The following is a 72,089-nucleotide window of genomic DNA, read 5'->3' as shown; positions in this document are numbered from 1 at the left end:
TCTGCCTACACGTCTGTCTGTGTGTCTGCCTACATGCCTGTGTGTCTGCCTACATGCCTGTCTGGGTGTCTTGGTAGTTTATATATTACATATTTCATTATTATAAGGTGCCCTCACCTATATTGTATAATATTGAATATGTAATGATATTTTATTACTATTATTATTATTAGTAGTAGTAGTAGTAGTAGTATCATTATTATTATTATCATTTTTATTATTATTATTGAGTATATTGTTTTTATTATTATTATTATTGTTGTTGTTGTTGTTGTTGTTGTTGTTATTATTGAGTATATTGTTATTATTATTATTATTATTAGGCCTATTATTATTATTATTGAGTATATTGTTTTCACTGCTGCAGGTGTCTTCTCCTCAGGCGTTGACATCACTGGCTAGTTGAAATAATATTGAATAATATCAATATTAATATATTTTATTATTAATATATTTTATTGTTAATATATTTTATTATTAATATATTTTATTGTTAATATATTTTATTGTTATTATCATTATCAGGTGTCCTCCCCTCAGGCGTTGACATCGCTGGGTAGTTTCCGTGCGTGGCGCCTCACCTCCCCCAAAAGCTGACGACCAGGAGGAGGGGACACTATTCAGCGCAACACCACGACAGGGGACACCATTCAGTGTAACACCACGACAGGGGACACCATTCAGCGTAACACCACGACAGGGGACACCATTCAGCGTAACACCACGACAAGGGACACCACGACAGGGGACACCATTCAGTGTAACACCACGACAGGGGACACCATTCAGCGTAACACCACGACAGGGGACACCATTCAGTGTAACACCACGACAGGGGACACCACGACAGGGGACACCATTCAGCGTAACACCACGTGGAGGAGAATCTCAGCAGAGAGTCTCAAATGCCGCACTTGTGCACTTCGGGCTGTTTTTCAGTTCCTAGGGCGCTCCACTGTTTTTCAGTGCCTAGGGGGCTCACGCTGAAAAATTCAGTTGAGCCAGTGCACTGAAAGTGCCAGGATGATCCCCTAACAATGGTGGAAAAATGCAGTGCTTGAATGATGGACACTGCATGCACTAAACGGCGGCCATGTTGACAATGACACAGAGGAAATGTGGCATTCAGTTCAGTAGAAGAGTTTGGTCAACAGTTTCCTAATTCTGTAAGTAATGTTGATGGGGCACCAACCTTTTCATGCCAACCAAAGTATTGTATGTGTGATTGTTGTCCTTTGGGGTGAAGGACATGGAAATACAAGCACCAGACGCTGTGCATTGTAAACAGTAGCCAACTCATATTTTGGCGAGCTAATGCCATGCTCAGAGAAACTCTTGGACAGTGTGAGTGTGCGTGCGCGTGAGTGTGTGTGCGCGTCAGTGCGTGAGTGTGTGGGTGAATGCATGTAAGTGAAAGTGCTTGTGGAGCTAGCAGCCATAAACCTCCAGGAAAAAATGTGTCTTAAGGTTTTGTTTAAACATGGCCAGTGAAGGGGCATTCTGGATGTGGTTGGGCAGATTGTTCCAAAGAATAGGAGCCTTGATCCTATGGCAAATATCCCCGGGGGGCTGGTCTATGGCAAATATCCCCGGACCGTTTTTTAGGCCTCAGACCAGCTCTGCCCTGCATTGGGAGAATACGAAGACGACATTAACAAGCTTCACTTGGCTACATCGGCACTTGGCTGTGAACACATAACAAGCTTCACTTGGCTACTGTGGACACATAACAAGCTTCACTTGGCTACGTCGGCACTGCTGTGAACACATAACAAGCCTCACTTGGCTACTGTCTACACATAACAAGCTTCACTTGGCTACTGTCTACACATAACAAGCCTCACTTGGCTACTGTGAACACATAACAAGCTTCACTTGGCTACGTCTGCACTGCTGTGAACACATAACAAGGCTCACTTGGCTGTGAACACATAAGCCTCACTTGGCTGTGAACACATAACAAGCCTCACTTGGCTACTGTGAACACATAACAAGCCTCACTTGGCTACTGTCTACACATAACAAGCTTCACTTGGCTACTGTCTACACATAACAAGCTTCACTTGGCTACGTCTGCACTGCTGTGAACACATAACAAGGCTCACTTGGCTGTGAACACATAACAAGCTTCACTTGGCTACTGTGTACACATAACAAGCTTCACTTGGCTACTGTGAACACGTAACAAGCTTCACTTGGCTACTGTCTACACATAACAAGCCTCACTTGGCTACTGTGAACACATAACAAGCTTCACTTGGCTACTGTGAACACATAACAAGCTTCACTTGGCTACGTCGGCACTGCTGTGAACACATAACAAGCTTCACTTGGCTACTGTGTACACATAACAAGCTTCACTTGGCTTCGTCTGCACTGCTGTGGACACATAACAAGCTTCACTTGGCTACGTCGGCACTGCCTGAGGAAGATCCCTCTGTTGGATCGAAACGTTGCCGTATGTTAAAATGAAATAAAATATTTTTGGAGTTAATACACAGTGTGCAGACCGCTTCATCACACTACCTACTACCTTTTGTCTGGCACCTGGACAACTACCTGTGTACTTTCAATCCATTCATTAGATGGAGAATAGTGAAAAGACAACATATTAGGTGTTAAAACCGAGAACAAATATTGTTTTGGGGGACATATTTACTAATTTCTAACTTGATAAGTGCAACGTGTCTCAAATAAGTTGGGACGGGGATCAGTGAAATGTAATAAACATCCAAATAAGATAGAACAGTAAAGAAGAACATTTCCAAATGAATTGTACTGATGGACAAGGTATACGGCCAGGTATAAGATCATCACAGAGAGGCTGAGTCACTCAGAATTAAAGATGCAGAAGGAATAATTACCATAGTTATTACATACATTTTTGAATTCCCCTTGATTTACCATGATTGAGTGTATATGAGACATATTTTTGTCATTAAAATCATTGTAAAGGTTCATGACATCATGAAATATATATTGGCTGTAGTCTCACTCTAGCACTCCAAGAATTACAGCTATTGAAAATTGACCATATTAACAATGCTTCATGTGTGCAAATGATAGAGGGGTTTAACAGTCTCCTATGCACCCGAGCTCACTTGAAATAGACCCAGAATACATGGGAAACTGTCCTTTGCTTACAGAAGTCAGCAGAAGTCGCAGAAGTCAATTATTTTTGAAAATAATAGAGTCTTGCACATCCTGTGATACACTGAAAATGGACCATCCAACTTGTGTTAGTGCTAACTTCAAACGTCAGCCTCCATGATGACATGGGGGTGCAGTAGTGCATTGGTTAAGCTGTTCTAACTCACCTGTAGAGCAAGTACAGTGCTGAATAAAATAAATGGGTTTTAAACAGCATGAAAAGCCACTCATGCATTATATTTTGAAGGGAGATCTTCAATTACTGCCACATAGTAAGGTCAAATTGCATTCTCTGTTTCAACAGTTTAACTGAGTCACAAGGACCAGCAGGTGATAAAATGCCAGGCTTTTGGTCAATGCCTGTCACACTGTAAGCACTACAGAAAGGAAAACATTGCAAAACATGACAAGGAATACACCCACCATTTAAGCTGTTGAAATCATGTCAAAGATAGGAATTAGCACTGTTTTTTTATATAAAATCATCTCATCGGTTAATGTATTTCACTATTAAGTGTTGTCCTTTGTTTTGTTTTTAGTCTTCCTCGACATTTGCTGCCTTTTACTGTCCCCGTCCCAACTCTTTTGAGACGTGTTGTTTTTACATATTCATGAATATCCCCCAAAACAATAATTTGGTCAGTTTTGATGGCTGGTATGTTTTCCTTGTGCCATTCTTCATCTAATGTAAGAATCAGACGTTTTGAGAATGGAAGTATTTTCTTATTATTCACAATTTACCTTGTGTCCCAACTTCTATGGAGTTGGGGTTTGTAAATGAGCTAATTTTACACTTCCCCTTCAGTTAAATAAAAGGGTTTTACCATTCTCCCATACTTTCAATCATTTTATTTATAATAACCCTATTATTTAACTCCAGGTGGGCAGGTGTAAAACAATCTTATTTCCAAAAATGGGACAGTGTCACTTTAAGGACTTAAAGGTAGCTTACACTGTGCAGGAAATGGTCAAACAAGGTACTGCAACTATAATGATCATTGAAACTGGGCTGCCTATTGTCAAATTTGATCTTTTCATGAAAGTTTACTCATATTAGTTTACTAATATGTTCTAGTATGGCCCAAGTACTATTTCTGGAAATGGCGGACCATGGAGAAGATCCCCCTTTTCATGTATGAAAACTGCAATTTTTCCAGTCATAATGAATATTTAGAATTTTATGGTGGTGGTACGTATTCATGAAAAATGTAATATGAGTGAATGGGCAGCATGAATTCTGGAAATAAACAACTAAAAATCTCACACAGTGTACCTTTAAGAATATTGTTGTGACCACTCACAGAGGCACACGCACACGCACACACACACACACACACACACAGACACACACACAGACACACACACACAGACACACACACAGACACACACACACACACACACACACACACACACACACACACACACACACACACACACACACACACACACACACAGACACAGACACACACACACACAGACACACACACACACACACACACACACACACACACACACACACACACACACACACACACACACACACACACACACCCCATAGCCTTAGCCCAGCAATGGATTTCTAGCATTATCAGCAGACAAACTATTGATGGAACATCTAGCGACATTAATGGACAATAATGCCTAGGTAGCGTTGCTAGATTTTCCATTAATAGTTTATCCGCAAATATTGCTAGAAGTCCACAGGCCAACAAATACACTTATTAGCTGTTATCCTGTGGATTTTACGTTTTTATGCAATTAAATGTCTCTTTTGTCCACGACCCCCCACCCTTCAGTACCTCCGCGCCCCCCCTTCAGTACCCCCCCCCTTCAGTACCCCCCCCCCCTCAGTACCTCCACAACCACCCTTCAGTACCTCCGTGCCCCCCCTTCAGTACCCCCCCCCTTCAGTACCCCCCCCCCCCCTCAGTACCTCCACAACCCCCCTTCAGTACCTCCGTGCCCCCCCTTCAGTACCCCCCCCCTTCAGTACCCCCCCCCCCCTCAGTACCTCCACAACCCCCCTTCAGTACCTCCGTGCCCCCCCCCTTCAGTACCTCCACGACCCCCCTTCAGAACCTCCGTGCCCCCCCCCCTTCAGTACCTCCACGCCCCCCTTCAGGACCTCCACGACCCCCCTTCAGTACCTCCATGACCCCCCTTCAGTAGCTCTGCGACCCCCCTTCAGTACCTCCACAACCCCCCCCCTTCAGTACCTCCACGACCCCCCTTCTGTACCTCCGTGGGGGTCTGTACCTCCCTAGGGGTCCTGAACCCCACTTTGGGAACGCCTGTGTTGTAGGATGTCTAAAAATACACGCACACTTCTCACACGATCTGCTGCCTCACAGCTCTAGATCTACTATTACCTCATTTGCCGTGTGATATCTGATGATGTTTTATGATTTGATTTAGGCCCCGCTGGAATACGCCTGTGTGTTCTAGAATGCCTGTGTGTTCTACAGTAGAATGTCTGTGTATGCGCTGTGGTTGTGCCCCCTTGTGGCCTCTGGGTGTATTGTCCTGCCCTTCAGAATAAACCTGTTCAACACATCACATTTATTTGTCCTGCACATTTCCTGGGATGTGCAACACAATCTTCACCTTCAACTGAATCCCACTGAGCGGCAGGAACATGCTATAAGGAAGTTGTAGCATATCTTTCATTCATCAGAGGGTGACGGCAAAACAATTGCAAGGGAGAGGGAAGGGGAGCACTAAATCCTTACAGAGGTCCCCGGTATTGTGTGGAACTGCAGGTGTGTGTGTTTGTGTGTGTGTGTGTGTGTGTGTGTGTGTGTGTGTGTGTGTGTGTGTGTGTGTGTGTGTGTGTGTGTGTGTGTGTGTGTGTGTGTGTGTGTGTGTGTGTGTAGCTCTTGAGCCCCCTGGTGTATTTGGTGGTAATAATAATAATAATAATGCATTTTATTTAAAAGCGCCTTTCAAAAAACTCAAGGACACTGTACAGAGAGAGGCAAAATAAAACAAGACAGATAAACAGATTGTAAACAAAAAATAAATATATAGAAAATAAATAAAAATAAAATAAAACAAAATAGAGTTAAAGAATCATAAAGAATAGGCTAATTGAAATAGATGAGTTTAACCCTATCCAGACTGGGGGGGGGCTAAAAGTGCCCGCACCAACTTTGATGTTGTATAATTCCTTAACGACTTAAGCTATGACTACGAAACTTTGTGACTTTTCCTAACATTTAGTTGGCTACAGTTAGGTACCGAAAGATTAGGTTCATCATTTTTGCCGTTGCCATGGCAACGGTTTTCTGACAGGTATGTCTGACCAAAAATCACTTTACCATATCTATGACGCCATATATTTTCATATTTTTTTGTTATTTCCATTAGCATCAGACAACTTTGTGAGCATTTAAGTGGTTTGAAGCACAACATCATTAAAATTTAGGTGCATTACCTAAATTTGTTGGAAAATCCATTATGGCGAGATTTTGGGCATAATAAGATAATGATGTCATAATGACGTCATAATACCAGATAATTACACAAAAATGATGTCATTCATAGATGTCCATATGTAGATCATCTCCCCCAAGTTTCGTAGTCATACTGTATTCCGTTCATGAGTTATGAGGGGGGGGTCAAAAGAGCCCCCCCCCCAGGCCCAGGAATGCCAAAAAAGCCCAGTCTGAATAGGGTTAAGACTTGATTTGAACAGGGGTAAAGACTCAATGTTGCAGATGTCAGGGGGAAGCGCATTCCACAGTTGAGGAGCAGAGCAGCTAAAAGCTCTATTCCCCATGGTGTTAAGACGGGCAGAAGGCACAGAGAGGAGAATGGAGGAAGAGGAACGGAGGGGACGGGAGGGAATAGAAATGTGAATAAGATTAGATAGATAAGGAGGGGAGGGGCAAGATTGTGGATAGCCTTGAAGGTGTGGAGAAGTATTTTAAAGTGAATTCTAAATTTGATAGGGAGCCAGTGGAGATGTTGGAGTGCAGAGGTAATATGGTGACAGGAAGGGGTTTTAGTTATGATGCGGGCAGCTGAGTTCTGGACCAGTTGGAGCTTGTGGAGAGATTTTTGAGGGAGACCAAAGAGGAGAGAATTACAGTAATCAATGCGAGAGGTGACAAGACTGTATAAGGATGGAGTACTGCATGTTGCTCTAGCATGGTTTCTACCAGACCTCTGTGTGTGTGTGTGTGTGTGTGTGTGTGTGTGTGTGTGTGTGTGTGTGTGTGTGTGTGTGTGTGTGTGTGTGTGTGTGTGTGTGTGTGTGTGTGTGTGTGTGTATATGCTCCATGTAGCTGGGTCTCTTAGCGTCCAAAAAGGGCCTAATCGTTACGCGCTGGATAGAAGCACCAAAATCGGTGTAGACCTTCCTTAGGGTGTTCTCCATCATTTCAGAAGGGGTGCCCCAAATTTCAATGTCATTAAGGTCATTTTTATGGGGTAAATCCAAGATGGCTGCCCAAAACCAGCCAATAGTAGTAAAATGTTGTACTGCCTGGACATAATGGTGTTATGGGCCAATCCACCTATTTGTGTGTGATGTATACAAACTGAACTTTGAAAATATGTGCAAAACTTACCATAAAAACAATGTTATATATGTCTTATTTAGATTCAAAAACAGGAAAATCATAAAAACCATTGAGAGCTCATTTCTGGGCATTTAGCTATTGAACCAACATTCATTAAGAGTTTTAAAAATTTGCAGTGGGTCATATCTATAACATCCAAAAAGAAAATTGTGGTTAGAAAATTTAGGGGAGAAGAGATAAACCCTTGAACTGGGCCACACATAACTGTCCCAATGTTAGCATGCTAGCATTAGCAGGTTCAGACACTCAGTCTGCTCTTCAGATAAAGATGGCAAACAATAATTTTAATCCCACTTACACATGCGCGCACACACACAAACTACTACTACTTCCTTAGGACCCCCTCAATGATTTAACCCTAGGAGTCCAACTGAAATATATTCATATCAATCAAGTCAATAATAAATGTACATATCAAGTGTCAGTGGCAGCTGTCAAATGACAAATGTATGCTGATTAATGTTCAGATATGTATATTGCAGTCCTAAGTGTACAATGGAGTGATAAGGGCATTTATGCTTAGGAAATTATGAATAATCAATATGCAATACACCATCCATACAGTATATTGACAGATACTTTGTTTTAAAAGAGCAAAATGGTAACATGTCTGTTTTTCCATCTACTTTTGGCTTTAATCTAGATGACATGTTGGCTACCTAACCACTTAATTTATTGTTTGCTCGTTATTTTTTATTTGTGGGTGTGGTCCTTTGTTTAAAACATGTCTGCCTACCTTCCCTCTCTCACATAGGCTACTAAAATAGTCTTTCAAAAACTTAAAACAACAGCATGTGGAAATCCTATTGGCTTTGGAGGGCTAACGTCTATAAGACTATACTGTACTCTACTGTATTGCACTGTACTGTACTCTACTATACTGTACTGTACTGTACTGTAATGTGATATACCGTACTGTACTCTACTGCACCGTGCAGTATGCTACTGTACTGTACTTAACTAGACTCTACCGTACTTTATGCTACTGTACTGTACTTAACTAGACTCCACCGTACTTTATGCTACTGTACTGTACTGCACCGTACTGTATGCTACTGTACTGTACTGCACCGTACTGTATGCTACTGTACTGTACTGTACTATACTCTACTGTACTTTATTATACTGCACCATTCTGTATGCTACTGTACTGTACTGCACTCCACTGCACTGCACTGTACTGTACAGTACAACTATAGAACTGAAACATGTAGAGCGGTGGTGCTCAAACTGTGGTACGCGTACCACTGGTGGTACTTGAGACATCTCTGGTGGTACTTGGAATGCCATTATGAACCTCTCCTGTACTGACTGGCAAAAGTGAATATGGAAGGCCTTTACTGCAATATTCTAATGTTGGTTGTCAAGGTGGTACTCGGAGAGCTCAATATTTTCTCAGGGGGTACTTCACACAAAAGGTTTGAGAACCACTGATGTAGAGCATTCTGAGGACATGTACAATATTATGCAAAAAGGTGTAGTGGGAATGAGTTATGTTACTGTTACCAGTACTGTTTAACCTTGAAGGTTAAAAAAAGTCTTGTGGCATTTTGTTTGGGGGGGCGGGGTATGATCGACTATTCTTCCGCCCAGACTATTTATGTGCCTTGCATATCAAGAAAATGAGTCCAGGTAATGATTTACTTTCATAGTGTATACCATAAGAGAAGTGTTGTTCTATATAGATATTTCTCCTATGGGTAAGGGTGGCAAAAGACCTACAGTACATGTTGTCCATCAGCTGTCAGTTTTGATAGCAGTTTAAGTACTCAATGATTACTGAGCTAACTAATACAACTTTTGACACAAGTACTAGGTGAGGACTTGTCTGCAAATAAACATTTTTTTTTTTTATCTCTGTCTTCTTACTCAACATACACTAAGAAATCATTCCCATTTAATTTGAACTGAAGCCATACTGTGGCCTACATGTAGGCCTATATTGAGTAATCTGTAATGCCATTCTAAAGATGACTGAAATGCTCTCACAATATGCACTTGTAAAAATATAGAATTAGGTGATCTTATGGGGTTCTTCATACATATGGAAAGGTCCTGTCCTTTACCCTCTCTCATACAAATAAAATACGTATATCTGTTATGGAAATTAGAGGATGGAGAACCTGCTACCTACACGTAGGGCCCCCATACTCAAATAGCGGCCCGCGGGCCGCCCTCGAATAATTTTGAAAAATTAAAAAAAAAAAAAAAAATTTTTTTTTGGTCCGATCGCGCTGCCGGCTCTTATTTTGAAATCGCGCCACAGACGCTAGGAAGATGCGTGCCGTGTCTCCGCCCCCTCAATCAGTTTCTCCCTGCAGGCTCCAAACAGAAGTGACTATGAGGGTGGCAGAGGCTGTTGTGAGGTAGACTACTGAAGGGAAGTACGGTAGAACTTGTAAATAAATTATTTACAAAGTTCTCTTTGCCTCGTTTTTGAAAGTAATGGTCCACATTTCATTGCATACAGTGTGTTAGGACTTCGAATTGGTTTAGCACTAGCTGTAGCTAGTTGCTAACACAAATGAAGGCAAATTGTGTTTGAGCTCTGCTGGCAGCTAACTAGGGGTAGCCTACTTAAAAACGAATTGCTTGATAAACTTTTCACACTTTTAAACAGTCCCCAAATAGTTCGTTTGGAAAGCTAAGCCCCTCATAAGATTTCAAACAAAGTTATGAGCAACTTGATGATTTATTATTGGCTGTTGCATTTAATCAACATTGCATCAATGTGCCATTTTCTTGTTGGCAAAACCTGGTGTCCTCCTATCTATGTGTCCTCTTTGTTGGGTCCATTATTGCATCTGATTCTCATTATGCATGTGAGAGCTGCATAAACAAAGTCATAATAAGCAACATTTGTTTGAAAAGTGTTATCTTCAGGCTTATTGGTTTTCTCACTAAGAAATAAATGTTTATGAATGTAGTCTGCAAATATAGGCTAATCTTATGTCATTTAAAAAAGATAATCTTATGTCATTTAAAAAAAAATACTGAAGGGTGGGTGGCAATGACAGCAAGGCAGGCACCTCACCCCACAGTGCTCCAGAAAAATGCAGGCCCTTTATGAGAGAAATGTTCTCCCATCCTGTCACTGGAAACTAAATATCTGCTGTGGGTGTGAGTGCGTGTGTTTTGTGATTACAAAGGCCTTATCATTTTTTTTTTTTTTTTTTTTTAAATTTTTTGGTGGGGGTCGTGTCGTGTCAGCCCGGCCCGGCCCTTTATTGGGAGGAATTTTGAAAAACTGGCCCTCGGGGACTTTTAATTGAGTACCCCTGAAGTAGGGCATCTTGCACTGACACTATCCCATTCAAATCGAGCATTAGCAGCAGTCTATTCTCACCATAGTTTTAGTGTTGGCAATGCTCATTTTAATTCAGACCAAGAATCTTCTCAAATCGTTCACAATGTTACATGCTGTCAAGCACGTAAGCACAGACTCACCCATACTTTCACACTATGTACATTTTGTAGTTTTATCAATCTGGTCTAGCAGGCTACCCTTGCTTCATCTCTTCTGAGGACTATATTAACATTGTCAGCTAAGTATAATGTCATGTAATAACAATATAATGTGTTACCAACATGACATATTGTATATGACATGGTAGACATTTTTTTTTCAAGGTGTATTTGGTGGTGTACTGCATGTTGCTCTAGCCAGGTTTCTACCAGACCTCTATGTGTGTGTGTGTGTGTGTGTGTAGCTCCTTAGCCCCCTGGTGGCGCTCACGGAAATACAGGTTGGGTAAGAGCCAGGTGAATGGTTCCTCAGGGTATTTGGTAAATGGGGGTAAAATCTGTTTAATAAGCATATTAAATGTAGGATTACACTCTGAACTCCAATATAGTCTGTAATAAGATCTTTATTAAACAGCATAATTCATTCAAGGCAAAGCAAGGCAAGGCAAGGAAAAGCAAGACATGGCAAGGCAAGGCAAGGCAAGGAAAAGCAAGACATGGCAAGGCAAGGCCTTACAAAGTTTAGTTGTATAGCACAGGTGCAATTCAATGGGCTTCACAACAACAATAATATCTCAATGGGAGTGAACACAGCGATCTCAAAATTGGAGACTTAGTAATGGCTGTCATGTGACTGTTAAAGATCAGGTCACTGTCAATGAGGACACCAAGGTAGTTACCTGTATCGCTTGCTTTCAGTTCTCTAGTAAATCTTTAGTCTCTCCTCCCTTTTCCCAAATATAATTACTTCAGTTTTATCTGTGTTTAGCTGGAGGAAATTGTGAGACATCCAGATCATATTGAACTACATTCTGAGCTACTCCCAATATCATCACCTGTTATATTACAGTCTTTATAATCCCAATATCATTATATTCCCAATATCACCTGTTATATCACAGTCATTATAATCCCAATATCACCTGTTATATTACAGTCATTATAATCCCAATATCATCTGTTTTCAAGTGAGCATTATCTGGAGTGGCTGTTTCTGACGAGCACACCGTCACACTGAAGTATAAAATATAAAATATTTGTTCTTTATTGTTATTTTCAGACGACTTGGTGCTGTTGTCTCCTACACCAGAGGGACTACAACAACAATTAAATCTACTAGAAAGTTACTGTCAGAACTGGGCCCTGACAGTAAACCTAAAAAAGACCAATATTATGGTATTCCAATATGATCACACAATGAAGTACACCTACCTTGGCCTACCCATTACTCCATCAGGCAGTTTCTGCCTGGCAGTGAATGTCCTAAAAGACAAAGCTAGCAGAGCTCTATATGCAATCAGAAGACAATTTTGGAACATAGACATACCAATCAGGATATGGTGCAAAATATTTGACTGTGTAATTCAGCCTATTGCGCTGTACGGAAGTGAGATATGGGGTCCACTCAGTGAACACAGCTACACTAGATGGGACAAGCATCCTATAGAAACCCTCCATGCAGAATTATGTTGACTGATCCTAAAAATTCAAAAGAAGACACCAACAAATGCATGTAGGGCAGAATTGGGAAGATATCCATTGACAATCAACATACAAAAGAGAGCTCTAAAATTCTGGATGCACCTCCAAACAAGTCCCACAGACACGCTGCATTCTGAGGCAGCAAAATCCCAAGCTCTGAACCCCGAAAAGAGTCACCTATGTCAGCTTGTACTGAGACTAACTGACCCCCATCTTACACATACTGACATCTCTCAGACAAGCACTGCTTCCAAACTAAATGTGAACAAAATTATATAAAACTCCAAAGATAAATATCTGGACCATTGGCAAAATGAAACCAAAACCCAAAGCAAATTAGAATGTTATAAGACTATCAAAACAAATTATGAACTGGAAGAATATCTCTTTATTGTCAGAGATATAAAGCAGCGGCAGATCCTGACCAAATACAGACTCAGTGACCACAGCCTTGCTCTCGAAAAAGGCAGACGACGACAATCATGGCTGCCAAGAGAGCAAAGGATATGTGCTCACTGCACGACAGGTGAGGTCGAGACAGAGGCGCACTTCCTTCTCCAATGCGACAAATATTAAAAAATTAGAGAAGTGCACTTTAATAAATTTAACCAAGTAATCCCGGGTTTCCCGGATCTGAATACAGATAAATCATTATCTATCTTACTGGGACAACAAGGGCAGACAGCAACGAATTGAATTGAGAGAGATGGAGAGAGTGAGCGAGAGAGAGAGAGAGAGAGAGAGAGAGAGAGAGAGAGAGAGAGAGAGAGAGAGAGAGAGAGATGGAGAGAGCGAGAGACAGATGGAGAGAGAGAGAGAGACAGAGACAGAGAGAGAGAGAAAGAGAGAGAGAGACAGAGATGGAGAGAGAGAGAGACAGAGATGGAGAGAGAGAGAGACAGAGACAGAGATGGAGAGAGAGAGAGAGATAGAGACAGAGATAGAGAGACAGAGACAGAGAGAGAGATGGAAAGAGAGACAGAGAGAGAGACAGAGAGAGAGAGAGAGAGAGGCTGCAGAGCTGACTTTGACCCTTCTCTTTTTACTGTGCCCTTCGGCTTGAATTTTCTGTTCGTTTGACTGACCCAGAGCCCTAGCTGTTTTTGCTTTTTGGTTCATGGTAGGAGCGCGGCTCCTTATGTTTTCTGTTTCCCCTAGACCTGTAAATACATTTTCATAACTGCCTTTTTCGAGTTGTGTCCCTTCTATGTTACGTTTGAGACAGAGACAAAGAGAGAGATGGAGAGAGCGAGAGAGAGATGGAGAGAGAGATGGAGAGCATCCCAGGTGTGTCACTTTGAGAATCAAGAATGGCTGGATGTAATGATGGTAGTGATTTACACTACACACACACACACACACACACACACACACACACACACACACACACACACACACACACACACACACACACACACACACACACACACACAGCAATATCCTGCTGAAGACAGAGCTACATTAAATCACATTTCTCCTTTTTTTTCTTTTTCTTCTTCACGGATGGAATCTCCATCGTCCCCTCTTTATTACAGCTGAGCTTCCTGTCCCTCCATCTCCTGCACGGATCCTTAGTCTTACTGCACCACAACCTGAGAGGGAAAAACATCATAGCACACACACACACACACACACACACACACACACACACACACACACACACACACACACACACACACACACACACACACACACACACACACACACACATTGTGATTGCATTACAGCACTTATTACTAAATTTAAAAAGTAACTTGTTACTTCTTACTTTACCTTTCGGGGAGAAAGGGATTTCAACCAGTGAATTACTGTAGCGCACCTCATAATAGGCCTACACCTGCTTCCCCTGTAGGTCGGCTGTGTAAATAGCATAATATTTTAATCTGAGCAAACTGTATCTCTATGGAATCCCTCATTATAGGCCTGTTGTCATTCTCATAAAATGCATTTCATGATTGCCCTGTAGGCCTATTTATAACAGTGTCAATACATTGGAATGTAATCTAACATAGTGCCATAGAAGAGAATAGAATAGAATAAAGTTTATTGTCATGCCAGCATGAAAATTGCCTTTTGTCTCAGAGAACATACACACACACACACACACATCATGTTTAGCTGCCAGTATTCTTAATTGTCTTTTAAATAATCAAAAATACAGCTGATCATCAATACTGACAAGATGACTCATCAATACTGACATGATGACTCATCAATACTGACATGATGACTCATCAATACTGACATGATGACTCATTAATATGAACAACATGATGAATGATCAATAAAGTGATCAGTGCTGTCAGAGTTGATGCTTCCATGCCCCTGTCACGTGTGGCAGGAACACGTAGAGAACATATTTTAGAGTGATAAAGATTCTTCAGTATTGATCAGCTCAGTAGAGTTACCCTGTAAGGCTGATGGTGCGTCCTGGGGGCAGCTGTGCCTCCTGCAGTAAGTGGACTCCCTCCTCCAGGAACAAACCAGATTCTTCAACGCCCTCTGGACCCACGATGACAGGCCAAAACCTAGCAGACACAACCAGACAGTCAGACTCTCACACGATACACTCTGGAAACATCACACACACACACACACACACACACACACACACACACACACACACACACACACACACACACACACACACACACACACACACACACACACACACACACGATAGTGTGCATGCAAGTTAACATGTTGAGTCTATGATGCTTTATCCTTAGACCTGGGCTAAGATTCTCGAAACCTTCGTTGCTAACTAACTTAGCAACTATCGACTCAGGTGCGACAAAACTGTTTCTGGAACACTTCGTTCGGACTTACAAAGTCCCAATGTTTACAAGTAATGTAGTTAGTAGTTCGTCCGATGCTGGAGGGAACGACTCAGGTGTTGCTGCAAAACGAAGTAGGGGCTGTTCGTTAGTACTACTGTCGGAATTGGAACGATTAGCATGGTTAGCTAGTTCACCTTTGTTTTGGGAAGCACGTCACTCTTGTTCGTGGTTTGGGGCGGGTTCAGGCAGAGTTCAAGCAACATCGATCGATTACTGCCACCAAGTGCACAGGCCTCTGACCCATACTACACCAAATGTCTAGTCATGTTACGAACAGGGCTGAAAAAAACCCACCAACACAATATTCAAATAGGGGACAAAAATATTGTCCAAATATAGTAGGAAATTCTATGTTCCACTATCGTGCTTCACGAGCTCCGATCAATCAAAGCTGCGCCAAAAAAGAACCGTTTGATTACCATCGGGATTTTAACCCACACCAAAAGCAGCATCTCACATGAATGCAGATTATTTAATTGCTCACATATCTCCACACATAACAAAACCAATAGCACATTTTGATTAAACTCCAACTCCATAGGCTACATGGAAATACAGTGGTGCTCATATGTTTACATACCCCAGCAGAATATACGCTTTCTTGGCAATTTCTCACAAAATATGAAAGATTTCACAAAACCTTTTTTTTCAGTCATTGCTAGTGACTGGCTTAAGATATTTTTTAGCAATCATCAGTGTTTACTCTTTCAAAAGCATGACCACAACCCAAACTAGCCAAATGACCCTGTTCAAAAGTTTACATACCCTAGTTTCTGATGCTGAATATGGCCCTGTTTAACATCAGGGACCGCTCTAACTTGTTTGTGGTAGCTGTGAGCCACTCAGGGGAAACCTCAAATGTGAGGTTCCAGCAAGACACCCAAAGATATTATAGGAAACAACCATTCTGCCAGGAAGAATGTGCTGTTTTGTCATCTGAGAAAATTAAGAGCCTTATCCACAACTACCACAAACAATTTAGAGCGGTCCTTGATGTTAAACAGGGCCATATTCAGCATCAGAAACTAGGGTATGTAAACTTTTGAACAGGGTCATTTGGGTAGTTTGGGTTGTGATCATGCTTTTGAAAGAGTAAACACAGAAGATTGCTAATAAATGTCTTAAGTCAGTCACTAGCAATGAGTGAAAAAAAGGTTTTGTGCAATCCTTCATATTTTTTGAGAAATCACAGAGAAAGCGTATATTCTGCTGGGGTATGTAAACATATGAGCACCACTGTACATGTAGCATAAGTTGCCATTGCGAAATGCGCTGTTCACTATTATTTTTAAAAGGCACCAGTGTGCGGTGATCCTTGTATTCCTTGCATTGTAGGCTATGCCTTAGTCCACAAGAACTCCAAACTACATTGCAGGCTACAACAAGTTCAAAAATGGACATTATGCAACTGCCCTAGTATGTTGAAATAGTGCGTAATGGAAAGGCACTCGGAAAGGCGAGCGTGATGACAAGAATAGGACACTTCTTCGCGTTACTAGTTCTTATGTCATAGTATTCATAATCTTCTTTTCATTTCAATTCTACTATTGTAATACAAACCCCAACTCCGATGAAGTTGGGACGTTTGGTAAACAGTGAATAAAATTAAAATGCTATCATTTTCAAAACATTCAATCTATTCATTAGATGGAGAATAGTGAAAAGACAACATATTAAGTGTTAAAACCAAGAAAAAAGATTGTTTTGGGGGACATATGTACTCATTTCTATTTTGATAAATCCAACACGTCTCAAAAGAGTTGGGACGGAGACAATAAATGGCAGCAAATGTTGAGGAAGACTAAAAACAAAACAAAAGACAACACTTAACAGTTAAATACATTAACCGATGAGATGATTTTATATAAAAAACAGTGTTAATTCCTATCTTGGACATGATTTCACCAGCTTAAATGGTGGGTGTATTCCTTGTCATGTTTTGCAATGTTTTCCTTTCTGTAGTGCTTATAGTGTGACAGGTCTTGACCAAAAACCCACCATTTTATCACCTGCTGGTCCTTATGATGGAGCCAAACTGTTAAAACATAGTAGAGAATGCAATTTGACCTTACTATGTGGCAGTAATCGAAGATCTCCCTTCAAAATATAATGCATGAGTGGCTTTTCATGCTGTTTAAAACCCATTTATACCATTCAGCACTGTATTTAACTCTACAGATGAGTGAGAACATCTTAACCAATGCACTACTGCACCAACATGCCATCATGGAGGCTGACTTTTGAAGCTAGCACTAACACAAGTTGGATGGTCCATTTTCACTGTAGCACAGGATGTGCAATGCTCTATTATTGTCAAAAACAATGGACTTCTACAACTTCTGCTGACTTCTGTAAGCAAAGGACATTTTCCCATGTCTTCTGGGTCTATTTCAAGTGAGCTCAGGTGCTTAGGAGAATGTTACACCCCTGTATCATTTTCATGCATTAAGCATTCTTAATATGGTCAATTTTCAATAGCTCTAATTCCTGGAGTGCTAGAGTGAGACTACAGCCAATATATATTTCATGATGTCATGAACCTATACAATGACTTTATTAACAAAAATATGTCTTATATACACTCAATCGTGCTAAATCAAAGGGAATTCAAAAATGTATGTAATAACTATGGTAATTATTCCCTTTGCATGTTTAATTCTGAGTGACTCAGCCTCTCTGTGATGATCTTATACCTGGACACCTATATTGTCCGTCAGTACAATTCATTTTGAAATGTTCTTCTTTGTTGTTTTATCTTATTTGGATGTTTACTAAATTTCACTGATCCCCGTCCCAACTCTTTTGAGACGTGTTGGATTTATCAAATTAGAAATGAGTACATATGTCCCCCAAAACAATATTTTTTCTCGGTTTTAACACTTAATATGTTGTCTTTTCACTATTCTCCATCTAATGAATAGATTGAATGTTTTGAAAATGATAGCATTTTGATTTTATTCACTGTTTACCAAACGTCCCAACTTCATCGGAGTTGGGGTTTGTACAAGTCTGTCACAAGCAGCCGGCCAATAGGCTACTGTTAAAGCAAATGTTGTTTCAGCAGTGAGCACACTCCAAATAGCGCCATGGCCCATGGCGCACGAAGTGCACAGCGCATCGTGTCCTTCTTTCTCTATCTGTGTGAATTGGGCCATCGTTTTGTGTTTTTGGAAAATACAAGTGAAAAGCAATTTTACTTGGCCTTAATGTGACTGCGCGCGTGGCTGCGAGGCAAAGACTCTCGGATGCCAGAGCTCCACAAGCGCGCCCAACAGCACACGTGGATCGGCCACTTTACGCACACACACAGAGGTTGGATAAACAGTTGCGCAGAGGAATAGGCACCTACGCTTAATGTAGGCCTATCTTACTGAGGGAATCGAAATCTTGTCACACTGAAAATGCCTTCGCGCTTACCATTCACCGCCCATTGCTCTTCATTGATGGTGATGTGTAGACCGACATTTGGTTACTGCATTTAATGGGGTGGATTTTGGGGATATGATTGTGTTAACAGGTCTTTTCCGACGTTGAAGGACTTTGAATGTGACATGTTTACAGACATTAACGGCCCCTTCCATAGGTCCCTTCCTGCGGGTCTTTATGTACAACGGCAATAATGGCAGTTCCACCCGCTTACGTTGCGCGTAAAGACGCGTGCAGGCTGGAACATTAAATAAACATTCTGATATGTTTTATTAATTCTCGAGCGTAATTTCAGTTATCATTTCAAGCAGCATTTAACTGCACTCTGCCGGCCATGACCTGTTGAAAGTGTTGCGTTGCCCATGAGCGTGAGAATGACTTCGCTTGCCGTTCTGGAAAAAAGATGTGATGGGTGGTTATTATATAGCCTAGGCTATATTCACCGGGGATTGAACTCACGCCTCCGATAAGGAAACGGCAAACGTGTATGGAATTCCGACATTCTAACCACTCACCCACCAACCGTGCTTCCAAATTAGTGGTAGGCTATAGCCTACAATATTAAACATTATATGCAAAACCTAAGTAAAAGTAATACATGGTGGATTTTAATGTTGCATTTGGTAACTGCAGTTGAAGGGGTGAATTCGGGGACATGATTTTGTTGACGAAGATTTGTGGACTTTTGATAGGGATGTAGGCTAATTAACCTACTGCATTTGACAGGCACTGTGGTAGCGTCACTGCTTTGCGATAAATGCACCCGAGCTGGGCCGAGGCACTCCGAGCATTTCCGACAACTTCATCGTGCGTCTGAACTTACTTGGTTGGAATTTCATCGGACTTACTTCGTACCTAAATCTGACTCTGTTGGTTCGAGGCTTTCGAGAAATCATAGCAGTTGGTTAGTTGTTGTGTCGGACTTCGTTCGGACTTACTTGGTCCGAAGGCTAATTTTGGTCGGATTCGAGAAATCCACCCCTGGTTGTGTGTGTGTGTGTGTGTGTGTGTGTGTGTGTGTGTGTGTGTGTGTGTGTGTGTGTGTGTGTGTGTGTGTGTGTGTGTGTGTGTGTGTGTGTGTGTGTGTGTGTGTGTGTGTGTGTGTGTGTGTGTGTGTGTGTGTGAAAAGAGAAAACTGGAGTTGTGTTGCACACACACACACACACACACACAAATACACACACACACGCAAACAAACACACAGACTGTAATGCATACACTTTACTGTATAACACATTTCCATGACATGGTCTCATGGTACTTACTGTGTAACACATTTCCATGACATGGTCTCATGGTACTTACCATACTTCATCTAAATGGGGGCAGGTTTGCATAAGGGAGATGATCTTGTTTGCCCAGAACTCAGTCAGGCAGCCTGCACACAGCCACACCCACTTCAGATCAGGCAGAGAGGACACGTACGCCATCAGACCATCCACATGCTCATCATACTCTGGACTGCTGCAGGTTAAACACACACGCACGCACACACACACACACACACACACACACACACACACACACACACACACACACACACACACACACACACACACACACACACACACACACACACACACACACACACACACACACACACGTACACACACACACACACAGGAGAGGTACGCCATCAGATCATCCACATGCTCATCATACTCATAATGAGAAATGAATGAATGATAAAAAAAATGAAGGAGAGAAAAGAGAAAACTAGAGTGGTGAAAGAAAAATCCAGCAATAGAGTTAAAGACACACACACACACACACACACACACACACACACACACACACACACACACACACACACACACACACACACACACACACACACACACACACACACACACACACACACACACACACACACAGACTGTAATGCATACACTTTACTGTATAACACATTTCCATGAAATGGTCTCATGGTACTTACTGTATAACACATTTCCATGACACAGACAGACAGACAGACAGACAGACAGACAGACAGGCAGACAGACAGACAGACAGACAGACAGACACACACACACACACACACACACACACACACACACACACACACACACACACACACACACACACACACACACACACACACACACACACACACACACACACACACACACACACACACACACACCATTGTTTTCACAGACATGGACTAGATTCCTACTTTTCTGCCAGAGGTCTCAGCTGGTGAAACCTGCAGGTGATTTCCTCCAGCAGGATGTGAGAGATCTCTGGGAGTTTAACTGCTAGTGCCAAGCCTGAGGTTTCCGACTCTGGGGATGAATCTCCATAGTTACCAATGTAGAGCCTGAAAGACAGAGGAGGGAAAGAGTATAGCATGATGCATTAAAACACAGAAAATACACACTAGGTACATGTGTTATTGCATGATTTGTGTGTGTGTGTGTATGTGTGTGTGTGTGTGTGTGTGTGTGTGTGTGTGTGTGTGTGTGTGTGTGTGTGTGTGTGTGTGTGTGTGTGTGTGTGTGTGTGTGTGTGTGTGTGTGTGTGTGTGTGTAATGAGGAGGTGAAAGAGTAATACATGAGATGTTCCTCTTCTCTTATCACCAGGAGAACAGAACACAGACTCTCAGCTCCATCAGCCCCCTCAGGTAACCGGACCCTGCCAAAGAGAGAAGAGAGTCAGGTGAAGCAGAGGAGACCAACAACATCTGGGACCTGGCTGTGTCTGTGGGTATTGAAGAGCATGGAGGCATCTGTGTGTGTGTGTGTGTGTGTGTGTGTGTGTGTGTGTGTGTGTGTGTGTGTGTGTGTGTGTGTGTGTGTGTGTGTGTGGGTGTGTGTGTGTGTGTGTGTGTGTGTGTGTGTGAGAGAGAGAGTGTGTGTGTGAGAGAGTGTCTGTGTCTGTGTCTGTGTTTGTAGTGTGTGCGTTTGTTTGTTTTTATATGTGTGTGTGAGAGACAGAGAGAGAGAGAGAGAGAGAGAGAGAGAGAGAGAGAGAGAGAGAGAGAGAGAGAGAGAGAGAGAGAGAGAGAGAGAGAGAGAGAGAGAGAGAGAGAGAGAGAGAGTGAGTGAGTGAGTGAGAGAGAGAGAGAGAGAGAGACGAAGTTCCGAAGTTCCGATGCAGTAACTAATCTGCCAAGCTCCTGCAAAACAGCTGAAAAACTTGGATTTTCTCTTGGAAAAAACAAGAACTAACTGGAAAAGAAGGCAGAAACATACATTGGAACACCAGGGGACTGGAAATATCATCATACAAAAAGTAAGAAACAAAGAGAACGACAAGAAAATTGACTTTTTCCATGAGTACAACTCCAACTGCCACTAGCATCTGTTGTTGTTACCATAGAAACGCATTGGACTGCATTCTTCAAGAGAGTGCTGTCAACTGAATGGGAATAGTGAACTGAAAATGAATAGACAGTAAATAACAAACAAATAGCAAGCAATATCAAACAGATATTCATCATTCCTATTTTTTATTGAATTTGTTTCATTTTTTACATTTTTCAACAAGAGAGAATGGACCTATAATTTTTTTTTTTTTTGGATGTTTAAACAGTGGAACCTATATTTTTTGCATGTTAATTCATTATGGAGGAAAGTCATCCCTTTTCCAAAATCTTTGAAGTTCAATATCCAGACAATTTAAAATGCCAAAAGGAGAAAAAAGCCTACAAACTCCAAAAACTGAAAGACATGCCAGAGACTTTGACAGCTGATTATAAAATGATAGCGGGGGCTAAGGAGATGTGTGACTTAATCTTTTTCACAAAAGACCCCGGATCTTGGCATACACTCCTATGTAACCAGTACAAAAATGTCAAAAGATGTGGAATAAGTAAGGGGAGACAAATACAAATTCAAGAGGATGGAATTAATGGACACTTAACCATCAATGTGTACAACAATGGCACAGTAATGATTCAGGGATCGGAAGACAGCTTGGCCTGCTTTTGCAAAAGTTTTTATGTTCTCGCTGATACAGTGAAGACAGAAACAAAAATTAAGACCACTGGAAAACAAGCCCCGGAAGCCCAAAATACAGTTAAAACTCCCCCAGCATCCACCCTGAATGAAATTGCAACTCTCAAGAATGGACTTTCTCATTTAGAGAGAGAGTTTGTGGAGTTCAGAGAATCAAACCAGAATGGCACAGTCTTAGAATCTGCAATCAGTATACAGAAACAAGAAATTGAAATGCTGAAATGTGCTGTTAAAGACCTGGAAGAGAACAACCTCAGTCTACAGATACAAATCCGTCGCTTCAGAGAGCAGCACCTAACACAAGCACAAGATCTTCAGAGGGTCTCATTCGACACCAATACAGCTACTCAGTCCGTGACGCGTTGCCTCAGTGACGAGCACCTTAAACAAATGGAGGAGCTCCAGAGGGACCATGAACAGTCAACTTTGGCCATGAAGACTGAGATACGTTGCCTCAGAGACGAGCACCTCAGACAACTGCAGGAGCTCCAGAGGGACCTGACGCAGTCAACTTTGGCCATGAGGACTGAGATGCGTTGCCTCAGAGACGAGCACCTCAAACACATAGAGGAGCTCCAGAGGGACCTGAAAGACCTAAAAGAGTCCAACCTGACCACAAGGACTGAGATGTGTCGTCTAAAGAATGAACATCTGACAGAGGTTGAAACATTCAAGAGGGATATCGCCATGTTGAAAGAAGAGCTGAAAAGACATCCTACTAGACCAACACCAACCCACTACAATCCGGACACTTCATACAGCACAGAGCATGTTACAGTGAAAAAAGACAGCCATAAGTCACTCAGTAACAACGTGTCACCAACACCTCACACTGATGAACTGCCTTCAGAAATGGACCAACACAGGAACACACAGCGAAGTCCAAAGAAGAGAAATCGTTTCCATGAAAACTCAAATCCTGAAATCATACTTCTGAGTGACTCGAATGGAAAGTACATCAACATGAAACGCCTGTTCCCAAAACACAGAACACTGAAACTGTGGTGTCCAACTACATCTTCTGCTCTCAAAATACTGGACGATGAAAGACTCAAAGATGCCACACACATTATCATTCACACAGGCACAAACGATCTAACATCAGGATGGACTGACGTGGGGAAAGCCATGAGGGAGGTAGCACTGAAAGCAACGACTACAGTACCAACAGCCAAAATTCTAATCTCATCCCTGCTACCCAGACTAGATAAACCTCCACAGCAAATCCAGGAAATTAACAAAGGCCTCCAACTTCTTTGCTCGACCACTCCACAGCTAAACCTGGTGGAGTATCCAAACATCCGTCTTGAGCACATGTTTGATCATATCCACCTACAGTAGATAAAAATGGCATTAGAATAATGGCAAAAGCAATGAAGGATATAGCATTGGACCGTATTGAAAGTGAAAATCCAAAAATGTTCCAGATACCTATTGAGGAAGATCAGAGCAAAAAAAACAGAACAATGAACACTCAAAGCCATGATTCTGTGTTTGGGACACAGAGAATGAACATCATTGCAACCAGTGCACCTAAAGACACTCAGTGCACTTACTCAGCTACAGTTGCAAATCCATCACAGACAGAAGACACGAGTAACCAAATTAGAGACATGCTGGCACTGATCTGTTCAAAGCTACTCATCTAATCAACCACAACAGTATGTACACATGTATACTCATTTTATGCTACCTTCATTTTATTTTAACTTTTAATTTCACTCTTTTCTTTTTTCTTCTTCTTATTATTTTTTAAATATTTTAAGTGAAGTTCAAGTATAGCAAAGCATTTATTATAGTGAAACATTAGATATGTTACTTGATTTAGTTAAGTTAAAGAATGTTTAAATAACATTAGATGTGTTACTTGATTTAGTCAAGTTGAGTATATTTAAGTTTAAGTTAAGTTCCACTGTACGAACATCCAATTCAACATATTAACATGTCTTTAAGCATACTTGCCTGGAATATTCAAGGCTTACATTCATCTACTTTTGGTTTAAAAACAACAGATCCTTATTTCATGTCATCAATTAAAAATATAGATATAGTTATTTTAACAGAAACATGGTCAGACAAGAACAATGCTTCTAACTGCCCATGTAATTACAATACACTGGCCATCCCACCTCTAAAGCAGCCCAAGGCAAAAAATGGCCGGCTCTCTGGGGGCATCATAATATGGTATAAGGAGAACTTGACCCAGCAGATTCAATTAATCAAAAAAGGAAAATACCATATATGGCTAAAGATAAGTGACAACACAACCTATAATCAACCCCTGTTTTTATGTGCCATATACATACCACCACCAAATTCACCATATTGTGAAGAAAATGCATTTGAAAAACTTCAAAATGAAATACTACATTTTCAAACAAAGGGCTATACCCTGATTTGTGGTGACTTCAATGCAAGAACCAGAAGGGATAAAGATTTTATATCTACAGCTGGTGACGATCACATATCTGAACTAAGTGCTATTCACACAGAAACACTTAGAAAAAGAGAAAGCTTTGATACAATAACCAACAAAAGTGGAAAGAAATTACTGCAAATGTGCAAAAACCCTGGAGTCTATATTGTCAATGGCAGAACATCTGGTGATTTTTTAGGAAGACACACATACTGTTCTCACCTTGGTAACAGTGTTATTGATTACGCAATAACAGATCTGCCTCACAATAAAATCAAGGCATTCATGGTCATGCCACAGTTGGCACTTTCTGATCACTGTCAAATTAAAATTCTACTGGACATAGAAAAAAAGCCTATAAAACCTGACAACACAAGACTTATACCACTCCAATACAAATATAGGTGGAACACAGATAGCCCACTGCGATATGCTGAGTGTTCAAAAACCATTTTTATAGAAAACCTTTTTTATAATTTCTTATTCACTTCCCACACCACGGATCGTCAATCCATTAATTTAGCGGTTGATGAAGTAACAGGTATATTCCTCCAGATAGCAAGATTGTCAGGTGTTATGGAAGAGAGGCAAGCACATACATGTAGAAAGATAAAACATACAAAGGAGGATTGGTTTGACAGTGAATGTTTCAGAGCAAAACATATTCTAAGAGGACTATCAAATAGGAAACATAGAGATCCTGCAAATGAAGATATTCGCTTGGAATACATCACTGCTCTGAAACATTACAAAAAACTCCTCCGATTAAAGAAAACTGAGTTCATGTCATCCAAACTAGATCAGATTGAAGATGCTATTGATAATAACTCCTTTTGGAACTTATGGCACAAATTGGACAACTCCAAGAAAAATAACCCACTACCACTAACAAATGGGAAAATATGGAAACAATATTTTGAAGAGCTTTACACATCCAAAGACGACCCAATAAACAAAGAACAATTAAAGATTCTTAAACAATTACAAGAAAAAGAAAAACTAGTGTCTTACCAATGTGAACTAGACCACCCCATCTTACTACATGAACTCAGCAAACAAATGAATGCCCTGAAAAACGGAAAAGCAGTTGGAATTGACTATGTCTCACCAGAAATGTTTAAAAATAGCACCCCACTTGCACGAAAAGCCATACTCAAATTATACAATCTAGTTATAAGGTCTGGTTGCTTCCCCACAATGTGGAATAAAGGTTTTATAACCCCAGTATTTAAGAAAGGAGATCAAATGAATCCTGAAAATTATAGGGGAATATGTGTTGCAAGCATCCTGGGAAACATATTGTGCAACATCTTAAAATCTAGAATTCTCACCTTATTAGAAAAAAACAATACCCTGAACAAAAGCCAGATAGGCTTCCTCCCAAAATTCCGGACAACTGATCATATCTACACACTCAATACACTGCTAGAACATCATGTTCAAAAAACAAAGGGAAGGATATATGCATGTTTTGTTGACTTCAAAAAAGCGTTTGACACCATCTCACATACAGGTATGCAACTAAAAATCATAGAGAGTGGCATAACAGGGAATGTTTACACCTTAATAAAAGATATGTACCAACACAATCAATGCTGTGTAAAAATCAAAGATAAAAGAACAGAATTCTTTAAACAAGGTAGAGGCGTCAGGCAAGGCAGCAGCTTAAGCCCTATACTTTATAACATCTTTATTAATGACCTGGCAAACACCATTGACCAGTCAACATGCCCAGGGATTAAGTTGCAAGACACAATTATTAAATGCCTCCTCTTTGCAGACGACTTAGTGATATTATCACCAACAAGAGAGGGACTACAAACAAATCTTGACCAATTGAATTCTTATTGTAAAAAATGGGCACTATCTATTAATACTGAAAAAACAAAAGTGATGACATTCCAAAAGTACTCAGCAGCCACGAAAGAAACAGATTTTAGAATTGGACAAACTATCATAGAGCAAGTAGCAAATTACAATTATTTAGGACTTTCTATTTCAAAAACAGGAAAATTTGATCAAGCACCAAAACAGCTAGCCGAAAAGGCTCAAAGAGCATATTATGCAATAAAGAAAAAGCTATATAAATTTGACCCACCAATTAAAATTTGGCTTAAACTATTTGACACTGTCATCAAACCGATTGCACTCTATGGTAGTGAGATCTGGGGGGCTCAACTCAGTATAGACCATAGACAATGGGACAAAGGCCCAACAGAACTATTTCATATTCAGTTCTGCAAAGACATATTAGGGGTACACAGAACATCATCTAACATGGCATGCCGAGCAGAACTGGGGAGGTTTCCGCTTTCTATTGAAGTCAATAAAAGAGCATCTAAATTCTGGCTACACCTAGCTCATAGCAACTCTACATCATATCATCTAAAGGCCTTTCATCACAAGTTGGCCACAGAAAATGACATCCTCTTTAAAATAGCATATAAGAACAAGATAACACACTTAAGCCATATTACAAAATCTTTACTTATAGATATAGACAAAACAAACAAAAATCAGTATCTGGAATTTTGGGAGAATGAAATAAAAAATAATCAGAAACTAGACATATACAGGGCTTTAGAGAGACCATACTGTCTAACGCCATACTTACTACAAGTTAGAGAAAGAAAAAAAAGAAGACTCATGACGAAATATAGAATAAGTGACCACAATTTGAACATTGAAAAGGGAAGACACCACAAAACGTGGCTACCGAGAGAAAGGAGAACCTGTGTATATTGTATAAACATGATCGAAAATGAAGAACACTTCTTAATTCACTGTTCCAAATACACTGCCACAAGACAGGTATTCTTTAATATGCTGAGAACAAAAATACCCAATTTTGACAACCTGTCAATAAAGGAAATGATATTTATATTATTGGGAGAAGACATCAACTATTGCTGTTTAGCAGCAGATTACTTAATGACATGCCACCAGTTAAGAGATGTTTGAACAATATTTTGTATGTATGTGCACGTATAAGCATGTAGGCCTATGTATTTATGTATGAGTACCGAAATAAAAAATATAGATTATATACATGGCCTACATGGTTAGTTTCCTTAAGAATAATTTCATTTATGTTTAATTTAACACAATTATTTTACTTGTTTCATTTTAATATTTGCATTAGTTTAATGACAGACATTTGTTATTGTTTTTCATTCCTTTTCCTTTAAAAAAAAATACATTTATATATATATATATATATATATATATATATATATATATATATATATATATATATTGTTTTTCTTCTGTATCAGCTTTAGCAACAATGATTGCATCATTCATGCTAATAAAGCTTTGTTTGATTTGATTTGATTTGATTTGATTTGAGAGAGAGAGAGAGAGAGAGAGTGAGTGTGTGTGTGTGTGTGGGTGTGTGTGTGTGTGTGTGTGTGTGTGTGTGTGTGTGTGTGTGTGTGTGTGTGTGTGTGTGTGTGTGTGTGTGTGTGTGTGTGTGTGTGTGTGTGTGTGTGTGTGTGTGTGTGTGTGTGTGTGTGTTCAAAGTGTTTTCCTACTTCACAAGCTTCACAGTCTGTGTGCTTTTCAGGAAGCGTAGCAGCATCTCAGTGGTGTTGAGCACGATGGTCTTCACATGGAGATTAACTTCACCCAATTTAATCTCCATCGTCACCTCTTCATTACAGCTGAGCTTCCTGTCCCTCAATCTCCTGCACGGATCCTCAGTCTTCCTGCACCGCAACCTTAGAGGGAAAAACATCATAGCATGGACACACACACACACACACACACACACACACACACACACACACACACACACACACACACACACACAAAGAAACAAAGAAACACACACACACAAAAGGACACACCCACAAACATGCACAAGCATGCGCACGCGCAGACACACACACACACACACACACACACACACACACACACACACACACACACACACACACACACACACACACACACACGTTTAGCTGCCAGTATTATTAATTGCCTTTGTAATAATCAAAAATACAGCTGATCATCAATACTGACATGAGTACTCATCAATATGAACAGCATGATGACTCATTAATATGAACAACATGATGAAAGATCAATGTAAGAACTTTGGTGGTTTTAGCTTTCTCTCCCTTATCTTAAGCTGGATCAGCATCAAGTCCGAATGTATGGCCCCTCGTAGCAGCTGCTCTACTCGGGCAAGGTCCACACGGCTTGGGGGAATACCGCCTATAGAGACTACTTTGGTAAGGGACTGCTCTAGTCGCCTCAAGAAGTCAGACAGCTTCTCGTCTTTTCCTTGTTGCAACAATCAGAACTCGAAATAGAGGTCTTCACCTGACTCAGCTGTACCGAATGCACTCTCAATTGCATCCAAGCACTCAGCAGGCGTGACGTCAGCCTCAGCTGTTCGCACTGCTTTCACTACTGCAAGGGCAGGTCCTCTAAGACACTCCATAATGCGTCTTCGCTTTTCTTTACTTGAGCAGTCGCTTTCTTCCACCATTAAATGTGCCTGCTCGAGCCAGTGTTCCAATGCCTCTTCTCCAACGGGTGTAGGTAGTGTGCCCGAATTTTCGACAACACGTCCCCAACTGCCCGAATGATGGACTCAGCAGAGCTATTGGACGCTGAAGCATCAAGCAGATTTTTCAATGTGGTCTGGTTAGCTTCATCGGGATCAGGACGCTAACCGCTGTCAGGCTTTTCACTTCAGATGGAACCTTAGTGGGATCAATTTTCTCTTTTGTTTCACATAGCACACTCTATCTGTCAAGTTTGGTATTAAATCTTCTTCCTCTCACTCGCACACATCCCCAGGCTTTCACAGTTGCAAGAATCTTCTCTATGTCTTCAACTTCATAGCCTTTAGGCACCAGGGCAAGTAGAGCATTGTCTTCATCGAGAAACTCACCTTGACACCACTCTCTGAGCTCTGTAGCCAGCTCTGACTGTACTGACGTAATATAGTAAAAAGCTATTAATGCAGTAATAAGAAACTGATAAGAATGTAAAATGCAAATTTTTAAAGGGTCAAGTATTTTACCTAGTGCACCTTTAATGTAACCTACTTAACACTAAATGCACAAAATAAAACCTACCTAATCCCAGCGCAGTGCCTCCAATTTTATGTAGCGCCCCTTTGCTCCTTACAGGGAATTACACAGGGGTTTAGCTACCCTAGGTCCTTTATAACTAATAGGTTATTAGGTTATACCTTTGGTTATAATAAGTAATCAGTCAGTTTTAAAATAAATGTTACTTTACTTTAAATTCACACATAAAACACACACATACATAAATCAGTTAAGTTGTAAATTGTAAATAGTTCACTCTCTTGGCTATAAACTTAAAATTACATTACATTATATTACATTGCATTTGGCAGACGCTTTATAACCAAAGCGACTTTCAAAAGAGGACATAATCAAGCCAACATCACAAGCAAATAAAGTGCACAGGAGATATACAGAACAACAAGTGCAGTTGCAAAGAGGGTTAGTTTTTTTTTTTTTTTATCATAAAGAGTAAATAACGAGTACACACACACACAAACACATACACACACACACACACACACACACACACACACACACACACACACACACACACACACACACACACACACACAAACTAAACTAAACTAAACTAAACTAAACTAAACTAAACTAAACTAAACTAAACTAAACTAAACATCATGTCAGGAGTCTGCCCTGGGGCAAGGCCAGTTCAAGCATTAGTCTAGTAGATTCTCTCGAAAGAGGAATGTCTTTAGTTGTTTCTTGAAGGCTGCAAGAGATGTGCTTAGTCTTGCTGCCTCTGGGAGACTGTTCCACCACTTGGGTACCACAACGGAGAACAATCTTGACTGGGAGTACCTAGAGCGACTGGATGGCAGAGCCAGGCGGCTTGTGCTGGATGAGCGCAGTTCTCGTCCAGTAACATAAGGCGTTAGTAGGTCCTTCAGATAAGCTGGGGCCGTTCCTGTGATGGTTTTGTAGGCAAGGGTCAATGCCTTGTGCTTGATCCGGGCGGCGATCGGTAACCAGTGCAACTCAATAAATAGAGGAGTAACATGGGTCCTTTTGGGTTGATTGAATATCAACCGTGCCGCCGTATTCTGGATCATCTGCAGAGGCTTTAGCGCACAAGCAGGTAGACCTGTCATGAGTGAGTTGCAGTAGTCAACGCGGGACAGGACCGTGGCCTGGACCAGTCGTTGTGTAGAATATTGTGTCAGCACAGGTCTGATATTCCGTACGTTGGACATCTGGAGTCGACAGGTCCGGGTGACCGAGTTGATGTAGTTGGAGCATGACAGGTCATCATCAATCATGACGCCAAGGTTTTTGGCGACTTTGTTTGGGGTCACGATGGTGGAGCCTATCTTGAGGTTGATGTTGTGACTGAGCGACTCTTTAAAATATCCTATACCCCTTGGGTATAGCCTTAAATCAACCTTAGATATATTCCTTAGTTCCTATTTAAACCAATATACCTTTCAGTTATTCAAACCAAGAAATATCACATTCAAATACCTTCACAGTAATACACTTGAAAATACTCAGTAATACTCTTATGAAAATAGAAAATTAGAGGTGCTCCGATTGCTCGGCTGCCGATCATGACCGGCCGATAATGGCCAAAAATAGCCTGATCGGTGATCGGAAAAACATGCCGATCAAAAAACCGATCGAGAGAATTCCTCACGCAACCATTTGCCTTTACACCTGGCGCTGCATGTAGGCGCTGGCTCTGCACAGCTGCAACTGCACCAAAAGAAGGCATCTTTGCTTGTCTATAACTTTTCGCCATTCCCCCCTTCATTTCCACCATTCATAACCATATCTGCATCAACAATGATCTGATTTTCCGATCCATGCGCCGTTTACCTGACAGTGTAATTTGCGATTGAGTACACGCCAGTGAGCCATTTTACATTATAACCTGTGTAGTTGCCTCGGTCAGCACGTGACAACTTCACGTTGTCAGCACAAACATGTCAATTATTGTTTTCAAAGTTGTAATTGGCAGTCAGTCGATTAGTTTGATAGTCGCTGAAAAACCAAACGGCGACAGATGTGGTTAAAACTTGAGAGAGAGATTCAGAACGGTAGTGGAGCACTGCAACTGTGGACGGTGACAGAGAGGGGAGGGGCTCTGCTCACGAGGCTGCTCATTTAAAGCGACAGGTTGTTTTTTCTCGTATGTGGAAGACTATTTGATGTAATGTTTCAGTTTCAATTCAATCTTAAATAGTTTAGTTATTCTATGCAATAACTTATACATTGATTAATACTGTAGACTGTATTACCAACACTAGTCTGAAAGATAATAATAATAATAATAATAATAATAATAATAATAATAATAATAATAATAATAATAATAGCCTAATAATAGACATGTGCAAATTAAGATTGATTGGTTTATGGGCAGAAATGGTATTCAATAAGGATAATTAATAGGCTATTAAAAAAATAGGAAATCATTTTTGTGATCGGCAATGATCGGTAATCGGCAGATAAAGATTTTTGGTGATCGGTATCGGTGATCGGGCCAAAAAATGGTGATCGGAGCACCTCTATAGAAAATACCAAAAGGAAACTTAAACCGGCAAACTATTAGTAAAATACCCCAAAGTCAGCGCTTAGAAGAAGTAGAGATGCTTGAGTGCGTAGAATTACTTTCAGGGCGACCAGAACGGAGTCGGAGCTGGTGCCCGCACCAGTTACGTTCGGCACTAAAGTGCTTATCTGCGAACCGCCCGTGTTCATACCGGGCTCTGAACTTTTTCCACACATGACTGTGTTACCCGGATGAACCTGCTGACGGCCACGCTGCGTCACGGTTCGCGGAGGAAAACCTAGTATTTTGCGGTTCGCATTGTGAACCAACTTTCCGGTTCGCGAACGCAAATATCTGTGGCGTGAACACGACAGCCGGTTCACGATTAGGTGCTCCACGGGCTCCAGCACGGTTCTCAGTTGGCCTGAACGCGCTAAGAGTGGACGGCAAACGACACGTGATGGTGTATGAGAGAAAAGGTTCCTTGCTCCAGCAAGCACACGCAGCGCAGCGTCCACGAGCTGCATGCATGCACAACGCGTGTTGCACCACACCTCGACACCTTGTCTCCAAACGATGTCCTCGACGGCTGTAAACTTCTCCCGTGGATTAGATAATGTCCTCTGGCTCCTCACGCGACAAAACTTGTTCTCCGGACTGGCAAAATGTCCGTTTTCGAAAGCACACGACATGGCTAACTCACAATGAAAGCTTCTTAAACAGTCCCAAAGTCATTGTAGCAACGAAATAAGCTCACTCGTTGTTCACTTCTGTTACTACTATGTCTACTGGTCAGAAATACATGAGTTACACATTTCTATTTTAACTTATCTTCACGGAATCCAGCTTCACACGCACACATCAGTTTCTCCGTTCTCTCCTTCTTCTCCAAGTCTCAACTACTACAATTCCTGCGACCTCTCAACTCTCTAGCTTCTGATTGGTTACAGAAGTTAAGACATAACGAAATATTATGCATCTTTAGAAACTTCTCTGACATTAATATAAACATCTTTCAGACATTTAAACCCTTCAGAAAATAATAGTAAAGCAAAGAAAAATATACATTCAAGAAACTCAATGCATATTACATTACATCCTCGTTTTAAACATGACGTCACCACACACCCAATGTAATAAACTCTCATTATCAAAGCTCTTAATATTTTAATCTTTTTAACTAGAACTTACTTATTCTAATTATGAACAGTATTTATTGAAAGTATTTATCGTACCAATTATTTATTATGTAAGGATAGCAAATTCTCACAGGGCTACATCAATAAAGTGATCAGTGCTGTCAGAGTTGATGCTTCCATGCCCCAGTCACGTGTGGCAGAAACACGTAGAGAACATATTGTAGAGTGATAAAGATTCTTCAGTATTGATCAGGTTAGTAGAGTTACCCTGTAAGTGTGATGGTGCGTCCTGGGGGCAGCTGTGCCTCCTGCAGTAAGTGGATTCCCTCCTCCAGGAGCAAACCAGATTCAAATCCTTTTGGACCCATGATGTCAGCCCGAAACCTAGCAGGCACAACCAGACAGTCAGACTCTCACACGATACACTCTGGAAACATCACACACACACACACACACACACACACACACACACACACACAGACACACACACACACACACACACACACACACACACACACACACACACACACACACACACACACACACACACACACACACACACACACACACACACAAACACTGTACTGCATACACTTTACTGTGTAACACATTTCCATGACATGGTCTCATGGTACTTACTGTACTTCATCTAAATGGGGGCAGGTTTGTATAAGGGACAAGATCTTGTTTGCCCAGAACTCAGTCAGGCAGCCTGCACCAAGCCACACCGATTTCAGATCAGGCAGAGAAGACACGTGCGCCATCAGACCATCCACATGCTCATCATACTCTGGACTGCTGCAGGTTAAACAAACACACACGCGCACACACACACACACACACACACACACACACACACACACACACACACACACACACACACACACACACACACACACACACACACACACACACACACACACACACACACACACACACACACACACACATTTGATTACTTTTAATTGGACCCAAGAGACAAGCATTAAGGTACAAGATCCACACACACACACACACACACACACACACACACACACACACACACACACACACACACACACACACACACACACACAGGGGAGGTACGCCATCAGACCATCCACATGCTCATCATACTCTTGACTTCTGTGGTTTACACACACACACACGCACGCACGCACACACACATACACTTGCCTCCAAAAGAGTTGTCGCCTATCCATCTGTTTGGAATAACAGCTAATAACCTGACTTTCAATTAATCACTTGGCTTCAGAAGTCATTCATATGAAAGCTACAACCCTCTCGAATGAAAATGAATGTACAAAAATACATTTCATGCACCAAATAAAGATTGACCCTTTAAAGGGACACTCCACCCATTTTGCATTAGGCTTTCCATTGCTAGACACCCAGTCATACTTTTGAATGGTCTTGCAAAAATCTCTCAATTCCCCCTGAGATAGGAGAAACCTGCATTCATCTCTTAACACTTCCTATGTCAATGATGTAAAAATGGTCATTTTGCATCATCGACATAGGAAGTGTAAGAGAGGTGGATTTCTGTTGAGACTACAAGCCTTTTTCCCACCTTTTCAACCCCGCCCATAGGGGGTTGGACCTAATGCTCTAACAGACCTATCACAGATCAGTGTCCCAGTGCTTTTGGCATTGAGGCTCCGGTAAGCAGTGTTGCCAGATTGGGCTGTTTCCCACCCAATTGGGCTGCTTGAGATAGCCGTCTGCGGGTAAAAATGGCATTTTACAGGAAAACTCGCCCAATCTTTCCCATCGACATCAATAGAATTGGGCGGGATTTAGTGCTTCCAGGTGGGTTTTGAGCATTTTTTGGGCTGGAAATCATCAGCCTCATCTGGCAACACTGCCAGTAAGTCACTGGCATAGCTGGAAAGGAGAAGCTGGACCACACTGCAGCTTAGTTTTCAAGACTTTATTTTTTGCACACACCCGACCAACGTTTCGGTGTTGCTACACCTTCTTCAGAGTGAAATGATAGCAAGAGAGAGACACACATTTCAAGACTTGACATTCACAGGTGATCCCACTTGGTTTGGCTAAATTGGTCTCATCTCATTGCAGGTAATTGACCCCACCCCCCAACACCAGGACAAGATTGCAGACAATTAGACAGAGAGGCTTCGTAGAAAGGCATTTTGGATTCATACTCTAAATTCAGTGGAGCCTCAGGGCATAAATGAGGAACACAATATGTCTTGCTCTCTGTAACAAATTGTTCCAGCATCGTGGCTGTGGTCTTGTAATAATTGTAGCTGTGGTTTTATTGACAATGTTCTTTGTGTATTGTTTTTTTCACTTTTTTATTTTGTTTTGGGAAGTTGGCAAGCTGTCTAATTGTCTACAATTTTGTCCTGGTGTTGGGGGGTGGGGTCAATTACCTGCAATGAGATCAGACCAATTTAGCCAAACCAAGTAGGATCACCTGTGAATGTCAAGTCTTGAAATGTGTGTCTCTCTCTTGCTATCATTTGACTCTGAAGAAGGTGTAGCAACACAGAAACGTTGGTCGCGTGTGTGCACAAAATAAAGTCTTGAAAACTAAGCTGCAGTGTGCTCCAGCTTCTCCTTTCCAGTGATGTCTGTCCCACTGTGATGCACCTGCAAGCAGGCTTGCCAGATGAGGCTGATGATTTCCAGCCCAAAAAATGCTCAAAACCAGCCTAGAAGCTCAAAATCCAGAAAAACCCGCCCAATTTTAGCCATAGAAATCAATAGAATTGGGCAGGTTTTTCTGCTAAATGCCATTTTTACCCGCACACGACCATCCTAAGCAGCCCAATTGGGCGGGAAACAGTCCAATCTGGCAACACTGCCTGCAAGCTGAGGGAGGGATGATGCATAGAGTCCCAAATAACTGGGTGTGGCCTGTGGAACTTGAGCATCGCAGTGCATTATGGGGATTGTTGTCACAAATCCACAAGCACTAAAAAGTCATTTTCTGCCTTTTCTTGTCCAAGAAGGCACCAAATTAGAAATGTATGTTACTATTCTACTATAAATATGACCCACTTTCAGTAACATATTCATGTCTCCACCGGTGGAATGCCCCTTTAATGAACACAGACAGGGCAGATTTTGACAAGACAAAAGTTTTGTCACCTATCGAACATAATGTGAAAATGAGCAGATAAGTCACTTCAAAACACTTCAAATACGCCGCTCGGGTGTCATACTTAATCACGGATTCACTCACACCTCTCCAGAAAATCAACTTTGGCCTTAGGTATATGTTTAGGGTCATTGTAATCATGGAAAGCAACACAATGAAAATCAATGGAGTTCAATGAGAGATGGTGACATATTTGCTATTCGTAGAGCAATACATTTTTAACTTCATGATGTAATCAATGATAAAAGCCCTCACACACCAGCAGCATGCATGCAGCTCCACATAAGAGCTGTATCCCTCCCATGTTTGACTTTAGGCACCATGTATTTTTTTCAAATTCTTCACCTTTAACACCAAAGAAGTCTCTCCCACTGTCCTGTCTCAAAAAAGCCAGCCAAGAATATGTCAGGCCTAATTCTGACAAAAATGAAGGCTAATGGGACTCATACTCTGAAGTCAAGATCCCAAGATCAACCATTTTAGAACTGATAGCATCAAAACTATATGGTGTTGGAGATGAAGAATATGAAAAAAGAGAAATGGTGCATAAAGTGAAACATGGTACAGATACAGCTCTTATGGGGAGCTGCATGCATGCTGCAGGTGTTTGAGGGCTTTTATCATTGATTAAATCATGAAGTTAAACATGTATTGCTCTATGAATAGCGAATATGTCACCATCTCTCATTGAACTCCATTGATTTTCATTGCGTTACTTTCCATGATTACAATGACCCTAAACATACACCTAAGGCCAAAGTTGATTTTCTGGAGAGGTGAGAGTGATTCAGTGATTAAGTATGACACCCAATCTGCGTATTTGAAGTGTTTTGAAGTGACTTATCTGCTCATTTTCACATTATATTCGATAGGTGACAAAACTTTTGTCTTGTGAAAATCTGCCCTGTCTGTGTTCAATAAAGGGTCAATCTTTCTTTGGTGCATGAAATTTATTTTTGTACATACATTTTCATTCAGGAGGGTTGTAGCTTTCATATGAGTGACTTCTGAAGCCAAGTGATTAATTGAAAGTCAGGTTATTAGCTGTTATTCCAAACAGATGGATAGGCAACAACTTTTTTGGAGGCGAGTGTACACACACACACACACACACACACACACACACACACACACACACACACACACACACACACACACACACACACACACACACACACACACACACACACACACACACACACACACACACACACACTCACACACACACACACCATTGCTTTCACAGATATATGGTCTAGATTCCTACTTTTCTGCCAGAGGTCTCAGCTGATGAAACCTGCAGGTGATTTCCTCCAGCAGGATGTGAGAGATCTCTGGGAGTTTAACTGCTAGTGCCAAGCCTGAGGTTTCTGACTCTGGGGATGAATCTCCATAGTTAGTAATTACCAGCCTGAAAGACAGAGGAGGGAAAGAGTATATGATGCATTAAAACACACAAAATACACATTAGCTAAATGTGTTATTGCAAGATTTATCTGTGTGTGTGTGTGTGTGTGTGTGTGTGTGTGTGTGTGTGTGTGTGTGTGTGTGTGTGTGTGTGTGTGTGTGTGTGTGTGTGTGTGTGTGTGTGTGTGTATATGAGTGTATATGAGTGTGTGTGTGTGTGTTTGTGTGTGTGTGTGTGTGTATATGTGTGTGTGTGTGTTTGTGTGTATATGAGTGTGTGTGTGTGTGTATATGAGTGTGTGTGTGTGTGTATATGAGTGTGTGTGTGTGTGTGTGTGTGTGTGTGTGTGTGTGTGTGTGTGTGTGTGTGTGTGTGTGTGTGTGTGTGTGTGTGTGTGTGTGTGTGTGTGTGTGTGTGCGCACGCGTTTGTGTATGCACCCGTGTGTGTGTGTGTGTGTGTGTGTGTGTGTGTGTGTGTGTGCGTATGTTAGTTATTGGGCATGTGAAATTCGAGATGTGTGTTAAGTGCAGTATATTGTAATGATGTGCTGAATGTGTGTGTGTGTGTGTGTGTGTGTGTGTGTGTGTGTGTGTGTGTGTGTGTGTGTGTGTGTGTGTGTGTGTGTGTGTGTGTGTGTGTGTGTGTGTGTGTGTGTGTGTGTGTGTGTGTGTGTGTGTGTGTGTGTGTGTGTGTGTGTGTGATGAGGAGGTGAAAGAGTAATACCTGAGATGTTCCTCTTCTCTTCTCATGTCGAGAGCAGAACACAGACTCTCAGCTCCATCAGCCCCCTCAGGTAACATGACACTGCCAAAGAGAGAAGAGAGTCAGGTGAAGCAGAGGAGACCAACAACATCTGGGACCTGGCTGTCTCTGTGGGTATTGAAGAACATCTATCTTTATATGGGTAGATGACGGATAGGCAGCAAAAAACATTTTTTTCACAAAACATTGTTTATGAGGGAAAAAAGTATATGTCTACGTAGTGCAGCAATTAATCTTTCAAAAAATCCAAGTGGTCACAATGTTGGTCTATTCATTGATTATTTATTTACGTTGATAAAGCAATTTGCTGAAAATATGTCCTTTGGTCTGACGTTAAGAAATAAATATATTAAGTAATGTAGAAATGGCTTGATGGAGTTTTATGAACATTGTTACACTCTTCATATTTATTGCAATTTTTTAAAGTCTTAATTTAATGAGAAATTACCATTTAAGTATTTTTTTTCCCATTAGATGTGAGATTATTAGAAACCTTCGAGGAAAAACAGGGATATCTTTCTTTTAAATGTTCAAAATTGTCCGAATTTATACTAACTTTTCAGGGACAATAATTTGTTCTTCCCTAATGCAATATCCAGTGTTTATCAAACATATTGTTTAGCTCAAACAAATATTTGAGCATTTAAAACATGTCACACCGTAGGACATTCATGTCACGCTAAAGGACAGAAATGCAAAACTGAGCCAGAAACAAATATATCAACATGATTATTTTGTCTTTTGATCATAATATAATGTTGTAGTCAATATGGACCTACACTTTACACTTAGAAGTCTTTGAATCGTCGATTATCAGCCTATCGTAACTCTTAATGACAGCCATGCGGTCATTGACTGTAACCTGCAGAGCTCATAAGACTCATACTGAAGTGTGACCTTGGCATGACCATCACACTTTTGTAGGTATGCTATGACTGTCACACCATTGAACCTGTAGTGTGTAGTGGCCAGTGCCTGTTTGGTTTCTCAAGCTGGACAGCACATTTATGCTGTATATTGAGCTCACAGCATACTTTATTCATCTATACTCCTCTATATACTCTCTCACTGATCTTTCCTTCACTGTTATCGTTATATTTTATGGTTTCAAAGCACCATTAATGACATTTTATATCATTTGACAGTATCTAAAATCAACAGCAAATATTCATCAACAATGCATCAAAGTATAAATTCCAAAGGTCAATAAAGGAATAAGTAATTTGAATACACAATATTTATCTAGTCAAACAACAAAACAAAAAAAATATGTACTACCAGTTGTTTTAAAAGCTATTTCTCAAATATCTAGTCCATTGGTGTGACCTGTTTGTCCTTTGGTGTGATACTCCAAAGTGTCACACCATAGGACTTTTACCATCACACCATAGGACTTTTACCATCACACCATAGGACTTTTGAGCTTTTGAGTTAATTTAAAGCCATGTCGTTGCCAACTGAAATACAATTTCACCTTTAGTAAGATGCATTTTCATACATCTACATAAGAAAAAAATATGAAAAATATACACTATTGTCAAAATGTATTTTATGGCTGTCACACCAAAGGACTACAAAACTAATACATCTTGTGGTAGCAAAACATAATTGATTGACTGAAGAACTCTGAGAGAAAAATCTAAAATCCACCCTTGCCATTGGCTTCTTAAGGGTCTAAAGTCACAATTTATGTACCGCTGAAGCTTCAACAATAGATAATTATCCACAGAATTAACCAAAAATGTGATGTCACACCACAGGACATTGTTTTCTGCGACAAAGTTTCATAAGTCCATACGGTCTCAGAAAAACAGGAAAAAAATTAAGCATTGCCACTTGCTAAAATAGACACCTTGAAAAACATGCCAGGGTTGTTTAGACAAATGACTGAGCTTTGATTATTTATTTAAAAATGTTTTAATATGGAGAACCAGGCCTCAGTCACACCATAGGACAAATGTGACATTTGACTCAAAATTAAGTATACTTATTTAAGCTCTGGATTTATTACACATTACTTTTTCACAACAACGACATTAGTTTAATCATTTAAAGCATTGGCAATTTTGAAAGCATGGATTTACTTAATTTTAAGAGCCTGCGACAGCAAAATTTACACGTCATGTCATCTACCCATATGCCAGTGTGTGTGTGTGTGTGTGTGTGTGTGTGTGTGTGTGTGTGTGTGTGTGTGTGTGTGTGTGTGTGTGTGTGTGTGTGTGTGTGTGTGTGCGTGTGTGTGCGTGTGTGTGCGTGTGTGTGCGTGTGTGCGCGTGTGTGCGCGTGTGTGCACGTGTGTGCGTGTGCGTGTGCGTGTGTGTGTGCGCAAGTTTGTGTGTGTGTGTCTGCTCATGTGGACATAATGTTGTTCATGTATCAGTCAGAAGTGCCATATGAAGTACCTAAACAAAGCTTGAATTTGTGTGTGTGTGTGTGTGTGGGGGGGGTGTCTGTTTTTGATCATGTGGACATAAGGGTGTGTATATATCAGTCAGATACGCATATGAAGTGTTTCTTACCAAACCGCATCTGCAGTCTGTGTGCTGTTGATGAAGTGCAGAAGTGTCTCACTCGTTTGTAGGGTGATGGTCTTCACAGAGAGCCCAACTACACCCACACTCTCCTGCTTGGAGAGAGCAGTGAAGATCTGCTGCACACTCTCCTCTGACAGGCTGCTGTCAAACACCCTATAACACAGAATAGAAACACACACACATGCACACAGACACACGCACGCTGTCAGCCCTGTGCCCGTCCTCCTCCAATGTATTGCAAATCAAATAATATCAGTGATTGGGTGTGTGCACACGTGTGTGTTTGTGTGTGTGTGTGTCTGTTTGTGTGTGTGTGTGTGTGTGTGTGTGTGTGTGTGTGTGTGTGTGTGTGTGTGTGTGTGTGTGTGTGTGTGTGTGTGTGTGTGTGTGTGTGTGTGTGTGTGTGTGTGTGTGTGTGTGTACGTGTTAATGATGTTCAGTGATTTCCCTAAGACTCATGAACGGCGTGACGTTTCCCATGTGCGTTAAGCCGAATTATGGGGGAAAACAGCATACAAGTCAATTGGTCGTGTTGGGATTTAATAAATGAAAGATAAGGACCTGTAGTTATTCATGCGCAATATGCCGAAAACGCGGTGTGTTGCCGACTGTTCAAATAATATAGCCAAACAGCCTTGGTTGAAGCTTGTACTGTGTTCATTTAGGCTTGCCTGTGTAGCATATAATAAGTTAATTAGGCATTCGGTTTGATTTCCCCCATAAAGGCGCGTTCATGAGTATACCACTCACTTTAACCCAAGTGAAGACAGAGCCACTTATTACATTTTTTGTCACCGTCAAGTGATAAAGGCGTATTTGTTTAAAATCTTCACATCATACCAAATTTCAAAGTGTCTTGTCACAGTGTCTTGTCTTGTTTATAGTTATATAAAATGACTTCTATATCAAAGAATAACTATCAAGTATTTAAAATAAGTATTGATGTTGGGAGTTAATACTCCATAAATGATAAAAAGTTGGACTTTTAGTAAAAGAATCAAAATCCTTTTTCAATATGGCTAAGAGACATTAAGCTTGTGATGAAATTACATAGGAAATGAATGCGGGTCTATTTAGACCCATGTTATGCTATAAAAGGGGTAGTAACCGAAAAAGTGTTTTCACGCAAAAAGTTATGATGCATAAAAATAAATTAAGTCATCTAAGGGACAAAAACAAGTCAATTGAGGAATTCATGGAGTTCATTCATTCATTAGACCCATGTTATGCGGTAGCCCCTTAATGCTTGCCGTACCTCCAGTGGCACGCTGTAATAGTCATTACTACCATAGCACTATGACACAACACAGGCCTTTTAGTAATGCAGCACGACTTGGTCATTACCATACTGGTAACAACAAATTTATAAAGCCGCGTCTTAAGGGGTTAAAGGGTTAACAAGTGTTAGAAAATGATTTCCATCACCTTAGAATGTGGTGACATGTTAAAAATCTATTTACAGTTTTCATGAAATAGGGAGTGGCCCAATTTACCCGCGGCTCAACTTACCCCGCTCTCCCCTACAGTAATATGGACAAAGGTACAAAATATCAAAACCAATATATAGCAGAATTTGATGACAAAAACCTTTAGACAGCATTATAAGAATTGTAGAAATGTGTATAGGCCTGACATTTCCCAACACATAGCCCACCCTACACCAGTAGTTCCCAAACTTCACCATGAAAAGGCCCCCCATATACCACTAGATTCCAGTCAAGGCTCCACTTCCATCAGTCGCGCCACATTATTTTTTCTTTGGACCCCCTCTCACAACCATAGTGGAGGGCCGGTGAGGCAGTGTCCCACCAGGACATGAAATAATATAGATAGGAATAGAAATAGAAATATTCTTTAGCTTACTTTTGTTTTATGTTAGCATCCTGCCGCGGCCCCCCTATCACCTCCTCGCGATCCCCCACTTTGAAAACCACACACACCTGCACGTGTCAGCCTAATGGGATATGTGTGGGTTTTATCTTTAATTGGTTTGCAGTGTTTTAAGCGTGTTTTTAGGTTGTCTGTGTTTTTATATTGCATGTTGCGTGGTTTGGGTTTGTAGTGGTGTTATTTTGATTTGCTGTGCTCACTGGGATTTGTTGTGGTTTTAATTTGCACCTCACTGGCTGTTCCATAATGACTTGCCAATTGCTTTGAGATGGACACCTGACTGAACAATTATTGCCTGGCCAATGGGAGTGCTACACTGATCATGGAGCAGTGTATAAAGACCCTTGTTTTTAGATGCTCCTGGCATTTGGCGGGGGGTCAGATTGGAGGCAGCAACAGGCCTGGAGAGGAGACGTGCTGGTGGGAAGCCGGACGAACGACCGAACCGAACCTGAGACTGCCGACGCCACAGCCACTTCTCAAGGGAACGTGAGAAACCCTTTGTGCTCCTCGTTCTCATCATGCCTGTGCTGTAGTGACCCCCTGCCTATAGCCAGAACTGCGTTTCCTGGCAATTGGACTGGACCAGAAGGATTTGAAGTTGGGTTGGGGCCGAACCACGCTTCCAGCCAACTACGATATAAACGTAAGAATCCTGCCTGTGTTTCCGTCAGTACCTTGATGTTGGATTGACTTAAGTTCAGAGACTAACGCTTGTTCTTGGTACCGAGGTGCGCTGGACCTGGAGTGAGTGGACGTCACCGGGGACCCCCCTCGGCCACCTGGACTCTGACTACACCGGATGATTCCCCAACAACGCTTAGACTGTCACTGAGGTTGCCGTGGGTAACCACAAGAGCCGAAGACCACCTGGGCCGAAAGACTTTGCAGCAGTGCTGCTTTTAGTGGACATTTAGTTTTAATTAATAGAAAATAAAAGTATATATTTTTAACCCTCGTGTCTGTCTTCTGTGAACTGGGCATTCCAAACCTTACTTTTAATGGTTTTAAACAGGGCTTTTGCCCGACACACGCGGCACCCGGCGAGTTCCTCACACACGCGATACCGGTTTAGCGTGTTCTGAACACATTTTTCTGTACTCACCAGTTTTCATCCACAACATCTCCGCAGTTTTGGTATTGATAATTTTGTTTAGTTTATCCTTTCAGTTTGAACAACTCTCATGTTGATTTTTGTTTGTAGTCTTTTTCAAAGTTTTTGTTCATCACTTTTGAGCACTGTAAATAAACTCATAGCACAAAATCCGCACCTGTCTGTGGTCCCACCATGTCTCCTTTTACCTTGGTTGCCTGAAAGAGCGCGCATCCCTTTTGTGAGTTTTGACCGTGAGATTTTTGATGGTAAGATGAAACCTTAAACACGTCAAGGCTTTCCAGCAAAATTTGTTGGGAAATGATTAATTTCTCGAGGCCTCAAGTGCACACTAAGGACACCTATTGGTTAACTAAATACAAGAACAATAAAGAATACTTTGGTCTGTGTGTCGTGTAGGCCTTTGACTTAGATATTCAATATTCGAATATAATTCGAATGTTAAGAAACTTCGAGACATTCGAACAAATATTAATTGGCCATTAATATTCGAATCTGACATGGGTATTGATTTTTTGGGTATTTCATTGGTTGATTAAATTCATTTCCTTGTAAACATTGCAATTCACAGTCTCAATTTATTTTTTCCATGGCTGGTTAATCACTACAGCTGTGTTGAGGAGAGTCGCGTGCGTGGCTCATCTCTCTGTGTTCCTTAGGAGGAGACTTGCGGCAGGCAGTCTCCCCCAGAGTCCGCATAATAAACAGATATATGTGCTTTCATTCAGGGATGGGCAGTATTGCTATTACATCTAATTGAAACACATTTTGAAATACAAAATGCTATTTTGTATTTTTATTTCATATAAGTGAATTACATGTCTTTGTATTTTGTATAAAAATACTTTCCTCCAGTATTTTGTGTATTTCACAAAACTACAAAATACAAATACTTTGTTCTAAAGAATGTTATTACACATTATGAACACAAGATGGTGCTGTAGGTTAAAAAGTATATGAATGCCCTAGATGAATTGGATTTCTGAAGCCTTGACTGCACAGGAAGTTCAATTTGGTTCAAGGTGAGTGGCTAATCATTTATTTAATTATTTATTCCTCAATGACGTGTTAATGTTTTCCCCATGTCATTCAAACTTGCTTTCAGTTTGTCGTTTAGGGCCTTTTGTGTAGAATTCAGATATTACCTGTGCATATTGTTTTAAAACTAGCTGTAGCCAATGTGCGTTCCAATATGCAACCTTGCTTCCTCCACTTCTGCTTGTGACCTCGTACCAGGAAGTAATATGTCGTGATGACATCACTGAAACAGCATTATATTTAAATATCTCACAAAAGCTCAATTGTAAAGTATTTTTCTCATTTGCAATTGGGATGGTGAATGAGGCGGGGGCAAGGCCACAAGCACAAGTGGAGGAGGCAAGGTCGCATATTGGAATTCACTCATAGAGCCAACCAGGGGGTCATTTCTCGACAGTGCCTTTGCTAACGACGTTAGCCATTTTGTTCGTTCTTAAGACCAACGTTGTAACCAAGGTCTTAAGTCGCTCGTAAGACAGTCTTCCGGCTTGGTCTTGAGTTGGTCTTAAGTTGTTCTTAAGTTGTTCTTAAGTTGGTCTTGCTCCTGACATTTCAGCGTCTTGGGGCAGGTTCAGGCAGAGTTCAAGTGACAGTGATTGATTACTGCCACCAAGTGCACAAGCGTCTAACTTTTACCACACAAAATGCCCAATGATCAGACAATTTTAAATATATTTGGTTGTGTATGCCGTCTTCCTGCCAGCAAGTCCTTACGTCCAACGTAGGCCACAAGAAAAATAATTGCCATTAAGAGCATTGTGCCTGAAGATGTGCAGGAAGATTGAAAGGTGCGTCAAACACAGTAGGCTACACATGACATCTTTATGAAAGCCGTTAAATAGGCCCTACCTGTGAAGACAATCATGCCCCCAAAAATCCACCCCAATCACCAAATGTCGCTGTACATATCACTGCACAATAAAATCGCGCCAAATAACTTCGCAATGGCGTCAGCCACACGGTCCACTGTCACTGCGCACGAGGGAGAGGAGGCAGAGAGTTGCGAATATGCCCGAATTGCGCGCGCGCCAGCCTGGATGCGCGCGCGCGGACACACACACACACAGAGAGAGAGAGAGAGAGAGAGAGAGAGAGAGAGAGAGAGAGAGAGAGAGAGAGAGAGAGAGAGAGATGAGTGGAAGTGGATATACTGGATATACTGTTGTGCAGATAAGGCACCTGCGCTTAATTTAAAATTCAGCCGAAATGGATATGTTACCAGTTACCACCAGACACTGCCATCTGGCTGCAGATTTAGACACCCTGCTGTTTTTAAAAACAGATCCAAGCAATCTTTTATCCCACAAGCAATTAGCATTTTTAACAAACATGCGAAACAAAAAGGTAGATCTTAATTTGCACACCCTGTCTCAGCAGGCCTGAGAAGGAATGAATGACACTCTAATGCTTTATCTTTCTTATAATGTTTTGCTTATCTATTTATTTATTTGCTGCTTGCACATCCTCCCATGCTTGTCCACGCTATGGGGTTAACTGGGACTGACCACTGTTGATGGATGACATCTGTTTTTGTCTTGTCTGTGTTATGGGGGAATGTGTTGCTTGGGGTAAATGTGCTTGGTAATCTGACTGTATTGTGTTTGTTTTCATGTCTTACGCACCTCTCACTAGAAGAAATTTCCCCCATGGGGGACAATAAAGCAGTACACATGCCATCACGCTTTCACCGGCCATTTCTGTGTAGTTATTTGGAGTGATTATGCTACAGTGATATGTAGACCGACATTTGGTTATTGGGGATGGATTTCGGTGACATGATTGCGTTGACAAGTATTTAACGACTTTCATGGAGATGTCATGTGTGTTTGACGGACCCTCCGTGCATCATCCCTTCCTGCACATCTTTACGCGTAAAGGTCATAATGGCAATTATTTTTCTTGTAGCCTATTTTGCGCGTAAGGGCGTGCAGGCAGGAAGACGACATAAACAACCAAATATATATTTTAGAATGATCGATTCCTTTCAGTTATCATTTCAAACATCATTGAACTGCCCACTCTGCGTGGGGAAGGACCTCGCTGTTGTCTCGCACTTAGAGTTCTTCTACATGCGTTCGGGTGTTGGCAGTGTCAGAGGCCAGCCCGAAGGCATCCCTTGGGGTTTACAGAGTTTAAGCTTAAAAAAATAGCCTACATCTGATCAACTACAGTAAGACTGAGCTTTCTCCAGCAAGCGCCTTGAGTCACTTCAAGTTAGAGATATGGGTAACAACGGTTAGACATATATTTGACCCACAACAGAGACCCAAAGACAGCGCGACAAGTGTGTGTGTGTGTGTGTGTGTGTGTGTGTGTGTGTGTGTGTGTGTGTGTGTGTGTGTGTGCGTGCGTTACTGAAGACTTATCGTAAATTGATTTAGCAAAACCGGAATAAAATAAATAAAATATAAGACATTGTGACATGTAGGCCTAATGCATTATTTGGTTTCTGCTGTCGAAGAGGGATGGTTTTGAGGGCACGGTTGTGTTACCAAGGCCGGTATCGGCCAAAATCAACATGGAATGGAGATTTTGAGGCTTTTATGAATGATGCGCCGTTTCAATATCTTGTGCTTTTTCACGGGATCCAATATGAAATTGGTGTACTAGACACATCTCTCCTGCTCTGTCACCTCCCCCTGCAATTGTATCAACCAATCAAACGCATTTTCGCCTCCAGAAGTACACGTTACTTCGTTTTGCACAGTCCAAGTTCCTGCGCAACTAATCTTTTCACACACGTGAAACAGGTCTTAGTCACATGCAGTAGGCAAAACATATCCACAAACAAGTCCCTAAAGGCATTTAGTGCAACGTCAACAACAAAACCTATTCGGTTGCGTTAATGTCTCCGATCCTTATGTGGGAAACAGCTGTTGTGCTGTGCCAGGCATCCATGCATGTTACTGTTTAGCCTAAATAGTACTGCTAGCTTCACCGACAGTAGCAGCCAGCTTCTCCTGTTCACTACAGCGTCAATTTCATCATGGGGGTAATAAAAGAACAGAATGAAGAATCCAATTTATCTGGTTGCCGATGAAAAGTCGAGGTAATAATCCAATCACAGTAGAGATGGGATTTATGGCTCTTTTTCGGGATCCGGATCTTAGTGGCTCGTTCCTTTCAAAGAGCCGTTCAAAAAACTGGCTCTTTTGGCTCTTTTTTAAAATTATTTATTCAGTGTTTAGAATGTAATATTTTGACTCCGCCTCGAGGTAATTTTGTCCAAACAACAACTGAATATTCTCCTGCTTCTAAAGACCGTTTTTGCTACTCTTTAAGGCAAACAATTGTGTTTTCCCCAAAATTTAATTACTCTGGTCGAAGTCACGTGCTCAAAATTAATGAAAAATGAACGAAATAATGGTCGAGTGGCTCCCCCAGCTGTGATCCGGTTCCCATCGTTCACTTCAAGGAGCCGTTCAAAAGAACCGGCTCGTTCATGAACGACACATCTCTAAATTACAGTTCACAATGTGTAGGATCTGGTCAAGGCTGTTTGCATTATCCCCCAGAAAATGTGCTGGACTCGATGTGAAAGTGAAAGTGTTGTCTTCTGTAGCCTCAATATTGTGTGAAGCATACTAAAGCGCCATAGAGTGGACGCTGACTGTAGCGTACTGTAGCACTAAGTAAACAACATACAAACACGATTCTTGTGTTTAAAACGATGGCAGCATCGCAGACACTTTGCAAGGTGTACACAGAGAGCTCCCAAAATCACACACAATAAGCATTGAAGTGTTTAGTTATGAAAAATACAATACAAACTCAAAAAAGTTTTTTCCCGTTTTGGGAACCAACTCATGGGAAGTAAAAACGGGTTTTCCCGTGATTTGGGAGTCAATGTGTTAATAAACAAAGCATCATCACATTACTTTCTGGAGTTGTTGACGAGTTTCTGGAATTATGTGATTCAACCCACAAATACCTGTGATTACACCAAGAGTAAAATAATAACTTGTTGTTTTTGGGATTTTGACAAAATTAGCTTCGTTGGTCTGGGTGTCAGATCAAGCAGACTCAAGGTTATGTTTTTGTTAGCATGCTTTTAGCATGTTTTTAGCGCACTGCTAGTTTGTGTAATGTTCATTTTTAGACAAGAGCAGTCATCTTACCTAGACCTATAAACACACTACCTAAATGTCCGTCATTAGTGATAGAAAATAAATACATATTTGTTGATATTGGTGCTGTGTGTTCAATTATCATGATTCCCAGATGATCCAATTCAAATTTTAACTTGGGCTACAAGTTTGACATGGCTGCAAGCTTTGCTATGTTTTAATCTGCATTCACACCTCTAAGTACCGTCTTCTTAATAAGTGTTGAACGATCGCAAAACAATAAATGCTGTGTCATGATCCGGCCCTCTGTTTTGTTTTGGACTCCTGTTTACCCACTGTGTTGCTCCCCATGTGCTTTTGTTTACGTTTTTGCCCTGTCATTTCCCCTGTCAATGTGACCTTGTGTTTACTTGTCTAGTTCACAGTATAATCAAAATCCTTTCTCAAAAAATATGAATGAAATGAAAATGAAATGAAATATGATTTTGCAGAGAGAGGCCAACTGGATACACTAACTGAACACAGTAGAACCCCATGGTTTGAATGAATTACAGGACCTCAGTGTATTCTTGTAACATGCATGCACTGTTGAATTGCACACTGTAAATGTCCTTTTGTTAAATGGATGGGCCTATGCCACATTACGATTGTCACTTGGACTATTTTTGACTAATGAACCTGCTTCAGGAGTTGGATATGTCAAGTGAAAATGAAGATGCCGGACTGGACGAGAGACCTACTACAATATGGACATTAATATGGACGTGATTAATGGACGTTAATATTTTTTGAGAAAGGATTTTGATTATACTGTGATTTTTTGCACATTGGGATTAGCACTTCTGCACTTTGATATCATGTGTTTTTATTTGAAAAAAAAACACCAACGCAGGAAGGTTGCATGTGTGTGTCTCCAACATCAGCATACTTTTCAAAGTCTTTGCTCTCCACAACACGTGTCAAGTCTTCATATTAATAGCCCACATGTAGCCTAAGCCTCCCAGCACCTTGTGCTATCTGAGCGCTCATTTACCTTTGATCATGTGGTTTGACACAAGCCTTGAAGCGAGGCCTCATCTGACACGCCCCCTTTTGCTAGACACAAGCCTCGATGTCTCGCTTCAAACGTAACAACACTACGTGAGGTCTCAGTCTTCACAGTAGACAACAGATAGACAACCACAAGTACACAGGTAGATAGGCAGCACATGTAATTGTAATTACAATCTGAAGTGAGACAAAGCCTTCCAAAGTGTTTTTTTCATTGCAACTTACAAACCCCAACTCCGATGAAGTTGGGACGTTTGGTAAACAGTGAATAAAATCAAAATGCTATCATTTTCAAAACATTCAATCTATTCATTAGATGGAGAATAGTGAAAAGACAACATATTAAGTGTTAAAACCGAGAAAAAATATTGTTTTGGGGGACATATGTACTCATTTCTAATTTGATAAATCCAACACGTCTCAAAAGAGTTGGGACGGGGACAATAAATGGCAGCAAATGTCGAGGAAGACTAAAAACAAAACAAAAGACAACACTAAACAGTTAAATACATTAACCGATGAGATGATTTTATATAAAAAACAGTGTTAATTCCTATCTTGGACATGATTTCACCAGCTTAAATGGTGGGTGTATTCCTTGTCATGTTTTGCAATGTTTTCCTTTCTGTAGTGCTTACAGTGTGACAGGTCTTGACCAAAAACCTACCATTTTATCACCTGCTGGTCCTTATGATGGAGCCAAACTGTTAAAACATAGTAGAGAATGCAATTTGACCTTACTATGTGGCAGTAATCGAAGATCTCCCTTCAAAATATAATGCATGAGTGGCTTTTCATGCTGTTTAAAACTCATTTATACCATTCAGCACTGTATGTAACTGTACAGATGAGTGAGAACATCTTAACCAATGCACTACTGCACCCGCATGCCATCATGGAGGCTGACTTTTGAAGCTAGCACTAACACAAGTTGGATGGTCCATTTTCACTGTAGCACAGGATGTGCAATGCCCTATTATTGTCAAAAAGAATGGACTTCTACAACTTCTGCTGACTTCTGTAAGCAAAGGATAGTTTCCCATGTCTTCTGGATTTATTTCAAGTGAGCTCAAGTGCTTAGGAGAATGTTACACCCCTGTATCATTTGCACGCATTAAGCATTCTTAATATAGTCTATTTTCAATAGCTCTAGCACTCCAGGAATTAGAGTGAGACTACAGCCAATATATATTTCATGATGTCATGAACCTATACAATGATTTTATTAACAAAAATATGTCTTATATACACTCAATCGTGGTAAATCAAAGGGAATTCAAAAATGTATGTAATAACTATGGTAATTATTCCCTTTGCATCTTTAATTCTGAGTGACTCAGCCTCTCTGTGATGATCTTATACCTGGACACCTATATTGTCCGTCAGTACAATTCATTTTGAAATGTTCTTCTTTGTTGTTTTATCTTATTTGGATGTTTACTAAATTTCACTGATCCCCGTCCCAACTCTTTTGAGACGTGTTGGATTTATCAAATTAGAAATGAGTACATATGTCCCCCAAAACAATATTTTTTCTCGGTTTTAACACTTAATATGTTGTCTTTTCACTATTCTCCATCTAATGAATAGATTGAATGTTTTGAAAATGATAGCATTTTGATTTTATTCACTGTTTACCAAACGTCCCAACTTCATCGGAGTTGGGGTTTGTACATATATGCAGTATATAATCACAAGAAAACTGATTGTACTGTCTTCTATGTGTCTGCAAAGTACATATTTCTCACCATAATTTAGAGATGGTCTTCCCCTCTCCTAGAGCTGAGACCAGAGCGTTCACATCAACATCTGACAGCTCCACCACGTGTAACCTTTAATGCAATAGTATGAAGTCAACTATTACAAAATTGTAGTGGGTTGTATTAGGAATTTAATTAAAATGTGACTATACTCACACACACACGCGGTTTGCACATCCTGGGGTAATTCAAGAAACTGAGACCTTCCCCTTTGTTTGTGTCTGTCATTCACACACAAAGAGTTTTCCTCTGAAAATGATTATTTCCAATTCCGGTTTAATATTTCCATGTTAACAGAATAAAGCTGTGACTTGAATGGCTTTTCCCGCCTTCCTGAAATGCCGTTCACAGGCGTAGCGTATTCATGACCACTCTTGATAGCATACGTATTTACATGTATGCGGAGTCACCAATGTGTGTGAACAAAGTTATTTTAGAAACTAGGGGAAGGAATTCAAAGTTTCTGAGTACCCTGCTATGTGTAAACAATGTGTCAGACACCCCCCCACACACACACACACACACACATATTAAAATGAATGGTAACACTTTCTATGAAGCCCATATCTATTATGCATTATTAGCACATTTATAACAACTTATAATGTGCATCATAATTAATCATAGTGCATCATGACAGTTATAATGTATTATAAGCCCCTTGTAGTTTTTTAAGCTTTCACAAGCACTCAAAACACCCTAAGATATATAATGCATTATGAGCTAGATTTATAGTTATTCATGACTGTTGATATATTCCATCATGAGTGTAGTCATAGGCTTCATAGAAAGTGTTACCAAATTAACTTTTGTCATCACCGTCCCGGGACTATCATGAAAATCACTGTGAACCATCCCGAATCGTGCCGAAATTTTCATATGAATTGGTTACTGTGTTGTCTTGAAATATTGTGTTGTATTGAAATAATACAATAATGGACCTATCACTGACTGGAAGGCTACTGGTGCTTAGTCACATAAGGTGCACAGTGAAAGCAACCTGGGTATCAGACCAAAATACCTATATAATATGTTCTTGTCCAGATCTGCATGTGGCACTGTAGTAAGCTAGCAGCACCAGCACAACATTCTGCAACAAATGTCAATCTAACACCATACACGCGAGGTCGCCAGTAGCCAGTTCCATTCCGTTTACAGTTCACTTCAATCTACCTTATTCCCAGCAAGCACCACTATGATTTGTAAATGTGATGCAAACTTTTAAACTAAAGTAAAAAATGTAGATTAATTTCATTGATCGTCCCGATGACAATTTAATACGGCCCAGAGATGATGGGACAACATTAATCTTAATCCCTGCACAGCACATACCATCCATTCACACTCACGCCAGATACCCTACACACGTTACATCACAACAACAACAACAACAACAACAACAACAACAACAACAACAACAGCAACAATGATGCAATACATACCATCCATTCACCTCAGATACTCTACACACATGCACATGTACACTGACACTCACACTGTATGACCCCACACCCCACTTACCCACAATATGTCATTCATTCAAACTTACCCCAACTTCTGACACCTTCTCAGTTCAGGCTGCAGCATTTTCAGCTTGTCTGTTGTGATGTTGCACCCTGTGAGCATCAGGCTTGTCTCTTTGAGCTCCAGATTTGGGATGGTGGGGCAGCACTGCAGGCAGTAGAGCAGGACCCAGCAGTCTGTCCTCGTCAGGGGGATGCGATCAAACTTAACCTCACCCCACACCGCCATGGCTCTCCTCACAAACTCCTCTTCATGGAGCTCATAGAGACAGTGGAGAGTGAAGAGCATCATGTCCTTTTTCTTGTGGACGTTGCTATCTTCAATCAGTCGAATAATCCACTTTTTCAGCTGTGCTTCCATGCAGTGGGACAGCCCGAGTTTCTTCAGATCTTGCATCACCTTCTCTTCTGAAAGACCAAAGAGGAACTGAATGACAGGTAAGAGGTGGGTTCTGCCTTCCTCTTGCTCAATGGGCTTAAGCAGCTCTTTCACCTTCTCTTCCTCTTGGGCCAATGTGTAGTGGAGTGCAGTGAAGAACTCCTGAAAGCTGAGATGCATGAAGCTGAACATCTCTTTTGTTCCCACCGTCTCCTTCAGCAGGAATTTACACAGGAAGGGACCACTGGTAGATTCTGAGACAGTGCTCTCCACACTCTCCTTGTCAAACAGGACCTGCTGATCCTGTATCCCTTTCTCTGCCAGCTGGCCCAGGTTCCTCAGCAGATCTGGCACAGGCTGCCTCAAATCCCGGCAGTGGTGCTCTTGCAGAATGGACACGAAGTGGACAAATATGGAGGTGGTTGTTTCCAGACTATTAGTCTGTTGCTTATTCTTCACCAAATGCTTATTAAATACAGTGCAGACGATCCAGCAGATGACAGGAATGAAGCAGGAGGTGTAGAGAGTTTCATTTGCCTGCACGCGCCTGAATGCCTCCTTACCGACCTCTTCATGTTTACAGAACCTCTTTATGTACTCATGTACACCCTCCTCAGAGAAGCCCAGAATTTCAGTGCAGCGCACAGGACGCTTGAGCAGCTTGCTCAGTTTGTCTGAAGCAGTGGGCCGTGTGGTGACCAGCAGGAAGCAGTGAGATAGGATGCTCCCATTCAGCAAAGCACCCAAGATGACCTCAACACGAGCTGGTGTGGAAAAGTCTGGAACAGGAGACTTGCGGATTTCATGAAGTGGGAATTGCAGCTCATCAAATCCATCAATTAGGAGAAGCACCTTCTGAGGTGAGTCCTTCAGTATGTTTAGGACCAGAGGGGTAAATGTGTCACTGCAGCTCAGAAGATCCACAACACTCTGACTTCCTTCACTATATAGGTTCAGTTCTTTGCAGCTCAAGTGTAAAATGAGGTCAAACTCATCCTGGTAGAGGTTACCTGATGCCCAGTCCAACATGATCCTCTGTGCGGTGAAAGACTTGCCATGTCCAGAGTTTCCCTGGAGAATCACAGCTTTGGGAACACGTCCACTGCCATTAGGTCTGAAGAACTGGTCTATGGTGATGCTTTTATAACCACTACTTCTTGCACCAAAGAACCCTGCTCCACGGTTGACGATCTCTTTCTCTCTCTCCCCTTGCTCTCCGTGTTTTTCGACGATCAACAGTTGAGTGTATCGATCAGCCAGCAGAACTTCGTCTTCAGGTAAGGAATTATACTCCTGAACGGTTTCATACTGTGAGCAAATCCATTCTTTCAGATCCGACATCGTTGGGCATTTGTCTGGAATACAGTTAATGTAATAATACGATGTTAAGATGTTAGTGTAACTCCTTCTATAAGTGCTGAGGTTTTGTTCATCTGATAATCACATTACAACGTAGTAAAGATGTTTCAGTGTGACACAATGTCAGCTGAGTATCAGAACAACAAAGCTCCTAGTAGCTCATTCTGGCCAAACTCACATAGTTACCAATTTCACAGACCTGGGCTTATCAATAGACACAATAAGTATGTTTTAATGTGGTTTTAATATTGCTTATTGCATTAGATGTGTTGCTGATATTTATTAGGAATATATTTGTGTTACCAATTTCACAGACCTGGGGCCACATGTACAAAGAAGTGCATGGATTTCCTACCAAGAAAGTGTGGACGCGAAAATCTTGAAAGTTACTTACGGACAAAAAAAACGGATGTATCCATAAGTGCGTAACCAGGTTTTGCCATGAAATCTTGCGCACATGCACGAGCACACACGGACCCAAGTCTCCGCCTTGCCTCCTCCCTTAAATATTCTATATGAATATTCTAATATAGTATTATTCCTTATACTAAGCTAATACTTAACCTAAGCTAACTAAGCTAATACTTAAACTAATATTTACTAAGTAATAAACTAATATTTTCTGGCATGTACAGTCATTTTTGCTGCTAAAAGTCTTCTCCTACCACTCACCTGCTTCCTGTGTCGGTGTTGCAGCTGAATTCACAGGGCCTGCAGAGTGACACAGAAGCAAATTAAGTGTCAATCTTTACTCATTTATGCACCAAAAATGTTACATTCATGCTGTATGCTGTGTACGCTTGCTTCAAAGGATCTTATTTTACTCACATGGTATAGATGGTGGTGATACTCACGTGACGGTGATGGTGTAAAGGTTATCATGGTAGTGGTGGTGATGGTGTTAATGTTACCATGGTAATGCTGGTGATGGTGTTAATGTTACCATGGTAGTGGTGGTGATTGTGTTAATGTTACCATGGTAGTGTTGGTGATGGTGTAAAGGTTACCATGGTAGTGGTGGTGATGGTGTTACTCTCCATGGTAGTGGTGGTGATGGTGTTAATGTCATTGTACTCACCAGAGCAGTGGTGGTGATGTGTGGTGATGGTGAGGTTCCCCTTGACATCGCACTGGGAAATATGAGGAGCCACAACAACGCTGCCACCCTGAGCTGTGATATTAGGGGTCCCAACATGGCCGCCACCCTGAGCTGTGAGATTAGGGGTCCCAACATGGCCGCCATCCTGAGCTGAGAGGTTAGGGGTTCCAACATGGCCTCCATCCTGAGCTGAGCTGGAGGCAGCCAGCGGCTCTGAGGAGACGTCCTCCATGAACACACCAACAGGAGACTCTGCAGACACATACACACACACACACTGGATTTAGAACTACCGTCTGAAAGAGAAATAATACCTTGTGTGTGTGTGTGTGTGTGTGTGTGTGTGTGTGTGTGTGTGTGTGTGTGTGTGTGTGTGTGTGTGTGTGTGTGTGTGTGTGTGTGTGTGTGTGTGTGTGTGTGTGTGTGTGTGTGTGTGTGAGAGAGAGAGAGAGAAAGAGAGAGAGAGAGTGTGTGTGAGTGAGAGAGAGCGTGCATGCGTTTGGGTATGTTGAACTGATATGAAGCTGATTGCTGTACTCAAGTGTGTGCAATGTGCAATAAGGTGTAGTAGGTCTTTGAGTATGTTTTTGTATTCATATATTTATATAAGATGACAGATATCTTCATTTCCTTTGGGATTCATAAAAATACTACTCTAATCTACTCTGCCCACATCATGAAATGTTTAAAGGTTTACCAGTAATATGGGCAGGAGTTTAAAGTAGCTAATTGGTGATTCTATAATTACAGTGACCTTTTAAAGGGACACTGTGTGAGATGTTTAGTTGTTTATTTCCAGAATTCATGCTACCCATTCAATAATGTTACCTTTTTCATGAATACTTACCACCACCATCAAATTCTAAGTATTCATTATGACTGTGGATCTTCTCCATGGTCCGCCATTTTGAATTTCCAGAAATAGCCATTTTTAGCTGCAAAAATGACTTTACTTGGGCCGTACTAGAAAATATTAGTTTATTACTTAGAAAACTTTCATGAAAAGATCAAATTTGGCAATAGGCAACACATTTTCAATGAGCAGCATAGTTGCAGTACCTTTTTTGACCATTTCTTGCACAGTGTACCTTTAAGTCCATGGGCTTTATTTGCCAATTCCACTAGCTATTAACTGCAACCAATGATGTTTCGGACATCAGCACACATTTATCTTTCATATCTCTAATAAGTGAGTACACCCCTCACATTTTTGCACATTTGTAAGTCTTTTCATAGGACAACATTAAAGAAATGTAACTTTGACACAATGATTAGTGACCTATTAACAACATATATAACCGCTTCAATGTGTTGTTCATTCACAGAAAAATCAAATTACAGCCATTAATGCTTGAACATGTACCCGTGAAAGTGAGTACACCCAGATTAAAGTCCGGTAGAGAAGGGGCCGTGTTGGAATGAAAAGGGATTAAAAGGAAGGTCTTTGGTGTGTGTTTCAACCTTTCTTCTTTACATTGAACATTTTGAGTCTGCACCTGGCTTAAATACATTAGTTTAATTTGTTTATCTTGGTCTCTTCAGACCACACAACATGGTTACAGTGATCCATATCTTTGGTCTGTTCATCTCTCTTTTAGACCAAGATAAACACATTTGCTTTAGATGGTGTCAAGCATGTGTGGTGGTAAACAAGTGAGTTTTACAAAAAAGTTTATCATCTCGATAGTCAACCATGGTTGTGGGACTGACATGGTTCTGGGATGCATGGATGCTGTCAACATTGGAAATCTGCGCTAGGTTTCTCGAAAGCTTAGTTGCTAACTTACAGCTCCAGGCCACTTTATTAGAATAGCATGAAAAAGTTGATTTATTTCCATAATTCCATCAATAATGTTAAACTCTCATGGATTATAGATTCATGGCCCAGTTTTTTAACTATTACAATCATTAAATTGTTTATTTTTACATATTTTGGTCTTCCAGCTCAACAAACCCATGAATTGGGGAATTCACATCATTAGAATATTGTAATAAAATCAAAATTTTATTCATCAAAATTCGGGTCACATCAAATCAGTTGAAATTTGGTACTTTCTACATAACATGCAATGTTCAATACTTGGTTAGGACTCTCTCTGTCTTAATAACGGCCATGATGCGTTTAACATTGAAGTCAATGGCAGAAACAATGCATGGGAGTTATGAAAGCTCAGATATCCTTGATGCTTTGCTGTCAACTGTTCTTCTTTGCTGACCTGGGGCCTCATTTATAAAACTTTGCGGAAGAAATGCGCCAAAAGATGGCGCACGCACGAAACTCAGGATGTGCGTGCGCAAGAAAATATTCAGATTTATAAAGCATGGCGCGCGCACGTTCCACGTCGATTTCCCTTTATAAATCACCAACTGACTCTGAAGTTGCGGCAAATGTGCGCACCTGTGGACACACCCATAATTATCTATGAATATTCAGTGAAAGGCCCAAAATGAATATTTATATCTGTGGACGGCTTGCGGAAAGCAGACGAGATAGCCTATTTACCACATGTGGAGCAAACAGTTTTATTAGATAGGCCTAAAGAACGTTAGGCAAAGTGGAGCGGTTAAGTTTGGGAAGTCGTACAAAAATAATCCCTCAAATTGCAGCATGTGGATGGTTATGTTCGCAAAAGTCACGCTATTCCAGAAGTAAAAATAAATAGGCTTAATATAAGGATGGCATGGACATGAACAACCTGCCAAGTCATGGACATGTGGTATTAATTGAGTTGTGAACAAGGGGAAAAATAGCTGCGTCAAGGAAACATCTCACATGGCATGTCCCCATGTGAAATTCACCGGTAGAAAATCTATTCACTGTCTCATCGCACCTCATATGCACCAGGTTTATTTTTTTTTCAACAATTGCTGTTGGTCACTGCGCGCAGCTGTCTGCTTTCAGTTCAAAGCGACGCCCCAACTGTTGATCGACATATCCACAGACAGCATGACATATGGGCATTTTCTAGTCTGTATTTATTAAATGTGTGTATTATAAACGTGCATTATCAGTGTATAAGGCCAGCTGTCAAATGCACACCTCTGCTTCTTTGATGACGAATAACCGCATGGAAAAGAAATTACATGCCACAAGAGAAACGAAGCTGTCCATTAGTATGGCACTTGGCTGCTTGCCTGTATGGCTGAGAAAATCAACCGTTACAGATGCACTTGGGACTCGAGCAGATGATTCTGCAACTGGCTTAAATGTTGACGTAATTCCTTGCAGACTCGGAACACTTTATAGCCTACCAATACGATTATAGCCTGATACTGGAAAGGTCCGTGGTTATTGTTAATAAAATGTAGGCCGAGGGTATTTCCAAATGTAATGTAGGCCTACCCTAAACGTAAAATTTGAAGCGTCTATTACTTCCTTACAAAACATGCATGTGGCTATGGATAGGCCAGGTGGGCCTACTTATTATTTTCCACCATTACCAAACAACAAACAACCGCGTTTTCGTTGCGAACTGGATTAACTAATGTGAAAGTGGCTATCGTGACACGTGACCTTCGATTTTTTTCTTCAACCAATTTCGGGTCGTTCTTCCAGCTACCTCCCGAGGTCGCGCTTTCCGCGTTTGGTCTTTTGTTTAGTGCCTACGCATGGTTCAAACTTTGCGTGGAGCTACGCATGTTTACCGCCAAGTTCTTTTTCTATAAATAGCAAACCTTGCGATGAACTTGGCGTGCGCAGTCTTTTGTGCGTACGCACCCGTTATAAATAAGGCCCCTGGTGTCCCACACTTCACTCTTCAATAGATTTCCTTGCCACGTTTCGGCGCTAACTCACCAGTTTAATTCTAAATCACCAGAAATGAAACCCCATTGAAAATGAATTTTATTACAATATTCTAATAATGCGAATTCCCCAATTCCTGGGTTTTTTGAGCTGGAAGGTCAAAATATGTAAAAAGAAAAAAATGAATGATTGGAATAGTTAAACAACTGGGCCATGAATCTACAATCCATGACAGTTTAACATTATTTAATGGAGTTATGGAAATAAATCAACTTTTTCATGTTATTCTAATAAAGTGGTCTCGAGCTGTACTTAGCAACAAACGATTCAGGTGCGACAAAACTGTTTCTGGAACACTTCGTTCAGACTTACAAAGTCCCAATGTTTACAAGTAATGTAGTTACGCGTTCGTCCGGTGCTGAAGCGAACGACTCAGATGTTACTGCAAAACGAAGTAGGGGCTGTTTTTTATCAATTCAATTACAAACCCTATAGCAGGGATGTCAAACTCATTTTGGTACGGAGGCTGCATACAACCCATGTGGACCTCAAGCAGGTCGCATTAGTAACATCATCACAAAAAAAAAACTTAAAGCAGAGGATTAGTGTTCAGTACTATCACATTATCTTCTTAATCATGTTTTAAAAGTGTCTTCAATATGAAGAAAGCAATGCAATGCTGATAATCCTATGCAAAATTTCATTGATTTCATTCATTCATTGCCAGCCATCAATTAATAAAATACTGGACAGTTCATTTTGGTGGGTGTCTGGGGGTCTTCCCCCAGAAAATGTTGTATTTCTTAGATGTAATGTCCTGCATTGTAATGCATTTTAACATCCCGGTTCCCGTTTCAGCTCAACACGAACCAATACACTTACAATTATATTTATAATTATTTATAAAAAAGTCGCCAAAAACCTTGGCGTCATGATTGATGATGAGCTGTCATGCTCCAACTACATCAACTCAGTCACCCGGACCTGTCGATTCCAGATGTCCAACGTACGGAATATCAGACCTGTGCTGAGACAATATTCTACACAACGACTGGTCCAGGCCAGGGTCCTGTCCCACGTTGACTACTGCAACTCACTCATGACAGGTCTACCTGCTTGTGCGCTAAAACCTCTGCAGATGATCCAGAATGCGGCACGCTTGATATTCAATCAACTAGGGATGCAAATGATTAATCGACTTTAGATTAATTGTCGAGCAAGAGGTTGCTCGATTAAAATGAATTAATTCGATTAACCGCTAGAGGGCGCTAGAGACTGTTGAGTAGTTCTAGTTCTAGTCCTACTCAAATCCATGTGCGCAGATTTTATCTGTTAAATCGTCATTGCAACTTCTAGAGTTCTTGTGGGTCTTTTGGAGATGTGTACTTGAATCTGTGATTATGCCAAGCCCAATGGTGTAAATTGTTACTGATTGAATTATGAGAAAAACAATCTTTCAAGACAGGCAAATGTCACTGCAAGCAGCATTTTACTGCAGGGTTAAGCTTGCTAGGTTAGCTTAGCGTGCTAACTAGCAAAATCACAAACGTAGTCATTTCAAATTTTGAGCTGTAATTTTAATCACTACACCCTGTCAGATATCAAGACTAGTATTAGCTGAACTGGGCATGGCAATATATGACCATGCATGAAGAGGAGCACCATCTGTTCAATTTCAGGTGAATCCATGTTAGCTGTAAGTGTTGTTGTCATAGCTCCATTCATTCTCAATGGAGCCTGTTAGCTTATTAGCTCTCCTTACAGACACAGGAAATAACTTTTTTTGTTCAGAAACTAACTTTGTTGACATTACTATCCATTATGGACAACAACATACTACCCAAAATATAGCATTTCTTTATTTTGAAGCGTATTAAATTAAAATGCTTGTGGTTGGTTGACACACATGCAGACACGTCCTGAGTCTGATCACGTTTCACTCAACGTTGTCTGTCATACAGGCAAGGCGACAGATGGGGACGTGGGGCTACTAGTTCACTCCTGGGTGAAACCAAGCAATGCCCCCCCAAAGGTGGTGTGGAGATGCCATAGAAAACTGCTTTCTTCTCCTAATGCATAATTACTTGAGGAATATATAATATAATATAACATAACCCAATAAAATGCAATATGGACTTAATGATCATAATATAATTTAATATAACAATACATATACTTTTTGAACTCAGTGTTTTAACTGTTTAGCTGATATTTTAAAAGGCCCTATGAAATTCAGGTGAAAAAACGCTGCTTATCAATTAATCAAAAGTCGATCGATAACAATATCAACTAATGATTAATGAATTAATCGATAATTTGCATCCCTACAATCAACCCAAAAGGACCCATGTTACTCCTCTGTTTATTAAGTTGCACTGTCTACCGATTGCCGCCCGGAGCAAGCACAAGGCTTTGACCCTTGCCTACAAAACCATCGCAGGAACGGCCCCAGCTTATCTGAAGGACCTACTAACGCCTTATGTTACTGGAAGAGAACTGTGCTCATCCAGCACAAGCCGTCTCGCTATGCCATCCAGTCGCTCTAGGTACTCCCAGTCAAGTCTGTTCTCCGTTGTTGTACCCAAGTGGTGGAACGGTCTCCCAGAGGCAGCAAGAATAAGCACATCTCTTGCAGCCTTCAAGAAACAACTAAAGACATTCCTCTTTCGAGAGAATCTACTAGACTAATGCTTGAACTGGCCTTGCCCCAGGGCAGAGTCTTGACATGATGTTTAGTTTAGTTTAGATTCAGGGTGTGTGTGTGTGTGTGTATGTGTTTGTGTGTGTACTGTGTGTGTACTCTTTATTAATTAAAAAAAAAAAAAAAAACTAACCCCTCTTTGCAACTGCACTTGTTGTTCTGTATAACTCCTGTGCACTTTGTATTTGCCTGTGATGTTGGCTTGATTACGTCCTCTTTTGAAAGTCGCTTTGGTTATAAAGCGCCTGCCAAATGCAATGTCATGTAATGTAATGTAATGTAATGTAATATAACCAATACAATACAATACGAATAAGAAGTATTAACATTAGATCTCTATATATAACAGAAGTGTGATGTAAACTGTACTACATATACATGTATAAGAGAGAGAGGACCATTGGGTTAATGTCGTGCAGGTCTCGATTTTTCCCCAGTGGCGTAATTGCGCATCTTGGTTATTTATTTGAAAAAAAAAAAAAATTATTCATTTTGGTAACACTTTATTTTAGGGATACATCTATTAGCACTAATACATACAATATTAATGCCTTAGTAAGTAACTTGTAAGGCATGTACTAAGCAAAATCAGACAGTTGTTAGACATTTATTCGCAAATGTCTTGTTCATGCACAATAAGGGATGTATTACCAATATAACCTTAGTAAGGACCTAGTTGACCTAGATTTCTATTTATGAGTAAGCAGTAAGGGCCAGAATACAATGTGTATAAGCTCCTGGTACACTGTGTGAACAAACCCTGAACAGTGTGAAAACAGATGTGGAATAAGGGTCCCTATTCTAAAGTGATGCATTGCTCAGTCCAGATGGCTTAGGGCCCCCACACTACCTAGGGCCCGCCCCCCCCCCGAGAAGCAAAGTGTAAGAACATTTCTGGATCAGCAGGAGTCTCATTAGACATGTAAATCTCCCTTATTATATTCAATATATAAGAGAGTAATTGGAAGCATTATATAGCAAGGATTGGACGTAAACTTCTCAATGACGGTGGGTGGTGAGATGTCATTTTTTCATACACCAATTAGTTTTAATTGTAAAAACCCTACAATAAATGCAGAATATAACGATGAGTAATAGTTTGGAAGTGAAACTAAGCTATTCCTTTGTGATAAATAAGTTAATGTTTGAGAAACTTAGCTCCAAGAAGTGCAGTGCATGATGGGTACGGCCTTAGTCAGAAATGCAATGCATGGCCAATGCAGCAATGATAATATTTCTGTTGTTACGTACATGGCAAATTGTTTGGATAGCATCTAAATTTCACGAGTGAGGGGAGGAGCTAAGAACGTAGGCTCAGAGCTGGCTAGGTTGTCTGTTGGCCTAGATTGCGTACCCATCATGCACTGCACTTCTTGAAGCTAATGTTCTCAAACATTAACTTAATTATCACAAAATAATAGATTAGTTTGGCTTCAAAACTATTATTCTAAGGTTCTGCATTTATTTTGAGGGTTTTTACAATTAAAACTCAGTGGTACATACAAAAAATTACACCTCACCAACCCACCGCCATTGACAAGTGTATGTTCAATCCTTGCTATATAAAGGCTCCTGTTACCTCCCTTACATTATTATGAAAAAGACAAAACTAGAAAACTTAACTGAGTGGGTGTCAATCATTTAATTTGCCCTTACACTTTGTAGATCAGGGGGCCAGGTAGTGCGGGCCTGGATGGTGTGGGGGCCCTAGGTAACGAGAGGGACTTTGGTAGTGCGGAGGCCCTGAGCCATCTGGGCTGACCAATGCATCACTTTAGAATAGGGACCCTTATTCCGCATCTGTTTTCACGCTGTTCAGGGTTTGTTCACACAGTGTGTCGGGAGCTTATACACATTGTATTCTGCCACTTACTACTTACTAATAAATAGAAATATAGGCTTACTGGTCCGTACTAAGGTTATAATAGTCTTATTTTGCTTAGTACATGTCTTACAAGTTACTTACACAGGCATTAATATTGTATGTATTAGTGCTAATAGATGTATCCCTAAAATAAAGTTTTACCAGAAATGATAATGATGAGCACCCGCTCAGAAACTAATGAAGTGCTATTTCCCCGAAATTGCCTTGCTGCCCAAATCGTGTGAATAAGAATAGCAATGTGTGCTCATTTCGTTTAGGTAATGATGGAAAGCTCGCACATCCACAGGAACGTTTACCAAATATTGCGCATGCTACAGATAAGAATAGGAATGCATTGTTGCTGTAGGCTAGCTTATGTTATGCTGTAGGCAAATTCGGCTGACGATGTGTGAGGGCTGGACTACTATGATGAGGAGACATCTCTCCTCCCTCTGTGTGACTTTGCGACATGTGAGGGCGCTGCGATCTTACCGTTTAAGAAAAAAAATGCATTGTAGGCCTGGGGGTAAAGCTATCAGTATTGGTATTCGGTGTCTGCAAGTAGCCTACAGATAAAATTTGTAGGCTACTTGTTTGTCGGCAATTAAGTGGTAGTCTGGTGCACAAATAGCGCATAGGTCTGTGCTTGCCAATCTGTCAGTCCATTGAAATACGGAGTCATTCAGTATTTACAAACAAAAGTATGGCTCTGTGTTTTTTTTTAGGGGGGTCAGACGTTCGTCTTCAGGACAGACCCCACCCGTCTTTTCAGTGGCTCCGGCGTCGGGCACAGCATTAAGTCGGACACCTGGTTGATTAAAATGCAGGAAATTGCATCTAAGAAGCTTAATTTTTCTTGGGGGAGGACCCCCCCAAATAAAACCAGTCAAAAAATATCACTGTCACCTAGGGGTCGCCCACCCCAACTTCACTCTGGCCCATCCAAAAAATGCCTTGTGGATCCGCCACTGGACCTGTGAATAAGTTTCAAATGTGTTTCCAAGGCCAAATGTATCAGCTAAACTGCTGAAATGTAGTAATTCCAAAGGTTTCTATAACCGCCTTTCAGAAAAAAAGATGTTCCAACCCCTGTAAAGCGGGGTTTACAGTGGCACCGTAACCGTAAGCCACCATGCCCCCCTGTGCAGCGATAAAACAAGCCCTGGCTGCGGTACACGAATGGTTCTTCCAGGCTGTAATGTCCGTGAACTGACGCTATGCTCTTGGACTGTGATTGGTCAATGTGCTGCAGCAGTGCAGCCCTGATAGGTCAGTGGTGTTCTACCCTACCGCGGGGACTTGAAGACGGAAAAGGAAAAACAAGATAGTTCACATGGCACAAAATCACTTGACAGGGAGGAAAAACGGTGTTCTATTTCAGTAGAACAACTCCCAAAAAATCAATTTAACCCTTGTGTTGTGTTCAAAAGCTGCATACACCTGTGGTGTTCGGGTCATTTTTGACCCATGATAACAAAACTCAGCCATAAAATACCTAAAAACACTAGTTCTCATCAAATATTGTTTTTCATCTCATAGCTAACTTGGTATGTATTCATATCCATGGAAAAACTAATTTATTTATTCATCTTTTTGACTTTACTGGTCTTTTATCTTACATTATGCAAATCGTTTTTGATGACCAAAACTATCAAAACCTGTATAAATTCACTATTAATACTTCCTAAAGTGATACAATTAGTGATTATGTTGTCCATGTATTACAGCTGATATGAGAGTACAACAACCCCAAAATTTATTTCATTAGTTTTTCTCTAATCTTAGAAAATATCATCAATAGTGACATTTGTGGTGTTCGGGTCCAGACCAACCCAAAGCGATTTATAGCAGGATAAAGACCAAATTTTAACTAAATTAGTTTTTCAGTGCATACAATGAATGTTTAAATATGTTGACTTGGTGTTTTTCAATATTTATATGACTTCAGTGTGGTAAATATACAAAATAACAATTCTGCCAGATTCACAGCTATTCCGCCTATCTAATGCAAAGATATAGGAAATGAACACCTCAATGAAAATGAAAAAAGTCACACTATTCATCTGAATCCACTATGCTATGAACCTGGACCATTATCTTATTGCCAAATCAACTCTATGGAAAATGTAAGACCATTTCTACATGTTTGGGTGCTATTATGGATTTTTGATACGTTTTTTGGACAAAATAATGTGCAAAAACTCATTTTGCAAAAGAAATGTGCAAAAAAATATCATAATATAATGCAGAAATGGATTCCCTGACCATGAAAACATATGGGGAGACACCAAAAATACATCTGTACTCCTTTCACAACAGGAGATATGACACATTGTAGGGTATGGGACTGTCCGGCGGCCATCTTGGATTTGTTATATGAAAAAGCTGGGGGAAAAAAATGTAAGGCAAGAAATATATTTTCCTCACCATGAATCACCAAACTGAGGACAAAGAGCAACCAACAGCTTTTCAAAAATGCCATACAACAACCAAAAATCTATGCCGGGTCAATTTTGACCCGAACACCACAGATGTAACTTTTTTTTTTAGACCTTTAAAATGTACTAAAATGATGAAACATATTTTTTTCCTGTTGAAATGATTGTGACTGATGTGATTAGATGAAGCCTCATTCCGGGACAATAAAGGAAAGTGTGGGTTTTTTTACACTTAAACTTGAAAACGGGTCAAAAATGACTCAAACACAACATAAGGGTTAAAAATATCCATAAAAGGCTTTCATCATGACAGGGATCAGTGTTGGGAGTAACGCGTTACAAAAGCAATTACTTACTGTAATGCATTACCCTTCTGAGTAACGCAGTAATGTAACGGATTACAGGGGGAAAAAACGGTAATATGTCCTCGTTACAATGCAAGTAACTTGCACATTACAACGCATTTTTTTTCACCTACATTTTGTGTGGGTATTTTGTTTTCTTTATACAATGTTCGCAGATCACTGCGAGATCAGCTATTGCATCTGATAGCCTACGTCTGCGCAGAGATTTTAAAGTTACACGCAGAACATTGCTTCCTCTTTCACGCTTCGTCTCTCGAAATGGCAGGCTGCCAAAGGATGACCGATCCAGAAGATCCAGCTTGCTCGTTTTCAAGATGGGTATACTGTATGCCCACTACTTTGACTTCATTGAATATAAGGATGCCAATAACATTTCAGTTAAATGCACACCGTACTTGAAACCCAAACTGTTTGCACAAAGTCGCAGAATAGGCTATGCTAGCCGCGGTGCTGACTGAGCGCGCGTAAAGAATAGTGCTAGAGTTGTGAGTGAGTGACAAACTGATCTCTGCACGAAGTCACATGATTCAGGCGAGCCACGAGCTTGCAAACTGACTGGCTGGTATCCTCGCAACCATTTTTTTCGCCTATAATTTCGTTCATTGATAAGGCATTTTCCCCGGAGTGCTTTATATAATTAATATTAAAAATGGGCCTACTGTGGCAATGCATCTGCTCTTTTATCAATAATAATTTTCAAACTCTTAGTGCAGTGAGGTGGCTTTATGTTTCAGCCAAGTGCAACGGAGCCTGTGCTGCATGCGTCCGTAATAGATTTTTTTTTAAAACAGCGCTGGTGTGCATGGTAAGGTGTGGTAAGAAGAGAAAGGATTAATCATTGTATTGATGAATCAATATTGTATGTGGGTAAGACGCAATTCCTGAAAATGTTGGTTTTCAGTCTGCAGGCTTCCAAAACGACTTGTGGATGGCAGGTGAGTCATGCCACCTCATAGATGTACACCAGTGTTTCTCAAACTTTTTCAGACCGAGGACCACTTTGTCCCCTCAAATATCTTCAAGGACCACCTGTCAAATGAATTGACAGTTGACATGTGCTAATTTGACACTGCTAATTTGGATACAAACCACTTACTTTTTTCACATTACAAGCCTGTCTTGTTGTGGTGAAAATAAGACTTCAGCTATGTTTAGCTTTGTAATAACGTTACAAATAGAGCATACAGCTAGCTTGTCTTGGAAAAGTAGAAATCCACCTGAGGACCACCTGAGCTCTGTCGCACAAGTGGACCCCCGGACCACACTTTGAGAATCACTGATGTACACTGAATCCTTGTTTCCAGTCATTTTGGCTAAAGTAACTAAATGTAATGCAAAAGTAGTGTAATGCCTTACTTAAAAAAAAAGTAATGTTGTAATGTAAGGCATTACTTTTAAATGACAGTAACATGTAATAAGTAGTGCATTACAGTTTTTTGAGTAACTTTCCCAACAGTGACAGGGATTTTCGTTTGCAGTGTGGTAGTAGCAAAAAGAAGCCTCTTTCGTTTGTAGTGTGGCATAGCGAGCTCCTAAAACAGGTTTCGCTAATATCCTGTATAGTTTGAATGGGTTTTGACTGACTGTTGCTAAGCTAGCTTTTAATATGTCCATTAGATGTACCTATTGTATTTAAAAACGGCCTTTGTTGGTCATTTTAACCACCTGGACTGTAAACGCTGAATAAGGAAAGAATCTTGTATGCCATCATTCATGTCTAATTACGCCACAACTTTTTAAATAGTAGCAAGAAGCATCTTTGTTAGTGGTAGAATTATGTTTCAGGTGGCTAGTCAACTAGCTTAGAGTTTGTAATAACTGATTTAACTGGCTAGCTACTACTAGGCCCCAGGTGTGAATGGCCATTAAGTCTGTCTATTGTCTTTTAAAAAGACGTTTGTTTAGTAAACCAACTGGTCCAACTGGTAATTGGCATGTGAAGACAAGAGAGGCAAGAGACAGAAAGGGAGAGAGAGACGTAGCGAGAGGGAGAGAGAGGGTGGGAAAGAGAGAGAGAAAGAGAGAGGGAAAGGGAGAGAGAGAGAGGAGAGAGGGGGCGAGAGATGGATAGAGAGAGAGGTGGCAGGAGGGAATATGTATGATATCTGATGTCTTGTTCTTTTGGGTCATCAAAGCTTACAAGTGTACAAATATGAGTCTTAAGATAAAAGACTGCTCTACGGCAGGTAAATCGTTTCACAAAATGCACAGCTCATCAATCTCCATGCCAACCAAATTGCAAAACAAAACACACAAAATGTGATGGTATTGTCTATAAACAAACCACCTAAAACGTGATCGTATTGTCTAAAAACAAACTACCCAAAATGGCAGACGATAAACAGGTGTATACAATGTCCAGAGAGACAACACCCTCTCTCTCTTTCTCTAGCCTTCCCCCTGTCTTTCTTTATTCAAATCCTCCTTTCTCTTCTTTCCATCTACCTCCCGCTCCGTGATTTTCTTTTTTCAACGTCTCCCCCCTCTCTCTTTCAGTCTCTCTCTCTTTTTCTCTCCCTTACACTCTCTCTCTCTCTCTCTCTCTCTCTCTCACACACACACATTCACGCACGCACGCACACACACACACACATACACACAGGCCTACACAAACAAACAAATAAACACACACTCTTCCCTCTACAGTATGTCTCTAAGACACGTTACTTACAGATGAGTTGACTTGTGTGCGATGCTGAAACTGCTGGATGTATCCAATAATGTCCTCCGTGATTAAAACTGGACCTTCCCACACACACACACACGTCTCTCTAGAGAACTACAAGATGATCACTACACACACACACACGTCTCTCCTAAGAACTAGGCTACAAAATGATCGCTACACACACACACACACACACACGTCTCTTTTGAGAATGACTTACTGTATACCGGAAGAGAAACGGCAAACCTAAATCTCCAAACCCCTCCCCCCACCTACACACAACCAGAAGGATGTTGCACTGGTACAAGTGCACAAACTAGACAAACAAGCTACACAGCCAAAACCATATATTTTCACATTGTCTGTGTGTACAGTCATAGGCCTACAATTACATACAGTGTGTGTGTGTGTGTGTGTGTGTGTGTGTGTGTGTGTGTGTGTGTGTGTGTGTGTGTGTGTGTGTGTGTGTGTGTGTGTGTGTGTGTGTGTGTGTGTGTGTGTGTGTTTGCTGATGAAGGACGTTTGTATGCAAACAGGTTTCAGTGATGTGTTGAAGACACTGCAGGGGTGGGTCAAAGACGTCCAACATGACACTGTCCTTCAGTGAAAACAGATGCTTTTGCTTACTGTGAAAAACATGACATTTCAAAACATTTTTTGATAGGCTACGTGAATGCATGAAAGCCGAGCCAAAAAAACAATTTAAAAAAATCTCTTTTTTTACATTTACAGTAAGCAAAAGTATCCGTTGCACTGAAGGACATGTTGGACGTCTTTGACCCGGGTGCGTCTCTGGAATGTTAGTATGGTTTGACCGTTTCTACTTACTTCAAACCGAAATAGCCTACGTGTATTTCTCAAAGCCCAGAGAAGTATGGCTACTTTCCTGAGTCCACACGGATACTTACTTTCTCCTCTCTACAGTGCGTGAGCATGGAAGCAACAAGAGAAAACGAAGACTAGCCCTTCTGATTGGATGACACAGCTGTCATGTTGGGTTTTTCTGTTTGTGCTGTACATTTTCTGTTGGGCTAGCACCTTTGTTTGTGAATTACTGTGGGAATTGCTGGACTGCTATGGACTCCGTATATGGACTGGGGATTATTGGTCGGGAGGAATGGACTGATCGGATTGGTGGGACTGACTGATTCGGGGTGGGAGAAATGCTTTTTCTACACA

General features: G+C 40.9%; 1 protein-coding gene across 1 annotated transcript; it reads right to left on the bottom strand.

Annotated features, from left to right (window-relative positions):
• Positions 1–14,500: 14,500 nt before the first annotated feature.
• Positions 14,501–71,297, bottom strand: LOC134443860 (NACHT, LRR and PYD domains-containing protein 1 homolog). Its single transcript, XM_063193395.1, has 16 exons — positions 70,914–71,297; positions 57,109–57,381; positions 56,703–56,741; positions 54,319–56,026; positions 52,758–52,841; positions 41,836–42,003; positions 39,278–39,358; positions 38,413–38,556; positions 34,658–34,816; positions 34,286–34,402; positions 28,856–29,041; positions 21,501–21,581; positions 21,123–21,266; positions 20,252–20,410; positions 15,089–15,208; positions 14,501–14,537 (listed from the first exon to the last, which is right to left on the bottom strand). The coding sequence occupies exons 2-16, from the start codon at positions 57,359–57,361 to the stop codon at positions 14,501–14,503; spliced, it is 3,480 nt and encodes a 1,159-aa protein (XP_063049465.1). The 5' UTR covers positions 57,362–57,381; positions 70,914–71,297.
• Between the last annotated feature and the right edge of the window lie 792 nt (positions 71,298–72,089).

This window comes from Engraulis encrasicolus, unplaced genomic scaffold (assembly GCF_034702125.1).
Source record: "Engraulis encrasicolus isolate BLACKSEA-1 unplaced genomic scaffold, IST_EnEncr_1.0 scaffold_37_np1212, whole genome shotgun sequence".
Classification (NCBI taxonomy): Eukaryota; Metazoa; Chordata; class Actinopteri; order Clupeiformes; family Engraulidae; genus Engraulis; species Engraulis encrasicolus.
Note: the sequence above shows the minus strand (reverse complement) of the source record. Positions and strands in the feature narration are given on the sequence as shown.

Bases quoted from the DNA above. Each gene is read 5' to 3' on its own strand.
- LOC134443860 (XM_063193395.1), bottom strand. From the start codon at position 57,361: ATGGAGGACGTCTCCTCAGAGCCGCTGGCTGCCTCCAGCTCAGCTCAG. The intron at 42,004-52,757 runs GTGAGAAATATG...TCTGTGTTATAG, and splicing joins AAGACCATCTCTAAATTATG to GGTGTTTGACAGCAGCCTGT. The intron at 29,042-34,285 runs GTAACTCTACTA...TTTCCCTCTAAG, and splicing joins CGCACCATCACACTTACAGG to GTTGCGGTGCAGGAAGACTG.